The sequence below is a fragment of the Somniosus microcephalus genome, chromosome 12 (assembly GCF_052327205.1).
Source record: "Somniosus microcephalus isolate GS21.2 chromosome 12, FLI_Smic_1.0, whole genome shotgun sequence".
NCBI lineage: Eukaryota > Metazoa > Chordata > Chondrichthyes > Squaliformes > Somniosidae > Somniosus > Somniosus microcephalus.
In genome coordinates, this window is record NC_140998.1 from 40,681,638 (window position 1) to 40,753,726 (window position 72,089).

Below are 72,089 nucleotides of genomic sequence, written 5' to 3' on the forward strand. Positions count from 1 at the left end.
CACCTGTGTGATACCAGTATAAAAATCTGAGCATGAAAGGGCTTTGAATTTGCGAGAATGTGTAGTTTATAGTACAAATTTACTTTTATACTAAATCTACATCCTTAATAAACCCTATGAAGGTGGATTTCCATTTCCTCTTAACTGTATAGGGTAGAAATTGTTGGTTCCAATATTATTGCTCAAATATATATATTGGTCAATAACTAGAGGTCAAAGATTCAAAACCATTGGCAAAGGATCTAGAGGGGAGATGAGGAGAATTTTTTTCATGCAGAGAGTTGGCGGGATCTGGAACGCTCTAAAGAAAGAAAGAAAGACTTGCATTTATATAGCGCCTTTCACGACCACGGGACGCCCCAAAGCACTTTACAGCCAATGAAGTACTTTTTGAAGTGTAGTCACTGTTGTAATGTAGGAAACGCGGCAGCCAACTTGTGCACAGCAAGCTCCCACAAACAGCAATGTGATAACGACCAGATCAACTGGTTTTTTTAGGTGTTGGTTGAGGGACAAATATTGGCCAGAACACCGGGGATAACTCCCCTGCTCTTCTTCGAAATAGTGCCATGGGATCTTTTACATCCAGCTCAGAGGGCAGACAGGGCCTCAGTTTAATGTCTCATTCAAAAGACGGCACCTCCGACAGTGTAGCACTCCCTCAGCACTGCACCGGAGTGTCAGCCTAGATTTTTGTACCTGAAAAGGTGGTGGAAGAAGCTGATTCCATAAATAATTTTAAAAGGGAGTTGGACAGAAACGTGAGGATGAGGAACTGACAGGGTTACGGACAAAATGTGGGGATGTGGGACTAAGCACGGCTGCTCTTTCAAGAGCCAGCACAGGCACGATAGGCCGAATGGCCTCCTGCTGTGCTGTACATTTCTGTGATTCTATATACATACAAAGTTGCTCTCCCTGCTATTTTAATAGAGACATTTACCCATTTCAAATAAACAGGTTATCACTTCTGCTAAAATAGCAGAGAGAGGAATTTGATTTGACTGTGTTAACCATTTGTAAGACAACATCGTAAGTCATTGGGCCCGATTTTCTGGATCGTGCGGGAAATTTTCGGGTTCCCCGAATGTCGGGTTCCGACCCAAAAGAAAATGGGTCAGCCAGCTGCACGCAATTTTCCCTCAAGTGGCCAATTAAGTTCCAGCATGTGGACAGCCTTGCTAATTGTCCATTTCCAGTCAGAAAGCCCCACAGTATGATGTCATCATTCGTGGTGCTTTCAAGGTCCACATCAAGCATTGCTTCCTCTGTTGGCTTCCAAACAAGCCATACAGGATGGCAGAGGAGCCTGCAGCAGCTGTGGCCAGTGCCAGACCCCGAGCTGCCTCCAAATTCGACGAAGCTTCACTGCAGCCATTATTGGATGGGGTTAGGGCCCACAGGGAGGTCCTCTTCCCTAGGTCAGGCAGGAAGAGGCCTCCCACTGAGACCAAGGCTACATGGATGCAGGTGTCAGCAGATGTTAACTCGCTGGGAGTCACCAGAAGAACCTGGATACAGTGTCAGAAATGATCCCATGACCTTCACCGTACAGGGAAAGTAAGAATGAAGTTTCCAACACCCTCATCCTGATCCCCATTGCCTTTCCCCACCAGCACTCAGCTTTAGCACTCTCTTCCTCCACATCCCACTTCACTGTCACATCCATGCACCCTTACCCATTTCATCTCTCTCTATGCTAACATTCACATAACTATTCCACCATGCAGCCCGCACACTCCCTCTCACTCTGATGCTTTGAACACAGCTGACAACACATAGGGAGGGCCCTTGGTCTTGCAGCCTCACAACATCTTTGTCTCCCTCTAAGTATCTATGCTATGTAATCTCGACACTCACTCCTTCCTTCTCACTCAAACTCCACTTGTCTCCCTCATTGCAGGAAAAGAGAACTCACAACAACAGAGAGCGAGCCAGGACTGGAGGAGGCCCACCCTCAGTAGCCCACCTGACCCCCTGGGAGGAAGGAGTGCTGGAAATTGTTGGGGCTGATGTGGCCGCGGAAGCTGGGGAAGGAGAGACGGGGGCAGTCCCGCAAGCTGATGACAGAATAGTTTGCCATCTCGCTCATTGACATAGCATGAGTCGCTGTTATGATTCTGAAGCTACATCATTTGGACTTATGAACTTCTGCCAACTCCAATGTGCATGTAACCTTGGCATCACATCTCTAACTCCTTCCTCTACTCCCCCACAGGACCATCCAGAGCCCCCATCCCCACTGTGGAGGAGGAAGAGGCTGTGCAGCCAGACTCCTCAGAGGAAGCTCCAACCTCTGAGGACGCAGCGTCAGCAGAAGTAAGTGCACCCAGCACTAGCGCAGACACTCACACCTTGGGGGGACCTTCGGGACATAGAGTAGTGTTGTCACCTGGTGTTTCACAGCTCACAAGTGAGCCTCAGCAGATTCTGGAGACAGGGACAGCAATGGAGAGTCCTCGTCAGAGGGCGCAGGACTCTGCCAGCTCAGCTCAGCTGCGCTGCATGCTGATCCTCTGCCTCTGGGTCCATCCGCAAGAGAAGAGATGATGGATCTCCATGCACAGATGCAGGAGTCTCTGGCAGGTTTTGTCTCCAGGGTCGCTGCGAGTGTGGAGTGAATGGAGGAGTCCATAGCAACCATGAGCAGAGCCTTTGTGGAGTCATTGGTGCATGAACGCATCACCATGGAAAGGTTGGCAACCTCCATGGAGGAGATAAGTCACCAGGGTAGGGAAAACATGGTGAGTGCTCATAAGAGAATGACATCTCTTGAGGAGCGATTGCCATCTATTGAACAGAGAAACCAGACCTTCATGGAAGTCCTTCTGAGTAGGACTGCCAGTGCAGATACGGGTCCCCATGGCCTCCTAATGTGCAGCAAGGTGCTCTCAAGCCACTTCCAAGCGCTGGCCCCTTCTGGCCTGTGCAGCTTCAGGTGAGTGAGCAGCAGCCTGGTGCTCCTGTTGCTGATCCTGCTGTTCCTGGTTCTGCTGCTGCCGCCTCTGCTGCTGGAGGTCCTCTAATGGCAAGAAGGGAAGGAAGAAAAGGCGTCCCGTGCTTCTGGTAGATGCCTCCGCTGAGGAAGCGCTGAGTGAGGGTGGCGAGAGGAGCTTCCCAGGAGCTCACATTGGAGAAGTGTGTGAGGCTCCAACCTTCCACAGCTGTGCCTAAGCCTTGAACAAGTAGCCCCAAGCCTGCAACAATACAAATGCTCTCCGATTAAATCTTAGCTTTCCCGAATGACCTGCAGCTGAGAGCAAGCAAGCCGGGATGCTTCACGCCAGGTTTCATCAGCGGGGTTCCCCGCAGGCGTGTTTAGCGTGGGAAACCCTTGAAAATAGCAAGGGCCCCTTAAAATAGCATTAAACATGCCAATAATTGCTGATTAGGGTCCCAATGGCCAGTCCCGCCAGCGGTGGGTGGGACTGATTCAGGTCGGAGAGAAACGGCGGTCCGAAAGTCGGACGGGGCGGGGAATCAGGCGGCGGGGGGGTCGCGACCCCCTATTTCTGCGATTTTCAGCGCCCACCCGCCTGAAAACCCACCCGACGGCTGGGAGAAAATCGGGGCCATAATTTCTACTCTTGCATATATTACAACTCGAAACATTTTGCAACTAGAATTAAAGAAAATACAATATCGAAATGACTGATTTCATTCAAAGAATATTGAAAAATATTTCCTTCTGTTCCCTAACAAAGTTGGTACTGTACAAAACAATCTTTAGTTGTCGGTAAATGAATGCTAGAAATTGGGTATCGCCCCGGTTGGGGTGCTAACTTTGGAAAAGTACGAAAAGTAGCGCCGGGCGCTAATGATTCTCTCCTGATGGGATATTCAGCTTTAGCGCTCCAAGAGGGAAGTGGAGCGCTAAATCAAGCGCTAACCACTTCTCCTAGGGCGCTAATGTCCAGGAGCGGGGCAGTAGTGGCAGGTGCTGAACAATTTGGAGCGCACCGCTAATGGCATCAAAGGCTGCTTCCCTCGCTTAAAGGGAAGGGCCAGTGATGCTTCCCAACCCACTTGTCGGCAGGTCTGTGTTGCAAGGTGACCTGTAGGACTGCCATTACAGCCCCAAACACTCTACAGAGTGGAGGGCTTGGACATCCTGTAGCAATGAAGCGACCAAAAACTTTCAGCAGGAACCAGACTGGTGGAAGTATTAAAGGTTGGCCTACCTGAAAACCCCTACCCTTTAAATAGCGCTCCCCAAGCAGCCAGCCAATTTGACACATGGGATTGGGGGCAAAGTATTGACTTGGATAGAGAACTGGTTGGCGGACAGAAAGCAAAGAGTTGGAATAAACGGGTCATTTTCCAAGTGGCAGGCAGTGACTAGTGGGGTACCGTAAGGATCGGTCCTAGGACCCCAGCTGTTCACAATATATATTAATGATCTGGACAAGGGAATTGGATGTAATATCTCCAAATTTGCAGACGACACAAAGCTGGGTGGGAGGGTATGCTGTGAGGAGGATGTCATGAAACTCCAGTACGATTTGGACAGGTTGGGTGATTGGGCAGAAACATGGCAAATGCACTATAATGTGGATAAATGTGAGGTTATCCACTTTAGTGGCAAAAACAGGAAGGCAAATTGTTATTTGAATGGCAATAGATTGGGAGAAGGGGAAGTGCAAAGAGACCTGGGTGTTGTTGTGCACCAGTCGCTGAAGGTAAGCATGCAGGTGCAGCAGGCGGTTAAGAAGGCAAATGGTATGTTGGCTTTCGTAGCAAGAGGGTTCGAGTACAAGAACAAGGATGTCTTGCTGCAGTTGTACAGGGCCTTGGTGAGACCGCACCTTGAGTTTTGTGTGCAGTTTTGGTCACCTTACCTGAGGAAGGACATTCTTGCCATGGAGGGAGTGCAGCGAAGATTCACCAGGCTGATACCTGGGATGGCAGGAATGACGTACGAGGAGAGATTGTGTCAATTGGGCTTATACTCACTGGAGTTTAGAAGATTGAGAGGGGATCTCATCGAAACCTATAAAATTCTGTCAGGTCTGGACAGACTAGATGCAGAAAGGATGTTTCTGATGGCCGGGGAGTCCAGAACCAGGGGTCATAGTCTAAGGATAAGGGGTAAGCCATTTAGGACTGACATGAAGAGGAATTTCTTCACCCAGAGAGTGGTGAACCTGTGGAATTCTCTGCCACAGAGGGTGGTGGAGGCCAGTTCATTAAATATATTCAAGAAAGAGTTGAATATATTTCTTGAGGCTAAAGGGATCAAGGGATATGGGGAGAAGGCAGGGACAGGGTACTGAAATTGGATGATCAGCCATGATCTCATTGCATGGCGGAGCAGGCTCAAAGGGCCGAATGGCCTACTCCTGCTCCTATCTTCTATGTTTCTATGACACCGACTCTTCTTCCTGCTGTTGGTCACGGCCGGCGATACAGCAGGGGGCGGAAGCCAATTTCACATCCGGGGCGCTAACGGGGCGCTGTGTACTTGATGACATCACAATCTGCGAGGCGCTCGAGGCCCAGACGGTAAGAGGTACCGGAAATGAATTTCACGGACGTCGCTATATTCGCCATGCCTGGTCGCTAACCCCTTAGCCCCTCCACCACCACCCCCCCCCCCCACCGGCACTAACGGGAGGCGCTAACCAACCAAATTTCTCCCCCATAGTGTTTTGTAATTTTTGAGGTCAGAGACTTTATTGTTGGTTGCATGAGAGAAGCGTAACCTTTTCCTTCCACAAACCTCAAACTCTCCCTTGTATTGTGGAGTATGGTAAATCAAGTCATCTCCTTCCACAGGCCAATGTAGTCACCTCCTCTCTAGTAGTACAGTTAATCATTCTCCTTGCACAGAACATATACTCTCCCCTGTATTGTTGATTATGGCAAATCAATTCCTCTCCTTCCAAGGACCATGTACACTCTAAACCCATTTTATAGGCTCTAGAAATGATAGATACATTTTCTCCCTGTTTTGCCTCCCTAAGGTAAATTGTATAAAACTTACATTCAATGTTATATTCCTGAAACTAGTTGGCTTCCTCTTTTACGAGATTTCTATGTTCTTTCATGTCCTACATCATCCTCAGCGTAAGCAACCTACTGGTTTCTGCCAACATTGTTGCTAAAAGCTAAGTGAGAATGGTCTGCAGTGACTCTCCTGCTACTTGTACTCTTCATTTCCTGTTGGAAAATAAATGGCCAGACTTGATACCTCCACACAACCATGCAACCAAGATGATGAACTGACTCAGAGATCCAAACTGTGTTCTGTCACTTGTTTTAGGACCTTTGCATTGCTTCATTGTTGTGTACAGTATTTTCAATGTAATATTTTTACCGCTTTAAAATCTACCCTGTGTTTTAACTTTACAGAATATTTTTATAACTATGTCAGTTGATGAATAAGAACATAAGAAATAGGAGCAGGAGTAGGCCATTTGGCCCCTCAAGCCTGCTCCGTCATTCGATAAGATCATGGCTGATCTAATCTTGGCCTCAACTCCACTTCCCTGCCCGCTCCCCATAGCCCTTGACTCCCTTATCGTTCAAAAATCTGTCTATCTCCACCTTAAATATATTCAATGACTCAGCCTCCACAGCTCTCTGGGGTAGAGAATTCCAAAGATTCACGACCCTCTGAGAAAAGAAATTCCTCCTCATCTCTGTTTTAAATGGGTACCCCCTTATTCTGAAACTATGCCCCCTAGTTCTAGATTCCCCCACGAGGAGAAACATCCTCTCTGCATCTACCCTGTCAAGCTCCCTCAGAATCTTATATGTTTCAATAAGGTCATCTCTCATTCTTCTAAACTTCAATGAGAATAGGCCCAACCTGCTCAACCTTACCTCATAAGATAACCCCTTCATCTCAGGAATTAACCTAGTGAACCTTCTCTGAACTGCCTCCAATGCAAATATAGCCCTCCTTAAATAAAGAGGCCAAAACTGAACGCAATAAAGCTATGCATCGTCTGCAAGCTCCACAGGCAATTCTGTCTTTAAAGGATGACTGAACTCATTCATGCATCCACCTGGATGAAGTTGGATATCAAACTACATTTTATGATTTTTTTCTAAAAGCAAAATAGTGATTTCAATAATAAATATATCAGATTTCCAGCATCCGCAGTATTTTGCTTTTGTATTAGTGATTTCAATACTCCTGAGATTACAATATCCTTGCTTCAGCTTAATCTACGCATACAGAACCATCCTTTTAGATTAAGTATAAGGGGATACAGTTTCTGCTTTGGGCGTAATCGGTAATCTGGCCTCAAATTACAATCAAAGTTGCACTAGTTTTCTGAATTAATTGATCTTTCAAGTTTCCGCTCAAACTCATTTGCATAATCACGAATGTAAAATCTTCCACGAACCAGCGCCATCGGGCCACGTTTTAAAACGCAACTGTGATTTCTCTTGCATTAAAAAATATTCCTTGACATATGTAAAAGTGGTAACCTGGTGCAGTTTATTAATTCAGCTGAAAATGGGTTTATCACAAAAAAATCAGCATTTTAATTAGAGTATCTAGTCAACCACCGGATTTTAAAAAACTGAAAATGACTTAAAAAAACTATACAGAACCATTTATTAGTTTCAATGGTGAACCGTAGCCAGTTTCTTAGTAAATTAAGTCTTTTTTTTTAAAGGTTTTAAAAGGTGCCTATTCATGTCCTTGCACCTAAAATAAGTTAATTTTAAGAGCTTCCTCGAAGGCCTGCAAACGGGTGCAATCGTTGAAAACTCACCATTGTGATTAATTTGATCTGGGGGCGTGGCCAGTTTTGTGGCCGGGGTTACTTCCAGCGCGATGTTTTTTAAACAAGCACAGAAGATCGCGGAAACTCGATTTGCACTGGACGTAATTTGCGCTCGAAATTCCACGATCCTTTGCGCTGGTTTGGATGCTGTGGGGCGAATTGCGCTGGAAGTACCAGCGCAACCTAGCGGAAACTTCACAGTTAGACAGCTGCATTTGCGGTTAGGAACAAAGAAACATAGGAACGGAACGAGGCTTTTTAGCCAATCAAGACTGTTGCACCAGGCAATTAGGCCATGGCTGATCTGTAACTCAACTCCATTTGAAGGGATAATTACTAGCCCTAGCCCTTTTCGGGCTACCCCAGATCAGGCATATTCCCCAGACGTTCACCTTCAACTAAAGTTAGAGATAGCCGAATTCTATAAGATGCTTAATTGGGTCTAAAGGGCCAGGCTATCTCTCCCTAAAGGAAAGGAATGATTTGAAGATGTTACTGGCTTCCAGAAAGCACTTTTAATAAGTTTAACTAGACTGTAACCTTCCGGATATTATGAGGGTCTGGAAACCACCCCCAGAATTCTGCAACTCCTCACCAAAGAGTGTACAGAAATTGAGTTTGCGAGTTTGATACAGAAATACTATTTGAGACAACTCTAAAAATATAGAGATTTATTAAAAAACGACATACAGTTAACAGCAGTTGAGTCAATCACAACTTTAACATTTCAAAATACAAATAGCTTACATTTCTTATTCTCAGAGATCCTTATTCTCAAATCTTAATTTTGTTACATTTATACATTTCTTATTATTTATAATCCAGGATATCCACCAAAATCAAACAAGAGTACCTCTTGATCCCCGAGACTCAAAGAGTTAAAAACTTACAGAGTCTGCCTCTGAAGTTGAGAATTGCTTGCCACTTCCAGCGACTTTTGACTTTCTATCTGAAAGCTACATATTTTATATTCTTTTTTAGTGGTTTATCCTTTGAAGTTTTCTGCTGATGTAAGCTAATTATCTCTAGTCATTCTCTGCTGACTTCTTTCTACTCTTATTGTCAATTCAGCCGTTAACTTTCAGAATCCTGTCTGCTGTATAGGTGTTTCAAAACATATCATATAAAATTGTTTTTACAGATTTATCTCTTTGACGTCATTCTTACGAAGGACTTCAATTCAATTCTTAATATTGGCTTAACTGGTTATAATCAGACATTGTGACTCCTAACTGTTTCAAGTGATTGCTTGTTGTCATCTATTGAAGTCAATCTACAAATTCTTCTGTAGGTATCATATTTACAATATGTAAATCAAAACCACTTCAACCAGGGTGTTCCATGCATTTCTTAGCTACTTCAATTGATCATATTACAAACTTATGTTTCCTGTCTTTCATTTGATGCCTTATTTATCAAAGGCACATGGTTCTTTAATGTTCTGTGTTTCTGTTCGAAGTGTTAGCTTTTAACACTTTAAACTGGGTATAGCTATTGTGTTGGTTCCAAACTGCAGACTCCTTGGAAGCAAGCCTTTGCTTCTTCAATAGGGCCTTTGTCTCAGTATTAACAATCAATTCCCATTTCAAAAGCTTGTGTGGTGTTTACAACTTTTGTGTTAACACTTCATCTTATCTCAGAAGCCTGTATTCACAGCTTGTGTCGTTGAGGCTTTTTAGATTTTTAAACCCAGTATGTCATATTTTAATAAGGTCAGAATTCTGTTCATAGGATGGTGTATCTTTCTGAAATATGGCTTTTCCTTTACACATTCACCTGTCTTTTCCCCATATCCCTTGATACCCTTAATGAACAAAAATCTATCAATCTCAGTCTTGAAAATTTCAATTAAACCAGCATCCACAGCCTTTTGGGAGAGAGCTCCAGATTTCCACTACCCTTTGTGTAAAAATGTGCCTCCTCAGTTCACTTCTAAATGGCCTCGCTCTAATTTTAAGATTATGCCCCTTGTTCTGGATTCCCCACCAGAGGATATAGATGCTCTGTATCTTCCCTAATTAATCACTTTTTTCACATTAAACACCTTGATTAGGTCACCCCTCAACCTTTCAAACTCAAGTGAATAAAACCAAGTTTTTGCAACCTGTCCTCATAACTTATCACTTTAAGCCCCGGTATCATTCTGCTGAATCTGCATGAAATATTTAATTGGATTCTCAAATCATTCATACTAACTACAAAGGGATTCTCTAACAAATGAATCTACACTGGGATGCTCTAACAAATCAATCGAAGGCTACCCATGCACCCTTATAAATCACATACTTCCAGAGGGTTTCCTTGTTATCATTGCTGTACTCCAATATATAATCTGTGATTCTGTTTATTTGACACATGTGACAAGCTCATATCAATACCTGCTTAAACTGTGACCTCAAAGATACCATTTGGAACAAGGCACAATTCATACTTGTGTAAATGTCAATAAAAGAAATGCTTCATAGATGGTAAATCTTCATCTCCAAAAGTCCATTGATCACCCTTAACATTTATAGAGAGGAACATAATTTGAACCAACACTGTCCACTGAATTCCTTTCAATCACATTCCAAACAAATGTTGTTTGTTTGGAATGGGTAAGGGGAGATTGGAATAAACAGTGGCACTGTGTTATAGCAAGATGATTCTGAAAATGCTTTAAAAAGAGTTTCATTTTCTTGAAGTGTCCAGAGGAGTGCTGAGCAAAATTGAAGAAGAATGAAGAAACCAAAGTTTAGAGGATATTTGTCCCCTTAGAAAAGTGGATGGGTGGAACTCATTCCCAGGAATGCATGTTATAGTTAGGAAAGAAACTGAATGTTACGGGGATTAGTATAGCCAGAGTTAACCAAACAGTTTGTGGAACACAATGGGGTAGATCTTGATTTTGTGTGATAATGCAAAACTGGTGATAGCACATTGGCAGTCCATTTTACATCTCTCCTGATTTTAATTTTCATTGACTTCAATAGAAACGATGTAAAATGGGCTGCCGACTTGCTTTCACCCATTTTATGCCATTATTCAAAGTTAAGATCCACCACAACCTTTCCTGTTCCAATTGGACCATGGTAATGTCATCTATAGAAAGCCATTGGCTAACTTTATATGATGCAGGTGTGAATTAGAGAGGGATTTTGCACACATTTGTTCAACTATGAGGGGAAAAAAAATTAAACGGCGAACCTTGACAGATCGCAAGTTCTGGGTTTTCACGCATGCACAGCGCATGTGGAAACCCAGAACTTGCGGGGCCTTTTATGAGGCTTATGATGGTGCACCATCATCGGCCCAGCAAAATCCAGGCCAACAGTCACTTTCAAAAGGGAATTTGATACTTACAAAGCAAAAAAAAATGTGCAGGGCTATGGGGAAAAAGCGGAGGAGTGGGACTGTTTGGATAGCTCTTTCAAAGAGCCAGCACAGGTCGAATGGCCTCCTTCTGTGGTGTATCATTCTATGATTCTATCTTTGAGAGTCAGGAATCATTTTTTGGAGAACTTTCTCTCAAGCAAGCCACAGATACTTTGGTTGGTTGAGAGCTGGATTGATGGTCTAATTCAAAATGCTGTCAGGGTTCAAGGTTTTCATCTTTCTGAACGGATAAAATGAACACCGTGGGCTTGATTTTCATTGAGCCATGGAGTCGGGCTTGGAGGCGTGCGGGGGGTTAAAGTCGCAAAAACTGGCGGGCGGGACCCCCCCCTCCGCCCCACCTGGTTCCCGACTCCGAGCAATTTTAACTCAGGCGTGTCTGATGGTCCCGACTCCATCCCGCATCCAACAGACGGGACTGGTCTTTAAGGCCCTTAATAACCACTAAATGGCCTCTATAATCCTATTTTAACAGGCCCTTGCAAATTAAACCCTTTTCCCATGTAAAACATGCCTGGTGGGAAACACGAATGTAAAACCTGGCGGGAGCACTATTGGATTGCTGACTATCAACTGCAGGTCAACCAATAAAGAGGAGATTTGATCAGCCATCATTTGCAGGTGACAGGACTTAGTGGTCTCAGGTCTGCGGCAACTTTTAGAAGGCTTAACCACACCTCTGGAAGGTTGGAGCCTCACACCCATCTCCAGTGTGACCTCCTGGGAAACTCCTCTCGGCACCTTCACTCAGCGCTTCCTCAACGGAGGCATATACCAGAAGCATGGGAGCCATTTATTCCCTTCCCATCTGGGCATTAGAGGAGCTCGAGCACCAGCAGCAGAACCGGGAACAACAGCAGCACCAGCAAAAGCAGCAGCAGCAGCAGGAGCGCCAGGCTGCTGCTCACCCACCTGAAGCTGCACAGGCCAGAAGGGGCCAGTGCCTGGAAGTGGCTGGAGAGCACCTTGCTGCACATCAGGGGGGCCATGGGGACCCGTATCTGCAATGGCAGTCCTACTCAGAAGGACTTCCATGAAGGTCTGGTTTCTCTGTTCAATAGATGCCCATCACTCCTCAAGAGATGTCATTCTACTCTGAACAATGACCATGTTTTCCATACCCTGGCGACTAAGCTCCTCCATGGCCATAGCCATCCTCTCCTCTACCATAGCCATCCTCTCCTCTACAGAAGCAATCCTTTCCACGGTGATGTGTTCTTGCGCCAATGACTCCACAAAGCCTCTGCTCATGTTCGCTATGGACTCCTCCACTCGCTCCACACTCGCAGCGATCCTAGAGACAAAACCTGCCAGAGACTCCTGCATCTTTGCCTGGAGTTCCATCACCTCTGATCTTATGGATGGACCCAGAGGCAGAGGGTCGATATACTGCTGAGCCGAGCTGACAGAGTCCTGCGCCATCTGACTAGGACTCTCCACTGCTGTCCCTGTCTCCACAATCTGCTGATGTTCACTTGTGAGCTGTGATACACCAGGTGACAACACTACTCTATGTCCCGAAAGTCCCACCGAGGTGTGACTGTCTGCGCTGGTGCTGGGTGCGCTGAATTCTGCTGACGCTGCACCCTCAGAGGTTGCAGCTTCCTCTGAGGACTCTGGCTGCTCAGCCTCTTCTTCCTGGCTAGGGGGGACGGATGCTTGTGATGGTTCTGTGGGGGAGTAAAGGAAAGAGTCAGAGATGTGATGCAAAGGCTACATGCACATAGCTTTGTGCAGATGCTCATAAGTCCATCTGTTACAGCTTCACAATCATTATCAGTGACTTATGCAATGTCAAAGAGAGAGATGGGAAACTTTTCTGTCCCCAGCTTGCTGTGTTACACCCGTCTGTCCATCCCCCATGCGCGAATCATCCTCTATTCCCATAATTTCCAGGACGGCCTCCTCCCAGGGGGTCAGGTGGGCTATTGAGGCTGTCCCTCCTCCTGTCCTGGCTCGCTCTATTATGTTGTGAGCTCTCTTTTCCTGCAATGAGGGAGACAAGTGGAGGTTGAGTGAGAAGGAAGGAGTGAGTGTAGAGATTGCATAGCATAGATACTTAGAAAGAGACAAAGATGGAGTGAGGTTGCAAGACCAAGGGCCCTCCCTGTGTGTTGTCAGTTGCGTTCAAAGCATCAGAGTGATAGGGAGTGTGAGGGCTGCATGGTCAAATAGTTATGTGAATGTTAGCATAGAGAGGGAATGGGTAAGGGTGCATGGATGTCAGTGTCAAGTGGGATGTGGAGGAAGAGATTGCTAAAGCTGAGTGCTGGTGATGAAAGGCAATGGGGATCAGATTGAGGGTGATGGGAAATTCATACTCACTTTACCAGTGCGCTGAAGGTCATGAAATCTTTTCCTGCACTGTATCCAGGTTCTGCGGGTGACTCCCAAGGAGTTGACCTCCTCAGCCACCTGCATTCACACTGCCTTGGTCTGAGTGGGAGGCCTCTTCCTCCCTGATGAAGGGAAGCACACCTCCCTGTTGGCCCTAGCCCCATCCACTAATGCCTGCAGTGCCACCTCGTCAAAGCGAGGAGCTGATCTGGCCCTCCCGCTTGTCATATTTGCTGCAGCTCCCTCACACTGCACAGTCAAGAAGCTTGGCAGTCTGCAGAAGAAGCAAGGCTTGCTGTGGACCTTAAATGTAGCAGCAATGATGGCGTCATCGGAGGGGACTTTCAGTCATGAAAAACCCATTTGCAAAGGCTTCCCACACGTTGGTAATCAATTGGCCAATTCAGTTTAAATTGCGTCCCTCTCCCACATCCATTTAGATTCGTGTGGGAAACACGAAATTTGGATAACACGACACCATCCCGCACCTGAGTTAAAATCCCCCCCACCGGGGGGAAAAGCAGGAGATTGAAGGCCATACTGTCACAATTACTGCTTTCAGACAGTCCTAGTTGGCAGCTATATAAATGGAGATCAGCATCGTTTCAGTTTACCATGTGGGGAGAAGATATCCTCTGTGCGCTAAAGCTGTTTATAAACACTGGTTTTATGATTTTACTATACCCAGTGCACAGAGGAAATTTTCTGCCCAGCTGGTGATAAGTCTCTCCCTCAGCTGATTAAATGAATGAGGTAGGGTCAATATTGAGACAGATTGTACACCAGTGGAAAAATCATGATTGCATGATTGCTTGGTCAAATGGCCCTTTTTCTCCTATTTATTTCGTAAATTGTGAGCATGGCCACATCATTTCTTTCCATTAAATATTTAACATTGAATGATGCAGAGCTATATCTGACAGTTATCTAAAAATATGATGGATGTTTTCTAGCCATTGGCTTCTATGACTGATCTTAACTGAGTGCTGTCCTGCCTTGTATTCTGCAAAATCTACTTTTCAGCTTACAAACGTGACATCATCTACTTAATTAATATCAAATAAGTGTTTTTCGCATCATGTTCAATGGACGACACATTCAATCCAAGGTTATGTCAATCAACAGAATCACTTCAGTCTACTGATTCACTGCCAGTACCCACACTGCATTAGTCTACGGACTCTCACGAAGTAGTGAGAATATGAGAGCCTTGTTCATTGCTGTACATGGAACACTTAATCCAGTCAATTTCAGTGTGTCAATAACACATCAGGGCAAGGCCAGGGTTATTTGTTATATTACCGTCAGAGTTTAAAAAGATAATATCTAACCTCCGATATAAAATATCTTTAACCTCTATCTTACATGCACTTTCCGATGAGTATTTCTACATTCTACCCACTAAATGCCCTTTTACGAACAGCGTTTTGAATAAGAAGCAGTTTTTTTTTAGGGCAGTGGAGTAATACTGGACAGCAGATCAGAAGGTTATTATGAGGTAACTCGTACAAGTGCTGTAAAGAATCGAGTAAATGGGTTTTTAAATGATGAAGCTACACAAGTGCAACAGACATGCAACCATTTTGAGTATTTTCCCTTCGGCTGCCATTCCATAGTGGTAAATGGGAAGAGAATGACTGCTGTTTCTGGCTACAAAGACAAGGCAATTTTGGTATGGTCTGGTGGGAAGTATGTTGGCATATAACCCAATGCGCAATGGTGCCTTTATCCAGTTTCTCATAATTTAACAGGGAGGTCGCCTCATGATAGCAGTGCGTTCGTCAAGTGCCTGATAATTTAATCAAAAGAAAAGTAATCAGTCGCCGTCGTCGTGTCGTGGTGTCATGTTGGTATAACTTTCCTCACCACTGTTCCATGCAGGCTCTGGTTCGAGAGTTGAAGTCCCTCAGATCTTTAGGTCTGCATGGCTCTGGTGGTAGAGGGCATTCTCGGAGGTGCTCCATTGTTTGGGATGCGTCTCCACAGTCACAGTCGGTTGTATCAGTTTGGCTGTATCCCAACTTCAGCACGAGGGCTCTGCAGCGGCCAACACCAGTCCTGAGGCAATTGAAACACAGCCAAGTAGGCCAAATCTCACTGGCTCCTGTTTCTGCTGGATCAAAAGATAGCTTATGTGGCTTTGTCTGCAGATCCTTTGACCAAGCATCTAGTCCACAGCTGTGGGGATTACATTCCAAAGCCTGAACAGCATGTAAGAAATTGCTCCTGGACTTGAGACTCTTAGTTGCTGGCTCGTATTGAATCAGTCTTATGTTTGTTCTCTAATCTACCTAATCATCTCAAAATGGCAGTTGTTTTACATTAAGGAGTAACTTCATAGTGGGAAGGGGGATTTCTCTGTGGGTTACATATAATACACATGCAAAATCATGGTATACATAACTTTAACCATGGACGAAATATAATACAGAGAGAGCCTTTTCCCTATGAGATTACTGAGCAGCTCTTAGTGAAGATCTGTATTTTTTTAATTTACGCTTGGGATAAGGGTGTCACTAGCAAGGTCAGCATTTATTGCCCATCCCTAGTTGCCCTTGAGAAGATGGTGGTGGGCCGCCTTCTTGAACTGCTGCTGTCCAGTGGTGGAGATGCTCCCAGAGTGCTGTTCAGTAAGGAGTTCCAGGATTTTGACTCAGTGACGATGAAGGAATGGGAATATATGTCCAAGTCGGGATGGTGTGTGCCTTGAAGGAGAGTTTGAAGGTGATGGTGTTCCTATGCACCTGTTGCCCTTGTCCTTCTAGGTGGTGGAGGTCACGGATTCGGGAGATTTGGGCGAGTTTCTGCAATGTATTCTGTAGATAGTTGTAATGTATTATCACATGGTTTGTCACATGCTTTAATATGAGCATGCTCAGTTCGCTCTCGGCTAGTAAAGCAAGCACATAGATTAACAACTCATTGTGTCTCTGTCCTTCATTTGTTCTACCCACATATATTATATTTTTTAGTGATGAGGATGGGATCCCAAAGCCATTTTGAGGACTCATGGAAGGACACAGTGTTCAACCTTCAAGTGGAAAAGTTTACGGTGAATTTGTGATACCTAAATAGACTTTTTGCGATGTTTTACTGTCAATGCTGATGCAGAACCATCTGTGCTTCCCCTTCACGTGTATGTATAAACAGCAACAGCGGCATTGATTCTCACAGGTACACAGGTAGGATGCTGAGTCACTGTTGGACGGGACCGGGACAATCATGGCCATGCCTATGGGATTCATCGGAAGACTCAGCATGTATGACAAAGCTGGCGAACAATTCAGTTTGTACATTGAGCGGATGGAGATGTTTTTTAAGGCAATAACATTATTGAGACCGAAAGTGCAGAAGAGAATGTTCAAGCTGAAAATAAAGTAAATCGTAAGTGGAAGAAAGCAATTTTTCTATCGGAGATCGGGCGAGTTGTCTACGGAACGTTGACAAACCTACTTGCCCCAGGGAAAGCAAAGGTTGCATCATTTGAAGACATTGTCGAGAAACTCGAGAACCATTTCAACACAAAGCCGTTAGAAATAGCATACTCCCAGCTGCCGTATGGTGTAAAGTCCTGCCCCAAAATCTTCCAGGCTACGATGGATAAGATTTTGCAAGGAGTTCCAAATTGCTTATGCAACCAGGACGGTGTGCTGATCGCCACAAGCAACAAGGAAGGAAATCTAGAAGTGTTAGATTTAGTGCTTCAAAGGTTGAATGCCCACAATGTCACACTGAAAAGGAGCAAATGTGCTTTTCTGCAGCCCAAGGTTGTGTACCTTGGTCTGAAAGTTGATGCAAATGGTTTGCAACCAGTGAAGGAAAAGGTTGATGCTGTCATCAATGCTCCAAAGCCACAGAACGTGTCTGAGTTAAGATCTTTCCTTGGAATGGTCCAGTGCTACTAACATTGCTTACCACAGTTAGCAACCATGTTAGCTCCATTGCACGAGCTCCTCAAGAAGGATGTCCAGTGGAAGTGGACAAAAGCGCAACAGGAAGCTTACGATGCTTGTAAGGGAAATCTCTCTAGTGATGCTCTACTTGTGCACAGAGCGTGAGCTTAAGTTAGCGTGTGATGCTTCCAGCTACGGGGTGGGAGCTGTCATAAGCTACATAATGGATGACGGCCAAGAGAAACAAGAGGGTTCGCATCGCAAACCCTTACAAGGGGCAAAAGAAACTACACGCAAATTGAAAAGGAAGCACTCGCCATAGTGTTTGGAATCAAGAAATTCCAACAGTTCCTGATCGGCAGAAAGTTTACCCTGATAACTGATCACAAACTGCTCCTAACAATATTGGGGTCCCAATCTGCCACCCCTGCAATGGCCGCATCAAGAATGCAACATTGGGCAGTATTGTTGTCACAATATGACTACACGATTGAATATCGCACTTCAAAGCAAAACACAATCGCAGATACCTTGTCCAGGTTGCCACATGAGGAGAAAGTGCAATTTTCACGCTAGGTGTAGTTGACAAAGACTTTCCTGTGAATGCAACAGAGATTGCAGATGAGACTCAAAAGGACTCAGCACTGAAAAGAGTGTATGAAAACACCTTGAATGGATGGACTGATCAGTGTCTGGACACAGAACTGAAACCGCTCCATAACTGTCATACTGAATTGTCTTGTGAGCAAGGTTGTATCAAGTGGTGAAACAGAGTGGTGGTACCTACTTCTTTGAGAGATAGAATTCTGGCTGATCTTCATACGGAACATCCAGGGATCGTCAGTATGAAATCAGTTGCAAGAAGCTTTGTTTACTGGCCTGGATTGGACAATGATCTTGAATCACTTGTCAGCAAAGTGGATTGAAGTGAAACCTATAGGTTCAAACAAGTCTGAGATAGAAACAGGATCATCTTTGAGTTCGGAACCAAAACAAAACAGCCCAAAAATTGGTTCAACACCAAAATCTTCTGTCATGAGATCAGGAAGGCTCCGCAAACATGTTATTAAACTGGATTTGTTGTTCATTTGTAGGATTTGTAGTTCATCTAAAAGAAAAAAGCTATGGTTTTTTGTTATGTGGTACATGTAATGCTGGCAAAGGTGGGACCATAGTTTTGTTGTATTTGAGAGGGGAAGATGTACATTTTTTTAAGGGGAAAGCAGTGTAATGTATTATCACATGATTTGTCACATGGTTTAGTATGAGCATGCTCAGTTTGCTCTGGCCTAGTAAAGCAAGTACATGGACTAGCATCTCATTGGGCTGGATTTTGTCATTGGGGCGGGCTGGGGTCGTGTCATCCGCTTTTCATGTTATCCACCCGATTCCAAATCGATGTGGGAGATTAATGCGATTTTCACATAATTGGGCAATTGAGTTCCAGCATGTGGGAACCCATGGCCCAATTAGTTTTTTCAGTCTGAAACTCGCCTCCGATGATGTCATCATTGCTGCAGCATTAAAGGTCTGGAAGAAGCCTTGCTTCTTCTGCAGACTGCCAACCTTTTGGCCTTAGCAGTGAGAGGGACCTGGAGGCAGAATGAGCAGTGGGAGACCTAAGTCTGCTCCCAGATTTGATGACTTTGCCCTGCAAGCTTTGGTGGAGGGAGCAAGAGCTAATAAGGAGGTGCTCTTCCCTTCTTCAGGGAGGAAGAAGCCTCCCCAGCAAACGAAGGCTGTGTGGGTCCAGGTGGCCCAGGAGGTGAAGTCATTGTCCCTCATCCGCAGAACCTGGCTTCAGTGCAGGAAGAGGTTTCATGACCTTCTGCGCACTGGAAAAGTGAGTATGAATTTCCCATCACCCTCAATCTGATCCCCATTGCCTCTCCTCACCAGCACTCAGCTTTAGCAACCTCCTCCTCCACATCCCACTTGACACTGACATCCCTGCACCCTTACCCATTCCCTCTCTCTCTATGGTCACATTCACCTAGCTATTCAACTATGTAGCCCTCACACTCCCTATCACTGTGATGCTATGAAAACAACTTACAACACACAGGGAGGGCCCTTGGTCTTGCCAACTTACTCCATCTTTGTCTCCTTCTAAGCATCTATGCTATGGATTCTCTACACTCACTCCTTCATTCTCACTCAAACTCCACTTGTCTCCCTCATTGCAGGAAAAGAGAGCTCACAATAAGAGGGAAAGAGCGAGGACAGGAGGAGGGTCACCCTCAGTAGCCCACCTCACCCCTTGGGAGGAGGCGGTCCTGGAGATAGTGGGACTCGAGGACGATGCGCAAGTGGGGGAGGAACAGACGGGTGCATCAGAGAAAGCTGGTGACAGAATAGTTTCTCATCTCTCTCATTGACATTGCATGAGTCACTGATAATAATTCTGAAGCTCTAACAGATGGACTTATGATCATCTGCAATATGCAATGTGCATGTAACCTTGGCCTCACATCTCTGACTCTTTCCTTTATTCCCCCACAGGACCATCGCAAGCACCCGTCCCCACTATCCAGGAAGAACAGCCTGAGGCTCCAGACTCCTCAGAGGAAGCTGCAACCTCTGAGGGCGCAGCGTTAGCAGAATTCAGCCAACCCAGCACCAGCGCAGACATTCACACCTCGGTGGGACCATCGCGAGATAGAGTAGTGTTGTCACCTGGTGTATCACAGATCACAAGTGAGCATCAGCAGATTGTTGAGATAGGGACAGCAACGGAGAGTCCTAGTTAGAGGGTGCAGGACTCTCCCAGCTTGGCTCAGCTGCATGTCGACCCTCTGCCTCTGGGTCCATCCATAAGATCAGCAGTGCTGGAACTCCAGGAACAGGTGCAGGAGTCTCTGGCAGATTTTGTCTCCAGGGTCGCTGCGAGTGTGGAGTAAATGGAGGAGTCCATCGCGAACATGAGCAGAGCCTTTGTATAGTCATTGGCGCATGAACGCAGCACCATGGAAAGGATGGCAACCTCCATGGAAAGGATGGCTACAGTAGACGAGAGGATGGCTATGGCCATGGAGGAGCTAAGTCGCCAGAGTGTCGAAAACATGATGAGTGTTCAGAATAGACTGACATCTCTGGAGGAGCGATGGTCAGCTATTGAACAGAGAAACCAGACCTTCATGGAAGTCCTTCAGAGTAGGACTGCCAGTGCAGATACAGATTCCCATGGCCCCCCTGATGTGCAGCAAGTTGCTCTCAAGCCACTTGCAAGCACTAAGGTGGACCTGACGCATGAGAAGGATGTTGGTGACAGAGAACAAGGAAGTAGAGGCTCCTCTCCAAGTGCTCACACGACCATGCCACTGCAGAGCCCTCGGTCAGTGCCCCACCAGAGTTCCCACCCAACTGAGATCGGCGTCTCAACCTCTGCACAGCCGCAGGAGCAGCAGACTGTAGCCGAGCACACACAGGTTCGCAACCCCAGAGGACGCCCGCCAAAGGTGTCGAGACAGGAGCAGCAAGAAAGTGAGCAAGGGTCCTCCACATCTGCTGAAGCCACAGGGGAAGCACCACGTAGGAGCATGCGTAAGAGAAAGATACTGCACAAATAGTCACAAGGGTAGTCACTTGGGTGAAATGTTGTGTTTATTTTTAAAATGCCATCAGTTGGTTATTGTAAATAAAAATTCTGATGGCAACTGTTGCAGTTGTGGTGTGTGTCATTTCGCAAATGGGACTTCCACATTGAGGGCTTAGGATTACTTGCAATTGTCAGTATGGTGGTCAGAGTGCTAGGAATCCTCTGGTTCTTGGCCATTGTCGATGCTCTGGTATGAAGCTGCGAGGCAAAAGTGCTTGATCAGCTAAGTTAAGCCAATCTGGCCAAGATGAGTGCGTGCCTTGCATCCCGGGCAGCAATGTTCTCGCGTACTGCTGCCGCTGATTGATGGGCCTCTGCAAGATGTTCGTTTTCGCTCTCCTCCTCCTCCTCCTCCTCCACCTCCTCCTCATCTGAGGAGGATATGTGAGGAACCACTTGGTCCTCAGGGATCTGCAAGCCACGACGCTGTGCCATGTTGTGAAGTGCACAGCAAACCACGATGATTCTGGAGACCCTGGCTGCTGAGTACTGCAGGGCTCCACCTGATTAGTCAGGCATCTGAAGCGCATCTTCAACATGCCAATGGTTTGCTCGATTATGGATCTGGTGGAAATGTGGCTGGAGTTGTAGCTCTCCTCAGCTTCGTTGGATGGGCTCCTCAATGGCGTCATTAGCCATGTCTTCAGGGGATAGCCCTTGTCTCCAAGTAGCCATCCGTTAATTTGGTCTGGTGGACTGAAGAGCAGAGGCACACTAGACTGGCACTGTATGAAGGAGTCATGGCAACTGCCAGGGTACTTGGCACAAACATGCAAAATTTCCTTCTTGTGGTCACACACCAACTGCACATTGAGGGAGTGGAAGCCCTTGCGGTTGACAAAAATACCTGGATTACGATGGGGTACCTTAAGGGCCACATGGAAAGCCTGCCAGATTAGCTAATCCAACCGCGTGCACTGTGACACTTGCTTGATCCTTGGAGAAATGGATGTGATTGTGCACGATGGCAAAGAGGGCATCGGTTACCTGCATGATGCAAGTGTGTGCGGCCGCCTGGGAGATGCCGCTGATGTCTGCTGCTGATCCCTGGAATGAGCCTGAAGCAAAAAAGTTGAGTGCGGTGGTGACTTTGATGGCCACTGGTAAGGGGTGTCCACCTGCTCCTCTGGGCTCCAGGTCTTGCTGCACCATTGCGTAGATGTCACCCGCTGCCTCTCGCGAAAGTCAGAGCCACCTTTGGCACTGCTGCTCACTCATGTTGAGGTAGCTGATCCTCTGTCTGTAGACCCTGTTTGGGGGGTATCTCCTGCCCCGACGGGCTTCCATGGGCTGGTGCCTTCTGGCCTGTGCAGCTTCAGGTGGGTGAGCAGCAGCTTGGCGCTCCTGTTGTTGCTGCTGCTGTTGGTGCTGCTGTTGTTCATGGTTCTGCTGCTGCCACGGCTGGTCTTCGTCCGAATCTGAGGTCCAGGAGGAAAGGAAATAAATGTTTCCCATGCTTCTGGTAGATACCTCAGTTGAGGAAGCGCTCAGTCAAGGTGGCGAGAGGGGTTTCCCAGGAGGTCACACTGGAGATGGGTGTCAGGCTCCAAACTTCCACAGCTATGGTTATGCCTGCTAAAAGTTCCCCCAGACCTGAGGCAACAAAGTCCTGCCACCTGCACATGATGACTGATCAAATCTCCTATTTAATGGTGGAGCTGCAGCTGAGAGTCAGCAATCCAATTGTGCTCCCGCCAGGTTTCACCGTCGTGTTTCAGAGGAGACGTGAATCATGTGGGAAAAGTGTTAAAATCAGAAAGACCTCTCAAAATGGGATTATAGAGGCAATTTAGTGGTTGTTAAGGGCCTTAAGGGCCTATCCCGCCTCTTGGAGGGGGGACGGAGACGGGATCAGAAACCACGCATTTAGGAAAATTGCTTGGAGGCAGGATGGAGGCGGGGTCGACCCGCCCGCCACTTTTTTGCAATTTTAAAACCCCACATGACTCCATTCCCGCCTCCTCGGGCCTGGCAAAATCCAGCCCATTGTGTCTTTGTCCTTCATTTGTTCTACCCACATATATTACAATAGTACACACTGCAGCCTCGATACACTGGTGGTGGACAGAGTCGGTGTGTAATGTGGTGTACTGGCTGCCGATGAAGCAGGCTGTTTTGCCATGGATGGTGTCGAATCTCTTGAGATTTGTTGCAGCTGTACCCATCCAGGCAAGTGGAGAGTATTCGATCACACTCCTGAATTGTGCCTTGTAGGCTTTGGGGAGTCAATAGGTGAGCCACATGCTGCAGAATACCCAGCCTCTGACCTGATCTGGTTGCCATGGGATTTATGTGGCTGGCCCAGTTGCGTTTCTGGTCACTGCAACCCCCAGGATGTTAATGGTTGATGCTTGAATGTGGAGGTGGTTAGACTCTCTCTTGATGGAGATAGTCATTGCCTGCCTCTCGAGTGGCATGAATGCTACATTTCACTTATCAGTCCATGCCTGGTTGTTGTCCAGATCTTGTGCATGCAGGCATGGACTGCTTCATTATCTGAGGAATTGTGAATGGAGAATATGAAGGTATTCTAGACACTCAATTTAATGACCAGATTGGCATTAGTTGACAAACATGGATACTGCAACTTTCTAGTTACTAATATGTGCTGACCGATACGTTGACTAGTTTTTAAAAGAAAGGTAGTCGGTTTTCTCCACTGTTTGCAGCTAATTAGCAGATTTGTTTGCAGGAATTCTTTTTTATTGCAAAGCTTAAGCAGTCAAATGTTAAAGTGCAAATAAATGGCACACCAATCAGGAGCAGATAGGTCTCAATGGGGTCAATTTTCGTCTTCCCTATGTGGGCGGTAATCTGGCAGAGCGGATTGTCTGCCCGTTATAGAACCCGGACAATTTCAATTCCAATTAAATTAATGGACAGGATCTCTAACAAGTGGACAACCCACTCTGCCAGAGTACAGCCCATGCAGTGAAGACAAAAATTTACCCCAAAGTAAGATTATCTTCTTAATTGGAAAAATGTGACCACCATTTTAAACGCTACTGAACTCTCACTAATCTTTTAGCTCAGCATAATGTGTGGTATTCTATATCAATACTTTGATCTGAAAATTTTCATCTTGGCTTTTGAATTGTTATTTTTGAATTTAAATGATGCTCAGCAAAATGATGAACTTTTCACCTTACGGGTACAGTAGCATATATGTTACTGTTCTAGTAATCCAGAGGCCTGGCCTAATGATCTGGAGACATGAGTTTAAATCCCACCATGGCAGCTGGGGAATTTAAATTCAGTTAAATAAATCTGGAATAAAAAGTTACTATCAGTAATGTGTGACCATGAAACTACCGGATTGTTGTAAAAACCCATCTGGTTCACCAATGTCCTTTAGGGAAGGAAATCTGCTGTCCTTACCTGGTCTGACCTATATATGACTCCAGCAATGCGGTTGACTCTTAACTGCCCTCTGAAATGGCCTAGCAAGCCACCCAGTTGTATTTAAGAAGGTGGCTCACCACCACCTTCTCAAGGGCAATTAAGGATGGGCAATAAATGCTGGCCTTACTGCCGATGTCCACATCCTGTGAATGAATTAAAAAAAACTTGTAATACAACGGAACTGACAATTTATATTTGTTACCACCTATTAATTATATTCATTGGAAACTCATTAAAAGTTGAAGTCAACTGCAAAGATACAAATTGATAAGGTGAATGACATAAAATACAAATTGTAATGTAATAAAATAGCAGAGAAGGTCGAACTTATGCAAACATTCTCACTCTAACCTTCTCACTGACACACAAACCATATAGGTTTCAATAAAATGCACCCTGACCCCTCAGTAAATTGAAATGGCATTTACATGACATATCTTTATAAGGTACCTCCCCATGTCAATAGCACTAGCAAAAACCTATCCAGCCAGTGAATAAATTAATTAATGCAATAAAAAGGTAAATTCCCAAGCATCCTGTTATTCATTGAATTGATACATTTATAGAATAACTGCCGTCTGGGGCTGATTACAAGGGTGTAATCGAATTGACAAATTCAGATGATGTCATGCAAAGCTTAAGCAATTTCTAAGTGTTATGTGAGTGCCAAAATCTCAAATAAACAGATGTTTCCAGGTTTTTGGAAGACACAGACACAATGGAACTTTGTGTTATAACTTATATCTGGTCCTAATAGGTCTGTTTCGTTAGTTGAGACCTCAGTAAGATGAAGCCCTGATAAATGTGTCTTTCTTAATCCTCACAAGTTTATTATAATGAGGGTTGACTGTAATTTCTCATTTGTTGGCTTACTTGTGAGTGACCAGAGGCTAAATTCTGTTTGGTTGACAAGCTTGTCCAAGGCCAGACTATCTTAAAGTATTCAGATCCTGAAACAAAAGGATTTAGTTAAAACAATGTGCTCCTTTTGGGGGGAAAAAGATTATGGCATGCAACACTTTTAAAAGTTATCTATTGACTTACTTTTGCTCTCGTATTCATTTCGAGCCGAAGGCAGAGCTGAGCAAAATCAGCTGGTTTTGATCTTTTCCAAAAGCTTGCAGAGTAGTGACTTTCCATCTTGTACCATTGCCACAATAACAGTTTCAGTCTTGGCTCATCTGAGTCAGAAGCTCATGGGTTCCACCCCACTCGCAGAGACTTGAGAACATAATCTAGGCTGACTTCTTAAGTGGATGTAAAAGATCCCATGACGCTTTTTAAAGAAGAGCGGTGGAGTTTTCCTGGTGTCATGGCCAATATTTATCCTTCAACTAACATCACTAAAACAGAATATTTGGTCATTATCACATTGCTGCTTGTGGGACCTTGCTGTGTGCAAATTGGCTGCCATGTTTCCCTACATTACAACAGTGACACGCATGCGCTGAAAACCGGCATTTCCGATCTGCCAAGAATGCTCTTGACATTTCGGACACCTGCCCTGGAGAAGGGCCTCTGCAGGGGGTAGAGTTCCGATTCCTGCAGAACCTCCGCCCGTTGAAAACCCTTAGAAATCTTACGCCTGGTAAAAGCATAAGAGTTGAAAAAAGTTTTTAAAACACTTTTTTTCACTCATTTATAATTTTAAAAATACTTTTAAAAAGGTAAGTTTATTTTTAGCCCCGTAAAAAACTTTAATTACTTTTTTCAAAAAATTACATTTTTGTTTAATTCAATGTAATTTCAACTCATTTTAAAAACGTGATTTAAAAAAAATGTATTTAATATTTTTGTGTTTTTTTTGGGATGATCTCCATTCATGCTTTTGATGGGTCCACCTGTCAAAAGTATGAAGGGAGATTCCCTTCTTTCATTGGCTGGCCTGGCCCACGTGATCCCAGGGACTCTTGCAAACCGCCTGCGCCCCTGGGATACGTGGGCCCTGCGCATTTCGACTGTGGAGAGGCCCAGGAGCGGAAGTGTCCGGACTTCGGGAGCCCTCGCGTAAGGGCGTAGATTTTTTTCTGATCGGAGGCATCCGCACGCAGGAAGCCGCCTATCGGAAATTACGGGCCAATGTAAATGTACGTTCTTTATTTCTTTGCTCAGAAATGGTACAAGAAAAGAAAATCTATTAAAACGTAAATGAACATCTCAACATTGTGATATTAGACCTGTCGTTGGTACAGCAGAGGCCAAATGTATCTCCATTGGAAGAGAAGAAAAATCAACAATTGTGTTGCCCTGAGCCAACTATAAACAACCAACTCAAGTGTGGCATTGGCACAGATATGAGAGCAAGCAACCGTCTACCCTCTCGGCCAGGAAGTGATGGACCCAGGCAGAACTAGACAGACTAGATGCAGGAAGGATGTTCCCGATGGCCGGGGAGTCCAGAACCAGCGGTCACAGTCTAAGTATAAGGGGTAAGCCATTTAGGACTGAGATGAGGAGGAATTTCTTCACCCAGAGAGTGGTGAACCTGTGGAATTCTCTACAGGTGGAGGCCAATTCATTAAATATATTCAAGAAGGAGTTAGATGTATTTCTTAAGGCTAAAGGGATCAAGGGATATGGGGAGAAAGCAGGGGCAGGGTACTGAATTTGGATGATCAGCCATGATCTCATTGAATGGCGGAGCAGGCTCGAGGGGCCGAATGGCCTACTCCTGTTCCTATCTTCTGTTTTTCTGTGTTTCTATGTAACTAACAAGAAAGAGATAGTCAGCATTAAAATGAATTAATATAGAAAGCAGAGAACAATATAAGGCAGAATTCCTGCTCTTGACTGCTTTCCAGTGACCCCTGCTGGCTAGTTCATGTGTGGATATTGGGTAAGAGTTAGGTGAGGCTTGGCTGTAATGGCCCCATTGGCTATGGTGTATCCTTTATCATAAACAGAGATGCCATACTCGGATTAAAACTTTCATTCACCTCCTCAAACAAATGTTGCATTTTCAGCAAAGGAAATAAATATCTATCCTCAGTATACACCACAGTAATCAAGATTCTGTGTGTCTGCTGTGTGCCAAATCTTAAGACTTTGCAGGAGTCTGATTGACTGCAGACTGTTGCAGATGCCTGGAGCAGGGGGCCAGACAATGGAATGTCTTATCAAAAACAAACTTCTTAAATTAGTTTTGTGCGAAATATGTAAAAATTATACAATTTCCTGCATACTGCACGGTCTTATTTATTCTTGTACCAACAGACTGCTCTGGAAGCTAATTTTGGCCATCTTTAGCAAATAGTATTTTTCTATTTGGGATTAAATATTTATTGGCAACACTACTTTGAAATTCAAAATTATAAACAGTGTAGTTACCTTATGGGGACAGATAGTGCTGAATAAAAGGGCATCTGAGCGATTCACGTTGTTATTAATGCGCAAATCGGCCAGCAACTTGTACCGAGGAAAAGAAACCCCGTGAATTGTGAATCGCCACAAGTTGCTGGCTGATTTATTTAGATTAGAAATGTTATGTTATGATAAGAATGTCTAGAGACTAGAAGGGTTATGCTTACCACAGCAAGGCCACCTTATTTTTACGTGCATCTAACGTTGTTGATGTACGTTGAAGAAAATGTAGACTTGTATCTCTGGACTATGCAATAGCCAGAGACTACCATATTTGGCAATGTCAGTTCCAGTTTGATAAGAAAGCAGTGTATAAATATAAGCTTTCTCCTTTGTTCAAGCAGCACAAAAAGGCCCATGCCTAGGTTCACGTGTCTATCCATTACTATATTCCGCTTGTAAATTTCATTTTAAGCTGAAGTTAAAGAATAAAATTATTATAACCAGAAGACTGAATTCATTACTACTCAAGTGAAAAAACAGAAGTCTGGTTTAAGACAACATGCGTGAACAATTCTAACTAACGGGGCATGCCGCGAGCGGCCCCCGCTCCAGCAAAACCTGGCCCGTGCTGTTTTAGTCTCATTTGACTGCTGACTTGATTAGTATTAGTATTAGTATTAGAATTTAGGGAATGATTAATAAACAGTATGGGGGGGAAATTTTTCTTCGATGATAACGCAAAATGGGTGATTGCGAATCAGTAACCTATTTCACACTCCGTTCGATTCTCTTCATACAATCAAAGAAATTTATGGCACAGAGGAGGCCATTTGGCCCATCATGTCTGTGCCAGTTGAAAAAGAGCTATCCAGCCTAATCCCACTTTCTAGTTCTTGCTCCGTAGCCTGGCAGTTTGCAGCACTTTAAGTGCATATCCAAGTACTTCTTAAATGCATTAGGGTTTCTGCCTCTACCACCCTTTCAGGCAGTGAGTTCCAGACCCCCACCACCCTCTGGGTGAAAAATGTTCTCCTCAGCTCCCCTCTAAACATCTACCATTTACTTTAAAGCTATGCTTTAATGTTTGGGTTCCGCCAAGACCACTTAGCTCCCGACCTCATTACAGCCTTGGTCCAAACATGGACAAAGGCTCTGAATTCCAGAGGTGAGGTGAGAGTGACTGCCCTTGACTTCGAGGCAGCAGTTGACCAAGTGTGGCATCAAGGAGCCCTAGTAAAACTGAAGTCAAAGGGAATCGGGAGGAAAACGCTCCACTGGCTGGAGTCATACATAGCACAAAGGAAGATGGTTGTTGTGGTGTATGTAACCTGTTCCACCTTAAGAGAACTACCTTAAGAGATGTACTACTTTCTCTTGGCTGCTGTATACTGTAATACCGGTGGTGACCACACCGGTATATAAGTGTTGTGTAGGGATTTGCTGGGCAGTTCAGCCCTGACCTCCGAATAGTAAAGACCTGTTAAAGTTATTCTTGTGGTCTGTGTCCAGTGATTTATAATAAGCATAACTGGGACACACAGACTTAACAGTGGCGACGAGTCCGATCTTACCCTGCGGCAGTTTTACATCCAAGGCAGCTTCGTCCTCAGAACGGGTGTCGAGAAGAGGCATCCGCCCTCATCATCCTGCTGAGCACCATCGCACGGGAGGCATCGAGAACCCGGGTTAAAAAGAAAAATTCTGACCACGAAGCCCTCCATCAGCGACAGGCAGTGATCATCCCTTCTACCATGGTGGTGGGTAAGCCGATCAGCGACACGAGCAGAAAGTCGGCCGCGTTGACTGTGGAGTGGGGGAGGGAAAACGGAGGAAAAAAAGGGCGGAGAACTCGACCACGGCCGGTGAAAAGGGCCGGGCTGCAATCGAGGCTGAGAGGCGCAGCGACTGGGGCAGCTTAAGACACGAGAGCCGCGGAGAACTCAAACGCAGCCGGTGTAAAGGACCGGGCTGCATGCGGGGGAGTAAAAGCAGCGTCGGGGAATTGAGAACCGCTGGGGAGGCGAGAACAGCAGCAGCACGGCAATCGCCATTGCAGCCAGCGGGGGAAGAAGGCAAACGCGGGAATCCACCATTGTAGTCGGTGGGGGAAGAAGACGAGCGCGGGAAAGACCGCCAAGTGCGGGAAGTCGCCATTTTAGTAGGCGGGGGATGAAGACAAGCGCAGGAAGCCGCCATTTTGAGAAAAAGAAAAATTTAAAAACTTGCAAGGATGCCTAAACATGGGAACATTAATACCTTTGATAGCGATATCGAAGATTGGACCACGTATGTAGAACGCATGGAAGTTTATTGTAAAGCAAATAAGGTACCAGATGATGAGAAAGCACTAACCTTATTAAGCTCAATGGGTGCGAAAACATACGGGCTATTGAAGCACCTTCTGTCACCAGATAAACCGGCGGATCAGACTTTCGCGAATATTGTTACTGTCCTGAAAAATCATTTAAACCCCACGCCGCTGATGATAGTGGAACGATTTAAATTTTATAGAAGAATGCAGCTGAAAGACGAAAGCAACGCTGAATTTTTAATTGAACTGCGTAAGCTATCAAAGTACTGTCAGTTTGGAACAGGACTAGCAGATGCGCTGAGAGATAAATTTGTGTGTGGATTGTTAAAAGAAGGAACACAAAAGCGACTGCTTGAGGAGAATGATCTTACGCTTGATAAAGCTGTCACTATTGCAGCATCGCACGAAGCCGCAGCAAGAGGCACTGCAGAAATGCAGCTATGGTCACCGGAACTCAGCATCAATCAAATGGTCTTGGGTACAGTAAAATGTTATCGTTGTGGAAAGACAACGCACGATCAGAACCAGTGCTGGTTCAAAAATCAGGAATGCAGAAAATGTGGCAGGCTTGGTCACATAGCTAAAGTATGCCGGTCAGGAAAGAAGACCAGCAACAAAAAGTCACCGCAGGAAAAGTACAGAAAGGTACACAAGGTGACAGAGAACAGTTCGAACGAACAGAAGTCAAATTCAGACTCCAGCAGTAATGAACTGGGTAGTCTAAGAGTACACAATGTTGGTAATGAAGCAGACCTCCAAACAATCTGGGTCACACTTCAGATAGCAGGAGTCCAAGTGAAGATGGAATTGGACACTGGATCGGCATTGATGGTCATGAATAAGCAAGATTACAAAAGGTTATTCCCACATATTCCCCTACGGGATACGGAGATTGTATTGAAAACATACACGGGGCAAAGAGTATACCCCATCGGGAAGATAGAGGTAAAGGTGGTCCACAAGGGCAAAGAAAGCCGAGGAATGGACTTATATGTGCTACCTGAGGGAGGTCCACCACTACTGGGACGGGAGTGGATTAGGAAAATAAATATGGACTGGCATTCCTTAAAAGCACTAACGGTAGATTCCGGTAAAAAAGATGTCAAACCTAAACGATTGTCAAGAATATTGGACGATGCTAAAGAGGTGTTCCAACAGGGACTGGGAACACTGAGAGGAATTACGGCAAACATCAAGGTTGAAGAACATGCAAACCCAAAATTTTTCAAAGCCAGACCGGTACCTTATGCGATACGACCTGCTGTGGAAGCTGAGCTGGAAGGGCTAGAACGTTCAGGAGTACTGTCTAAGGTAGACTGGAGTGAGTGGGCCACGCCCATTGTCCCCGTCATGAAGCGTTCATCGAGCAACAAGCCGGGGGAACCGGGGAAGGTTCGCATCTGTGGAGATTTCAAGATCACTGTTAATCCGGTGCTTCACACGGTGCAGTATCCGCTTCCGCGGATTGAGGATATCTTCGCTTCGTTGTCTGGCGGGAAACACTTCACCAAGATAGACCTGGCGCAGGCGTACTTACAGATGGAAGTTGAGGAAGAGTCACGCCAGTATCTCACGATCAACACGCATAGAGGCTTGTACCGGTATAATAGACTGGTTTTTGGAGTGGCATCGGCTCCAGCAATTTGGCAGAGGGCCATGGAGCAGGTATTACAGGGAATTCCAGGCACACAATGTTACCTGGATGATATTCTGATTACAGGAGATGATGACGAGGAACACCTTGCAAATTTGGAACTGGTGCTCACCAGATTGAAAGAATATGGACTTCGAGTTAATCGCCAGAAATGTGAGTTCTTTCAGAAGCGGATCTCGTACTGTGGTCATGTCATTGACCAGGAGGGGCTTCATAAGTCTCCTGACAAGATCGAAGCTGTTGTGAAGGCTCCCGCTCCGGATAATGTATCCCAGTTGAGATCGTTCCTAGGGTTGATTAACTATTACCATAAGTTTCTGCCAAATTTATCCACGGTGCTGCACCCGCTGAACGCTCTTTTGCAGAAGGGAGTACCATGGAAGTGGAGCGAGGACTGTAAGAGGGCCTTTCACAAAAGCAAGGCATTGATCACCTCAGAGGAAGTGTTGGCTCACTTCAACCCAACGCTGCCTATTCGTTTGGCTTGTGATGCTTCTCCATATGGTATTGGGGCAGTACTCTCACACAAGTTGCCAAATGGCCTGGAGAGGCCAGTTGCGTTCGCATCCAGATCATTGACCTCCGCTGAGCGCAACTATGCTCAGATAGATAGGGAGGCTCTCAGCCTTGTGTGGGGAGTAAAGAAGTTTAATCATTACCTGCAGGGCCAAAAGTTTACGCTTCTGACAGACCACCAGCCGTTGGTATACATTTTTAACCCTAAGAAGGGTGTTTCGGTGATGACAGCACAGAGACTCCAGAGATGGTCCCTTTTCCTAGGGGCACATCAATACCAGATCGAATTCAAAGGTACAAAGCAGCATGGTAATGCTGATGGGCTGTCGCGCCTGCCACTACCTACAGAGGAGGAGGCACCGACGGTTGACCCTGTTGAGTTATTTCACTCGACCATCATCGAATGTTTACCTGTCACCAATGCAAGTATTGAAAGAGAAACCAGGAACGACCCGACACTGTCCCGGGTCTACGAAGTGACAGTGAAGGGATGGCCAGCACATGGTGATCCACTGTTACCGGCATTCTCAGCAAGACGAGAACAGCTGTCCGTCTGTCAAGGAACATTGATGTATGGAACAAGGGTGATTATTCCTCCTAAGTTAAGAGAGAGAGTTCTAAAGGAACTGCATGAAGGTCATCTGGGGGGAGTCAAGATGAAAAGCCTTGCTAGGGCTTATGTGTGGTGGCCGGGTATCGACCAACAGATAGAGGATCTGACGAAAAGCTGCTCAGGGTGCCAAAAAGTGCAAAATGCACCTCCGATTGCACTGCTGCATCCATGGGAATGGCCTTCAACCCCATGGCAACGTGTACATATTGACTTTGCTGGTCCATTCATGGACTCCATGTTTTTAATTGCGGTGGACGCACATTCTAAATGGCCAGAAGTGATTAAGATGACTACCACTACCTCGGAAAAGACGATTGCGGTGCTAAGAACGATATTTGCAAGAAATGGATTGCCAGAACAAATATGTTCAGACAACGGACCGCAGTTCGTGTCAGAAGAATTCCAGAAATTCATGAAGAAGAATGGGGTGAAACATTATACCTCTGCCCCATATCATCCGGCTACACACGGGTTGGCCGAGAGATTTGTACAAACGTTCAAAAAAGCAATAAAGGCCATGAGCGAAGATCAGATTCCACTACAACACAGGGTGGACAAATTCCTACTGGCATATCGAAACGCCACTCATGCAGTGACAAACCAAAGTCCTGCCATGATGTTCTATAACAGGAGGTTGCGGTCCAGGTTGGACTTGTTAAAACCAAATGTGCGGAGGGAAGTTGAAAACAAACAGTTCCAGCATATAAATAAGAAGACCACTCGGAGTTTCGAAATAGGACAACCAGTGTTAGCCCGGGACTATAAAAACGAGAAATGGCAATCTGGAACAATTCGGGCCAGACAAGGACCCCTGATGTACACGGTAGATATTGGTGAAAATGTAATACGGCGTCATGCTGACCAACTGGTAGAATCGAGAACAAGGGTCGAACCCATGGTTACGGCAGAGACAACCGTGGAAGAAGTTAGTGAACCTGAAGCATCTACCTCAGAAGTGAATGTACCTGATGATGATGTCCAATCCATAAGAGACCAACTAGATGAGTCACCCCAACAACGAGAATCAGAGACCCCTGAAAGGCGTTATCCAACTCGAATCAGGAGGCCTCCTCAGAGACTGAATCTTTGAACTGTTTTGCATGAAGTTGTATATATATATGTTATTATGTTATGTTAAATGGGGATATAACTGTTAAGCTAAAAAGGGAGGATTGTGGTGTATGTAACCTGTTCCACCTTAAGAGAACTACCTTAAGAGATGTACTACTTTCTCTTGGCTGCTGTATACTGTAATACCGGTGGTGACCACACCGGTATATAAGTGTTGTGTAGGGATTTGCTGGGCAGTTCAGCCCTGACCTCTGAATAGTAAAGACCTGTTAAAGTTATTCTTGTGGTCTGTGTCCAGTGATTTATAATAAGCATAACTGGGACACACAGACTTAACAGTTGTGGTGGTTGAAGGTCAATCATCACAGCCCCAGGACATCGCTGCAGGAGTTCCTCAGGGCCATGTCCTAGGCCCAACCATCTTCAGCTGCTTCATCAATGATCTTCCCTCCAACATAAGGTCAGAAATTGGGATGTTCGCAGATGACTGCACAGTGTTCAGTGCCATTCACAACTCCACAGATAATGAAGCAGTCCATGCCCGCATGCAACAAGACCTGGACATCGTTCAGGCTTGGGCTGATAAGTGGCAGCTAACATTCATGCCACACAAGTGCTAGGCAATGACTATCTCCAACAACCGAGAGTCTAACCACCTTCCCTTGACATTCAATGGCATTACCATTGCCGATCCCCCACTATCAACAGCCTGGGGGTCACTATTGACCAGAAACTTAACTGGACCAGCCACATAAATACTGTGGCAACAAGAGCAGGTCAGAGTCTAGGTATTCTGCGGTGAGTGTCTCACCTCCTGACTCCCCAAAGCCTTTCCAGTATCTACAAGGCACAAGTCAGGAGTGTGATGGAATACTCTCCACTTGCCTGGATGAGTGCAGCTCCATCAACATTCAAGAAGCTCGACACCATCCAGGGCAAAGCAGCCCGCTTGATTGGCACCCCATCCACCCCCTTAAATATTCACTCCCTCCACCTCTGGCATACTGTGGCTGCAGTGTGTACCATCTACAAGATGCACTGCAGCAACTCGCCAAGGCTTCTTCGGCAGCATTTCCCAAACCCGCGACCTCTTCCACCTAGATGGACATGGGAACACCACCACCTCCAAGTTCCCCTCCAAGTCACACACCATCCTGACTTAGAAGCATACCGCCAATCCTTCATCGTCGCTGGGTCAAAATCCTGGAACTCCCTACCTAACAGCACTGTGGGAGTACCATCACCACAGGGACTGCAGCGTTTCAAGAAGGCGGCTCACCACCACCTTCTCAAGGGCAACTAGGGATGGGCAATAAATGCTGGAATTGCCATCAACACCCTAATCCCATAAACGAATAAAACATAGAAACATAGAAAAACAGAAGATAGGAGCAGGAGAAGGCCATTCGGCCCCTCGAGCCTGCTCCGCCATTTAATGAGATCATGGCTGATCATCCAAATTCATTACCCTGTCCCTGCTTTCTCCCCATATCCCTTGATCCCTTTAGCCTTAAGAAATATACCTAACTCCTTCTCGAATATATTTAATGAATTGGCTTCAACTGCCTTTTGTGGCAGAGAATTCCACAGGTTCACCACTCACTGGGTGAAGAAATTCCTCCTCATCTCTGTCCTAAATAGCTTACCCCTTATCTTTAGACTGTGACCCCTGGTTCTGGACGCCCCCGCCATTGGGAACATCCTTCCTGCATCTAGTCTGTCTAGTCCTGTTAGAATTTTATATGTTTCAATGAGGTCCCCTCTCATTCTTCTAAACTCTAGCGAATCTAAGCCCAATCGAACCAATCATTCCTCATACGTCAATCCTGCCACTCCAGGTATCAGTCTGGTGAATCTTCGCTGCACTCCCTCCATGGCAAGAACATCCTTCCTCAGATAAGGCGACCAAAACTGCACACAGTACTCAAGGTGTGGTCTCACCAAGGCCCTGTACAACTGCAGCAAGACATCCTTGCTCCTGTACTCAAATCCTCTCGCTACGAAGGCCAACATACCATTTGCCTTCTTAACAACCTGCTGTACCTGCATGCTTACCTTTAGCGACTGGTGCACAAGGACACCCAGGTCTCGTTGCACATCCCCTTCTCCCAATCTATGGCCGTTCAGATAATAATCTGCCTTCCTGTATTTGCCACCAAAGTGGATAACCTCACATTTATACACATTATACTGCATCTGCCATGCATCTGCCCAATCACCCAACCTGTCCAAATCATACTGGAGTTTCTCGGCATCCTCCTCACAGCATGCACGCCCACGCAGTTTTGTGTCATCTGCAAACTTGGAGATATTCAAAAAAGGTGGTAGAGAGAAAACGGGGAATTACACACCAGTAAGCCTGACATCGGTAGTGGGGAAAATGCTAGAGTCTATTATAAAAGATGTAATAGCAGAGCACTTGGAAAATAGTGACAGGATCGGACAAAGTCAACATGGATTTACAAAAGGTAATTCGTGCTTGACTAATTTACTGGAATTTTTTGAGAATGTAACTGGTAAAATAGATAAGGGAGAACCAGTGGATGTGGTGTATCTGGATTTCAGAAGGCTTTTGATAAGGTCGCGCATAAGAGATTAGCGTGTAAAGTTAAGGCACATGGGACTGGGGGCAAGGTATTGACTTGGATAGAGAACTGGTTGGCAGACAGAAAGCAAAGAGTTGGAATAAATGAGTCTTTTTCCGAGTGGCAGGCAGTGACTAGTGGGGTACCGCAAGGATCGGTCCTAGGACCCCAGCTGTTCACAATATATATTAATGATCTGGACGAGGGAATTGGATGTAATATCTCCAAATTTGCAGACGACACAAAGCTGGGCAGGAGGGTAAGCTGCGAGGAGGATGTCCGGAAACTCCAGTACGATTTGGACAGGTTGGGTGATTGGGCAGAAACATGGCAAATGCACTATAATGTGGATAAATGTGAGGTTATCCACTTTGGTGGCAAAAACAGGAAGGCAGATTATTATTTGAATGGCAATAGATTGGGAGAAGGGGAAGTGCAAAGAGACCTGGGTGTCCTTGTGCACCAGTCGCTGAAGGTAAGCATGCAGGTGCAGCAGGCGGTTAAGAAGGCAAATGGTATGTTGGCTTTCGTAGCAAGAGGGTTTGAGTACAGGAACAAGGATGTCTTCCTACAGTTGTACAGGGCCTTGGTGAGACCGCACCTTGAGTATTGCGTGCAGTTTTGGTCACCTTACCTGAGGAAGGACGTTCTTGCCATGGAGGGAGTGCAGCGAAGATTCACCAGGCTGATACCTGGGATGGCAGGAATGACGTATGAGGAGAGATTGTGTCGATTGGGCTTATACTCACTGGAGTTTAGAAGATTGAGAGGGGATCTCATCGAAACCTATAAAATTCTGTCAGGTCTGGACAGACTAGATGCAGGAAGGATGTTTCTGATGGCCGGGGAGTCCAGAACCAGGGGTCATAGTCTAAGGATAAGGGGTAAGCCATTTAGGACTGAAATGAGGAGGAATTTCTTCACCCAGAGAGTGGTGAACCTGTGGAATTCTCTGCCACAGAGGGCGGTGGAGGCTAGTTCATTAAATATATTCAAGAAAGAGTTGGATATATTTCTTGAGGCTAAAGGGATCAAGGGATATGGGGAAAAGGCAGGGACAGGGTACTGAATTTGGATGATCAGCCATGATCTCATTGAATGGCGGAACAGGCTCGAAGGGCCGAATGGCCTACTCCTGCTCCTATCTTCTATGTTTCTATGTTTCTATGTTCACATATCTATAGAAGAATTTACAGTCAGTTTTTATGTTCCCTGCAAGCTTACACTCATTAAAAAAAATGTTTAAATGCCCCTTGGTTATTGACGTCTCTGCTAAGGGAAATAGACCCTTCCTATCCACTCTATCTAGGCCCCTCATAATTTTATACACCTCAACTATGTCTCCCCTCAACCTCCTCTATTCCAACAACAACCTATATTTATATAGTGCCTTTAACATAGTAAAACATCCCAAGGCGCTTCCAAAGAAAACAACCCCAGCCTATCCAATCTTTCCTTAGCTAAGATTCTCCAGTCCTCGCAACATCCTTGTAAATCTCCTCTGTACCCTATCCAGTGCAATCACATATTCCCTGTATGCACGTAGTACTCTAGCTGTGCTCCAGCTAGTGTTTTATACATTTCTAGCATAACTTCTCTGCTCTTATATTCTATGCCTTGGCTAATAAAGGATAGTATCCTGCATGCCTTTTAACAACCTTATCCTGGCCAATGTTTATCCCTCAACCAACGTAACAAAAACAGATGATCTGCTCATTATAACATTGCTGTTTGTGGGAGCTTGCTGTGCACAAATTGGCTGCCGCGTTTCCCACATTACAACAGTGACTCCACTTCAAAAGTGCTTAATTGACTGTAAAGCGCTTTGAGACGTCCGGTGGTCGTGAAAGGCACTATATAAATACAAGTTTTTCTTTCTTTCTTTCTTTATCTACTTGTCCTGCTACCTTCAGAGATCTGTGGACATGCACTCCAAGGTCCCTCTCTTCCTGTACATTTTAGGTATCCTACCATTTATTGTGTATTCCCTTGCCTTGTTAGCCCTCCCCAAATGCATTACCTCTTCAATTGAAAAAACAAATTGGGTAGGGTGTAAAGCAGGCTGTCGATTCACTAATGCCTGATTTGTGCTACCGCATAAGACCATTTTCAACATCTATGTGATATGATTACCAATATAATAAGCAACATCTGTCATCGATGAATGTATATGCACCAAACAGCATCATCAGATGATCATTTTGATATTTTATATCTGACCTTAACTACCAACACCCCAGAAAATTTCATGAGTGAACAATGGGTGAATCAGAAGACAAGTGGAGGTGCCAGGAGAGGAAGAAGAAAGTGCTGGCCCAGCTATGAGCCCACACTGTATCTCAACAATATGGGTAAGGGATTGATATCCTACTGATACGTGTTATTGCAGGAGCAAGAGTATTCGCTTCACCTTTTGAGACCACCACTAGCAACTTGCAATAGCTGGCAAATAAAATAATGGGAATCAGATTGAAGGGATAGTCACTGCTGCTGCATCGTTTAAGACCTAAGTGGAAAAAACCTGTTCAAATACATTCTGTTATTAATGAAAGAACAGTTAAAATACATATTAACCAGCCGAATGGCAAGCATATTCTTAAAACTGTCTCCATAGACAATCTCAAAAGATGTCCTGCCGGATACTGAAATGGAGGAACGATACAAGGTGCAGTTGTACGCTGTCTTCCAAGACCCAGCTTGGAGCACAACACAGGAAATAGATGCAATCGAACTACTGACGACGGTCAGCCAGAAAGTGTTGCCGACTCCTCCACACGATGCTTGGCAACGCCTCAGGAATTGGATTCGCAAAATGCCACAACCAAAACAAGTAAAGACCAACAAGTTACTTCAACAAAGGAGGAAAACACTGCGGATGTAGAAGGAATCAACTGAGCTTCTGGCAAGGCCTTTAATAAAACAAGAATCTGTCCTCACGCTGGATCAATGGAACAGCGTGTCAAGCTTCAGCCAGCTCCAAACCTGCCAATTGGACATTTTAATTACATGTTGTTTCGCTAATTGCATGGCAATGTACCTAACATTCTTTTAATTTCTGTTCAACTTAAAATAAGGCAAAACATTGTCCTGGGATGACTTAAAGGAATTTTAATATAGTACCTGATTAGGCTCTTGTGAATCTCGTGAAATGAATGTGCTATTGTAAACTTATTGAAACATTGACCAAACCCTGCCCTTGATGCTCGAGCTCATTTTTTTAGTAAAGTGGGTGGTGTGAAGGAATAAGCCATATAGCCTATTTAGAAAAACACACTATCCTATGAAAGAATTCTGGCTATTGAGATAAGACAGTTGTTGACACTGAATAAATAACCTTATTGAAACAGAAGGTGCATGGCTCCGACAGGCTGACTTTTGGGAACAAAAACAATGGTCCACCCTGGATAAGGTGTTTTAATTTAAACTTCATAAAAATGGCACGTAAGATAAGGAACATCTGCCTCGTAAAGATGACATAAAATGAGGGACACCTGTCCTTCACATCGTTTTATGTGGTAAATTCAGAACACCTAGAGATGCAACAAGATTCTGGAATATTACAAGTTGATGTGGCAGTAAGAATTGCAGAGGTTGGCAGAAAGATGAATAGGGATAATTAACTTGCATCAACAGAAACTTTAAAGGAAATACAACTGAAAAAGGGTATAAATATTGAAGTTTCAAATGGGATATCAGAGTCGCTTTAATTCGGCAAGGCGATTCTTGTCTACAGAGGCGGATCTCTGGTCTCCAACTCTTTGTACCTCAGGGAACAAAGGTATTTGATATTGATGGATATCCTGTATAGAAAACTCTAAGAACTGTAATACTGTAGCAAAGTTAAGATTTAAAAGTAAGATTCTCTGTTAAAAAGATCGTATATTTTCTATTTTTAGAACTGTTACCGTTGCGATTGACTGATTCACCAACTGTAAATTGCATGTTGGTTCTTTTAATAAATTTCTATATATTTTTAGAATTGTCTCACATAAGTCTTCTGTATCAATAACTCACGTACTCAATCTCTGTACACTCTTTGGTGAACAGTTACATATTTCTGAAGGAGTTCTCAGGACCCTCATAATACCTAGGATGTTACAGTCTAGCTAAACTTATTAAAAGCACTATCTGGAGGGCGGTAACATTCTCGGGTTGTTCCTTTCCTTTAGGGAGAGATAGCCCCGACCTTTAGACCTAATTAAGCGTCTTTAGGATTCGGCTACCTCAAACTTTAGTTGAAAGTGAACGTCTGAGATATACGCCTGATCCGGGGTAGCCCCAAAGAGGTTAGGACTAGTAAATATCCCTTCAAACTGTTGGTGAAAAATTTGGGATTGGCAGCAGACACCCAAAGCTGAAGTGAATAGAAAAGATTGTTTGTTTCATCATGAGATACTGTTAAATAAGGAGGCGCAGTAATAGGATATTTTCAACTATTTAGCATTTTCTGACAAGATTACAGGCAGAACAGACAAAATATTTATTTTTATTGAAGAAGGCAGTATTTATATTGTGTCTCCAATTGAATTCTATCCACATGTCTTATGTGAAAGATTGTTTGGAAAAGTTTGACATTTTGGACAACCTTTCAAAGAATCAAGCATTCTGGACCACTAGCTGAGACCTGTATACCGTCCAGTGTACCCAATGAGCAGATCAGGGGAAACAGAACCTGACAAATATTAAGCAGCAGTAGAACTGTAGATATTAAAAAAAGAGATCAGCCACATTTGCTGGATTTTTAAGGAAGGATGCTGCTGGGAATAAAAAGAGGCATGTATAGGTGTTAAACACACGAACAAGACCAGTCAAACCTCTGTAAAGAAATATTCCATTCTTGCTCAGTCTAAATATCTAATATTAAGTGTACAATATTATACATGTGGTAGTTCATTACCAGGTTCAATTAATAAGCGTGAAGAGAGAAAGAACCCACAAGCAACCAAAGGGGTGGAATGTGCTGTTAACCCTTCACATCAGTGATTTGAAGCTAGTAAAGTTCCTTGGTTTGATTTGAGCTAGCTGTTTTTTTTATTCGTTCCTGGGATGTGGGCATCGCTGGCAAGGCCAGCATTTATTGCCCATCCCTAATTACTCTTGGGAAGGTGGTGTTGAGCCGCCTTCTTGAACCGCTGCAGTCCTTGTGGTAAAGGTACTCCCACAGTGCTGTTAGGGAGGGAGTTCCAGGATTTTGACCCAGTGATGATGAAGAAACGGCAATATATTTCCAAGCCAGGATGGTGTGTGACTTGGAGGGGAACTAGGACGTGATGGTGTACCCATGCGCCAGCTGCCCTTGTCCTTCTAGGTGGTAGAGGTTGCGGGTTTGGAAGGTGCTGCCAAAGAAGCCTTAGCGAGTTGCTGCAGTGCATCTTGTAGATGGTACACACTGTAGCCATAGTGTGCTGGTGGTGGAGGGAGTGAATGTTTAAGGGAGTGCATGGGGTGCCAATCAAGCGGGCTGCTTTGTCCTGGATGGTGTTGAGCTTCTTGAGTGTTGTTGGAGCTGTACTCATCCAGGCAAGTGGAGAATATTGCAACACACTCCTGACTTGTGCCTTGTAGATGGTGGAAAGGCTTTGGGGAGTTGAGGTGAGACACTCACTGCAGAATACCCAGCCTTTGACGTGCTCTTGCAGCCACAGTATTTATGTGGCTAGCCCAGTTAAGTTTCTGGTCAATGTTGACCCCAAGGATGTTGGTGGGGGTGGATTTGGTGATGGTAACGCTGTTGAATGTCAAGGGGTGGTGGTTAGACCCTCGCTTGTTGGAGATAATTGCCTGGCACTTGCGTGGCACGAATGTTACTTGCCACTTATCGGCCCAAACCTGAATATCATCCAGGTCTTACTGCATTCAGGCAGGGACTGCTTCATTATCTGAGGAGTTACAAATGAAACTGAACTCTGGCAATCATCTGCAAATATTACCACTTCTGACCTAATAATGGAGGGAAGGTCATTGATGAAGTAGCTGAAGATGGTTGGACCTAGGACACTGCCCTGAGGAACACCTGCAGCAATGTCCTGGGGCTGAGATGATTGACCTGCAACAACTACAACCATCTTCCTTTGTGCTAGGTATGACTCCAGCCAGTGGAGAGTTTTTCCCCTGATTCCCATTGACTTCAATTTTACGAGGGCTCCTTGATACCACACTCAGTCAAATGGGGCTTTGATGTCAAGGGCAGTCACTCTCACCTCACCTCTGGAATTCAGCTCTTTTGTCCAAGCTTAGACCAAGGCTGTAATAAGGTCTGGAGCTGACTGGTCCTGGCAGCACCCAAACTGAGCATCAGAGAACAGGAAATTGGTGAGTAAGTTCTGCTTGATAGCACTGTTGGCGACACCTTCCATCACTTTTGCTGATGATTGAGAGTAGACTGATGGGGCAATAATTGGCCGGATTGGATTTGTCCTGCTTTTTGTGGACAGAACATAACTGGGCAGTTTTCCACATTATTGGCTAGATGCCAGTGTTGTTTCTGTACTGGAACAGCTTGGCTGGTGTAATGTCCGTGTGTAATTGAGACACGGACTGCAGAAGTTGGTTATAACAGGTGTTTACTGAATGGAGATAAAACTGGAACTACTATACAAAGTTACTGCACAGGCTTATATACAGGGGTGGTCACTACTGGTACTGCAGTATACAGGGGCTGCAGAATATAGTTCCTTCTTCAAGGTACATACACTACAGCTGGAGACACGACTAGTTCTGGAGCACAAGTCTTCAGCACGACAGCTGGGATGTTGTCAGGGCCCATAGCCTTTGCTGTATCCAGTGCGCTCAGCCGTTTCTTGATATCACGTGGAGTGAATTGAATTGGCTGAAGACTGGCTTCTGTGATGGGCCGATATAAATCTTCCACTCAGCACTTCCGGCTAAAGATGGTTGCAAACGCTTCAGCCTTGTCTTTTGCACTCACGTGCTGGGCTCCACCATCATTGAGGATGGGGATATTCATGGAGCCTCCTCCTCCCGTTAGTTGTTTAACTGTCCACCACCATTCACGACTGGGTGTGGCAGGACTGCAGAGCTTTGACCTGATCTGTTGATTGTGGAATCGCTTAGCTTGGTCTGTAGCATGTTGCTTCCACTGTTTAGCATGCATGTAGTCCTGTTGAGAATGAAAGCAGGGTCCAGCAGAGATTTATGATTGCAGGTTTGATGGAAGAGAGACAGACAGGAAGGTTGGATAATAAAGGGACAGATACACAGATCAGTCTGTTATGGGACAGATAGGAAGGATGGATATTAATGGACAGAGAGACAGATCAGGCTGGAGTGGGACAGACAGGAAGGATGGCTGGAAAGGGGCAGAGATACTGTGAGGCTGGAGTGGGATAGATGGGAAGGATGGATGGAAAGGGACAGAAAGACAAATCAGGCTGGAATGGGAAAGACAGATCAGACCAATAGATTCGATGTATAGTTTTAATTTCATTGTTGCATTTGGGTATTTACAGGAAAATATTCAGGAAAACTGAGCACATGTACAAAGGGGAAAGTGTCATCTACAGGAAAAGGCTTATCAGGAGATGGGAGCTGTAGTGTTTGCATTCCATTTCATGACAGTAAATGTATTCCACTACAGTGAAAACTTAAAGATATCAGCCTGTAACTTCCGCGGAGGGATTTCACGCCACAACATGGGCAGAAGGCCATTTACACGGTTTCTCCAGGGTTTCTGTCACAGTTACAATGGGAGATCATGGAACCAGTGCAGAAATTCTACCCCTCAAGGGTAAACCTCTGACTGTGGCCGTTTACGCCGTTTCTCCGGGGCTTCTGTCGATCTTCTGGCCACATTATGGCGGGTGATCGGGAAAACCCCCCTGTGGAAGGCAGGCTGAGATCTTTAAGTTTGCATTGTAGTGGAATACATTTACTGCCATGAAATGGAAGGCCTTGCTCACTGGGTGCCCAGAACGGAAATTCGGACATGATTCCTTCAGCCATTAATGGCCAGAAATATGTGAACTGCACATAGCCAACTTTCCAATATGCGCTTCTGATAGGTGTAGCTCCCCTCTGGGAACATGTAGTCAGAAAATTGTCTGTATTAATCTTTTCCCCTAAAAATGTTTCAGTGGAGTGATGACCATTTAAACAGAATCACAGAGTGGTGCTTCTTGATAGTGGACAAAATAAGCAAATCAATGCATGCAGAGAACTTTAAGGCTAATATTAATGAGTCTAAAGTAAATTGCAGCCGAACATTGCTATTATAACCACATTACTGATCAACGGTAACAGCAACATCACCCTTGTAAGAAATAAAAGCCGTTGGAAAAATTTGTTCTTAACACATTACCCTGAATACATTTGTGCTAAGTGTGCATGCTAATGTATTTTTTTAATACTGTAATTAAATATGTACAGCATTAAATAATTCATACTCTCGTTTCAAGACCATGCTAATGCAAACCAGTTAGGAAACAATGTTGGTACTTAATTTTTTGTATCCAAGCCTACAACCATGTTTGAGGCTCCGCTGTGTATATATAAAGGAATACAATTTTTTTAAACTGTGAATTTTTCCTTTCAACCTCCTGCTCTAGAGGCTTATAGATTGCCCTTGATCTCTGTTTACATATCCTGGACCGGTAACAATCCTAGATTATGGCATTAAAGATTTTTTTTGCTTTTTAAGTATATATCCAATTCACTTTTGAAAGTTACTATTGAATTGCTTCCCCAGATCACAACAGTGCATTCCAGATCACAACAACTCGCTGCGTAAAAAAAATAACGAGCAGCAGGGTAAGGATGATAATGACATGTTTTAAATAAGAATAAAGGAGACTCATTATAGTTGTGGAAATTCATGCAAGGCAATGGTCTTAAAATCAGCTGTATCGGAGACACAGACGTCACTGAGAAGAATACGTTGGTTTAACATTCAGGATGTGTCTACACTACTGCACCCCAGAGATCATACCATCTTTGAGGCGATTTTCTTGCTGTTTTGAGTGTGGAGCTTGCACTGAGGGGGTGTTGGATTATAGCAGTATGGTAGATTCATTCAGGCATCTTACTGACAGGTCCAACAGGATAATAGTGTAAACTCAGTGCCAACCTGATCCTGGTGGGCACCACAAGGGACAGCCGTTTTCTTTGTAATGAGAGTTGAACAATAAAATATTCTTTGGCAGGAATACATTCTGAGCCCAATAGCATTCCAAACAAAGTAGATTTCAACAAGTTACCACTACAATAGAAGGGCTTGTTAATTATGTCTTTGTTCAGGAGTGAAGCATTCCAAGTTTCCTCGCATGCCTGTGATATAATAATGTGACATACTCAAAGCTCCAGAGTCATCAAGCAAATCATTAAGTACTGTACTGTGTGGAAGTGGTTGACATCTTGACAAAGAGAAATTTGTCATTGCTTTCTTGGGAATTAATGAAGTTTTCAAATTTTAATGAATTACTTACAACGTCAGTGCTATCTTCCCTGAAGCTATGGCATTGATTAATATTTTATTTTGAAATGTCTGTGACACAATGGGTGAGCTTCCAAATATCTCCCTCTTTATATTAGTTGGGGTAGATAAGTATTCTGCAAAACTTTTCCTTTTAAATTTGGCACAATTTTAACAAGGTCTTTGAAGATGATAACAGACATCCAGTAGTTGAGAAAATAAACTGCACCTGCTCGAAATCAGAGATAAAAACAGAAAATGCTGAAAATACACAGCAGGTCTGTCAGGAACCGAAAGGGAAAGATAAGTTGACATTTCGGGTGCTATCCTTCATTATGAAGTCCACAATGAATGGTCCCAACCCAAACTTGAAGCTGTCTTTCTCCTTTGAGTGACCTACTGTTTATTTATGGCATTCCCTTTTTTAAAAAATTATTGAAGGCATTTGGGGCCACTGATGTGCATTTGTCATTGGAAAAAAATGGATGGACTCCCAGTTAAACACCAGTAAAAATTCCAGACGCTCTCCTAACACTACGCAATAAAATGAAAATGGAAATTCACTTATTCGGTCATCAGAAACTAATGGGCCTGATCATAAATGGATGGAATTGCAGAACGTGAGCCTCAAAACATTGGTGAGAATGCTATGTAGCAAGAATTATCCCTGGTGCACAGCTTTACGTTTCGGGAGTGCAGATCGCAAATTTAGACACAGAGGTCAGCAAATCCCTGCAGGATTTTTCAAAAATTATAATGGACGAACTACACTGTGGGACCTGCTGACTACCTAACCAAACTCATGATGTACAGTCCTGTAGTGTAAAGCTCCATTTATGAAAGCTACCCTCATGTTACAGTAATGTACAGGCATACAGGTTGTAGTAGTTAGAATGTGGAACTTGCTACCACATGGAGTAGTTGAGGCAAATAGCATAGATGCATTTAAGGTGCAATTAAGCTAGATAAGTACATGAGGGAGAAAGGGATAGAAGGTTATGCAGATAGGGTTAGATGAAGTAGGGTGGGAGGAGGCTCGTGTGGAGTATAAACACTGGCACAGACCTGTTGGTCCAAATGGCCTGTTTCTGTGCTGTAAATTCAATGTCATTCTATGTATTGTATCAGGACATTGACCTTTCATCAATGAGACATGAGTTTGAATGTAGCCCTGACAGATGGTTTGAACGTCTCCTCTTTGATAACAGTTCAGGGCTCTAAACACAGTGGCATCGATCAGCCTCCATCCAGTTCTTGGTGCACATTGCGATAACACAAATTTGCCACTTAGAATTCACAGGCAACAAGGTAAAAATGAGATAGTGCAAAACAGTGTCATTAGCTGAAAATAAACCTCCTTCAGCAATCACTCATGGCGCCTTTTCCATTTGCGTATCCTAGTTACCACCTGCATCATTCTGTACAGCTGGATTAATGGCACTGTCTAGAAACTCGATGGAATGAGCAAATGCAACATGAATGATGCCAAATGGCTCTTCAGTCGCACAGGAGTCCATTTATTTAAAAAATGAAGGCTCAAAAGGAATCAATAAAGGTTAGTTGCAATTCTAGTTACAACAAGATGGAACTGTTCAATAGAACGCATAAGCTTTGTGGTTTGCTACAGCTTTGACCATATTGCTAAGGTTTCTAATAGAGCCCTAAATGGCAGAGATAAGGTATCTCTGCAGCATATACTTCAGGGCAAGTCAAGGGGCTAGATATTTGTTATAGCCAAGAAATGGACAATCTTTAGACTAAAAAAGGTTAAGCTGCACCACCTGAAAATTGTCTAGGATGCACGCAAAATTCGTGCTCACTTCTCATTAAAATGATTGTAGTCATGATTCTAGTCTAAAAACTTGAGCTCATTGGCGTTACACTGAGAAGTTGGACCAATATCGGGGGCAGTCTAATTCCAAGTAATGATTGCCACAAGCTTTTTTCCCTACTTAAAGGGGCGGTTCATTGATGCTGCAGCACCTCATTCGCAGCATTGTTGGATGTGCAGCTGCAATGAGAACAAGAATGGTTTTCGCGCTGGAGAGAAGGCTGGCGGTCCTGTACCCACCAACTGGAAGGAGGCCCTCACAACAAGTCTGCTGTACTATGCGGAGAGAGATAGTACACCACATCATAGGCAGCACTGTAATCCCCAGGTCCCACACCCAGTGCAGGAAAAAGTTTAACAACCTCACACAGGTGGTCAGGGTGAGTGAAGGCTTCAACAAATGCTACATACCACCATCTGTACCACAAGCTTCAAACACTGCTCAAAGCACCACATCCCCAGCACTCACCCACCAACAATCTCAACCCAGCAACACTGACATCTCACACCTTGCACACTGACAGCTATTCAACTGTGGTAGGCACATCACCCAAACACATTGCACCACACTTATTCACACACTTCCCTTTCTCTTGCAGGCCAAGGTGGCACATAATTGCCAGGAACAGGAGTGGACAGAGGGGCGGGGGGCGGGGGGCAGGGGGCAGGTGGTCCCACAATCTCTGGTGGCAAGGGCTGGGCCCTCATGATGGCCAAGTTGGGAAACATCCAGCAGACCACGACTACATGGGACACCCAGTCAGCCGAGTACTGGAGGGCTCCTCCCGAGCGATCAAGACAGTGGAACCGTTGCTTCAGTAGGCCGATGGTCTGCTCAATGATGTTCCTGGTGGCAGCATGGCTCTCATTATATGATTGACGGGCAGGAGTGTTGGGGTTGTTGAGGGGAGTCATGAGCCAGGTGCAGCGCAGTTAACCCTTGTCTCCGAGCAGTCACCCTTGAGCTTGACGTGGTGGCTGGAAGAGTGCTGGTGCAGTATGAAGGCATCGTGGCTGCTGCCAGGATAGAGGGCATTGACATTGAGGATTCACTGTGTGTGGCCACACACCAAATGCACATTAAGTGAGTGGTAGTCTTTGCGGTTACGGAAGATCCCATGATTATTATGCGGTGCCCGCAAAACCACATGGGTGTAGCTGATGCTGCCCTGTACCATCGGGAAGTCCGCTATCCTGGCAAAGCAACATGCATGCTCATCCTGCTTCTCTCTGGTGATTGGGAAGCCAATGTCATTCCTTCTCCTGGTGTAGAGAGCCTCACTGACCTCCCGGATGTAGCGATGAACGGCGAACTGTGAGACGTTAGCTATGTCTTCTGCTGCACACTGAAAGGATCCACTGGCGAAGAAATTGAGGGCCACAGTGACCTTGATTGCCATGGGAGAGCCGTGGTCACCCTGGTCTGAGGCTGAAGGTCTGGCTGCAGGATGTGGCAGAGTTCTGTGACCACTTCCGTGGTGAAGCGAAGCCTCCTAATACACTGCTCCTCACTTAATTAAAGGTAAGAGAAGTGATGTCGGAAGAACCTAGGAGGGTAAGGACTCCTGTTGGGTGCCCTGTTGGCCCTCCTCCTCCCTCTGCGCACATGGTCCCATCTTTCTTGCTGCCTCCTCTCCCTCCGCCAGAGATCCTGGAGGGCGAGGTCGACTGCCAGTGCAGCCCCCATTGACTTTTAGCAAGTGTTGTAGTTTGAAGCGTCTCAAAAATAATGAGGTTTTTTTTTTACTTGCTAGAACACTCCCTGAAACCAAGTAACCTTGAAATAACTAAAGAAAACTCTTGCAGTAGCAGGAAGTAGCATACAGCCACTCAAACTTCAAAACCCTGTCGGGTGCAAGTGATTGGTGAGGATCCCTTTAAATTGCATCTCTGCAGCCAGCTTTCTGCTGCCACATGCTGCCGCAATCTGTCGTTGCTTTCTCCAGCCGGTAGGTTCAATGGCCAAAACGAAGTTGGGAGATCGGGCATCAAGTGAGCGTTGCACATTCACTGATGTCATGATTGCCGTGATTGCGATGTCCACGGCGATCGAATTTAGCGGCAGTGCTAAGACGGATAAGGCATGTACCACTGGAACCGCCATCAGTTGGCGATAGAGCGTCGACTGGCATTTTAGCGCCATCTCATGACACTAACTTGTGGCGCTAAACACACAAATTTCTCCCCCAATGTATCAGAATCAGGCATAAGCTAAAACCGGTGGAAAGACAATTTAGGACAAGTATCAGGAAGAACTTCATTACCCAAAAGTGATCCATATGTGGTATGATGACCCAGGTGAAGTAATTGAGACAAAAGCCTTAGATTCATTCAAGATCAAGTTAGATGGCGTGTTGGAGAAGGGGAACGATGCTGTTTTTATTTTGAATAAATGAGGTAAGAGGGGCTGAATGTCTTACACCTTATTTATCTTTAGATCTTGCGTCTGTGACCACCAACATATATACCACATTCTGGTACATTGTAACAATTAAAAGAATATTTCTGTATAAAGGATCGGTGTACTATTGCTGGTTCAGTGAGGAACTACCGTCATGGCTAGTATAAAAGTCACATGTCTATTTACTTTCAGGGGAAATCTCTGTAAGTTGCACCAGTCTCTGAGGTAAGTCTCATCATGTACTACATGGCAACTTGCCTCGCATTTCATGGCACAGATGCATTTTACAGGATGCGTTCAATTGTTATTCCACAGGCCCTCTATTTGCCACAGCATCAGTCTTTTGCGGTATACAAAGGAGGGGGAAGGGATCCCTAACTCATGGTTTTTTTCCACAATCTCCTGAAAATTTCTCCTGCAACATTTTAAACATAAACTTGCACATCCCAATATACTGCACGAACTGAGGTATCCAACATTTATTTCAATAGAAACATGAGAAAATATGGAACAATGAAAAGTTATTCAGCCTATAGTTATTGGTTGTTGAAACTAACTTTCTTCAAAGCTTTTTTGTCACAACTTCAAAAAATATTTATATAAATATAACTGCTGAGAACCTCAAACCAAGGGGATAATTTTCACCACCCAGGATGAGAGGGCAAGGGCTGGGAGTTAAAATTTCAAAATTCCTAAAGCCAATCCCTATTGGCTTCCGGTTTCACTGAAGGCGGGTTGAGGAATGGGTGACTAACCTACACTCAAGAGGTGGGTCTGTAATTTAAATATTTTAATGAGACTGCGTGCCTCAAATTTTACTAGAGTTTTACTTTTGACGCCTGCGGGCCGGGTGTCCCAGGGTTCAGGAAATCCGGCAGCTGAACCAAGATGTGAATGGCCGGATCCAGCAGTTAAATGCTTTTCCAGCACTGCATGTGCACCAACAGGAATGGGAGTGCTTCCGCCCCCCCCCCCCGCCCGTCACAGCAAGCTAACCTGCCACTCTGCCACTATCGGCCTTCCCTCCCCCATGCCTCCTCCTCGCAATCTCCATGGTCTCCCCTCCACCTACACGATCTTCCCCTTCACCTCCACGCTTCCCCCTCCCCACGACCTCCACTGTTCCCCTCAAGATCCATGATCTCCCCCACGCGACTGCCACGATCACCCCCGCCCAACCTCCATGTTCTCCCCCGCCACCTCCATGATCTCGCACTCGACCTGCATCTAAAGATCCTGACCACGATCTCCGCACCCCACCCCCACCCCTCCGCGATCTCCACCCTCTCCGCAATCGCCCCCTCCCCTCATGATCTTTCCCTTTAGAGTCATAGAGTCATAGAGTAATACAGCACGGATAGAGGCCCTTCGGCCCATCGTGTCCGCGCCGGCCATCAAGCCCTGTCTAATCTAATCCCATATTCCAGCATTTGGCCCGTAGCCTTGTATGCTATGGCATTTCAAGTGCACATCCAAATGCTTCTTAAATGTTGTGAGGGTTTCTGCCTCCACAACCCTTTCAGGCAGTGAGTTCCAGACTCCAACCACCCTCTGGGTGAAAAAGTTCTTTCTCAAATCCCCTCTAAACCTCCCGCCCTTTACCTTGAATCTATGCCCCCTAGTTATTGACCCCTCTACTAAGGGAAAAAGCTCCTCAGCATCCATCCTATCTATGCCCCTCATAATTTTGTACACCTCAATCATGTCCCCCCCTCAGCCTCCTCTGCTCCAAGGAAAACAAACCCAATCTGCCCAGTCTCTCTTCATAGCTGAAGCGCTCCAGCCCTGGTAACATCCTGGTGAACCTCCTCTGCACCCTCTCTAACGCGATCACATCCTTCCTGTAGTGTGGCGACCAGAACTGCACACAGTATTCCAGCTGTGGCCTAACCAGTGTTTTATACAGCTCCATCATAACCTCCTTGCTCTTATATTCAATGCCTCGGCTAATGAAGGCAAGTATCCCATATGCCTTTTTTACCACCTTATCCACCTGTTCCGCCGCCTTCAGGGATCTGTGTACTTGCACACCCAGATCCCTCTGACCCTCCGTCTTGCCTAGGGTCTTTCCATTCATTGTGTATTCCTTTGCCTTGTTAGTCCCCCCAAAGTGCATCACCTCGCACTTTTCCGGGTTAAATTCCATTTGCCACTGTTCCGCCCATCTGACCAACCCATCTATATCGTCCTGCAGACTGAGGCTACCCTCCTCGCTATTTACCACCCTACCAATTTTTGTATCATCCGCGAACTTACTGATCATACCCTTTACATTCATATCCAAGTCATTAATGTAGACCACAAACAGCAAGGGACCCAGCACCGATCCCTGTGGTACCCCACTGGCCACAGGCTTCCAGTCACAAAAACAACATTCGACCATCACCCTTTGCCTTCTGCCACTAAGCCAGTTTTGTATCCAATGTGCCTTTTTTACCTTCCTCCTCTCCGCTCCGCTCCCTGGCTGTTGCCTTGTGCGACAGGCCTTCTCGTCCGACAGACAGCTCCCCTCCCAATGTGGCTGGCTGTCAGTTGTGAAATGGAGACAAAAAATTTAAATGAAATCCTGGGGAGGCAGGATCTCCGCATTACCCACATCTCTGCTATATACTACGCCTCCCACTGCTGTCCTCCACTGCATCCCCCCATCCACCACCACACCCCCCCACCCCTGCTCCTTCCCCATAAATATCGGGGTCTAAATCTCTGATGTATGTTGATCAGTATATGTCCACGTGAAGAAGGAATGTGCAGGATTATCAACAGTGTGTATAATGAGAGGCAATGGAAAAGCCATGAATATTGATCAATCTACCAAATAATACAATAGACCTACATTAATACTAAATGACAGAGAGGAAGAATAAAATTAGTTGTTTTGCATTTCACCAGGCTCCATGAGATTTTATTCTGTCACTTTATCCTGTTTTGAGTCAGAGATGGAAAGGTTTCTTGGCTTCTCGTTATCGAACACTCACCTGAAAGCTCTGCAGAAACCCTAATGTCTTCAAAATCCTTGGTACAGCATTGTAAATGGTATGCAAGCTTTCACAATCAAGTAGTATGCAGAGTGTTGCAAGTGCACAGCTAATGCTGCCATGTAGTTTTAACATGCAATTGAGTGGCGGGAGAGCTCACAGAGGGCGAGAAAGCGGCTGGTTCACTCACTGAGCGGCCTACAGTCAGAATCTGAGGGCAGGTCGACCCCAGGAGCGGAGGGTTTGGGGGTGGGGGTGGTGGTTGGGGTGCCCAGATCGCTCCTCCTGGCCCCACCAAAAACTTTTTGGGTCCGATTGTACCTTGAAATTGCAATTGGGATGCTATGTATGTCATAGGACCCCAACTTCCATACTTTAATGAGGCTTCCGCCCGCTTCAGGCAGGCAGCTGGGCCGCCCTTGTAAAGGCCCCAAGCAAAATGGCGGCAGGTGGGATTGGCATGGGAATGGGTTGGTATGTGAAGCAATCTGATTTTTCGGCCATTCCCGCCAGGAAGAATGCCAAGCTAAAATCGGCCCTTGTGTTTGCTGAGCCAACCTATGATTTGGACAGCTCCTGCGTGTAATGTATATCACAGAATGAGAGTTAAGTTTTTTAAAACAGAGCCACAGTGCTGTTTATTTTTGCTGGTTTGCACAAATTAGCATTTTTACAAGCTGGATCTGCTTGATTTGTCCCGCAAAGTGGCAAAAAAGGAACATTTCTGCTTGTGTGTTGTGTGAGCAAAGGCATCACAGTTCAGTGAGATAGAGCCGGCATCAATGCTACCGTTGACCTGCAGGAACAAGATATGGAAAGTGAAAGATGAGGAAAGAGACAGCTTTCTTTCATTACTTCTGTAAAGTGAGCAATATGAACGGGGTCACTGGCATTGCGATAATGTGGTTTGTAATGGTGCAGTGTACCAAACACACAGGCTACTGATGTTATTCATATACAACTAAACAGAAGCAGCTGCCGGCAACTTTTTACACCAAGGTTGCAGTGATCAGGTTTTATTATTCAACGAGAGCGCACATGTCGGAAATCGGAATTGTAATTATTTATCTACAGCAAGGAATCTGCAGAAAAGAAGATACCTCAGGATATTTATATGCCGCCATCTGTACAATAAGATTTTTGTAAATATTTCTTTCAAAACTGTGTAGAATAGCTGAGGAGAATTAAAATCAAATCAAATCTGCTGCCATTTTCCTCTGTTATGAGCAGGCCCAAACTAGCCAGTTTAGAATGAATATCCAGAATTTTAACACTGCAGAATAAATTTACAGGCGAGTTTTCCACTCAGTTGAGTTTGGACAGTATGAATGTAGGGGATTAGAAGATAAGGGCCGAGAAATTCGGTCGCCTCCATTTCTGGGTGCTTTTCCCGCAGAGTTCTAACAGCCCGCGCTCAAATGGGGAGGTCTGAAGAGCCCAGGATTCTGGTCCTCGGACCTCATTGTCAAGTAGATGGCGCGGCAGTAGGAAATCGTACAGGTTCATGCGCCAGTTTTCAGGTAAGTGAATGGGGAAGAAGATTGCGGGGGGTCTGGAGGAGGATGGCTGGGCCTCGGAGTGTGATCAGAGGGGGGGTCGGGGAAGAAGATTGTGGGGGTCTGGAGGAGGATGGCTGGGCCTCGGAGTGCGATCAGAGGGGGGGGTCGGGGAAGAAGATTGCGGGGGTGTGGAGGAGGATGGCTGGGCCTCGGAGTGTGATCGGAGGGGGGGTCGGGGAAACAGATTGCGGGGGGTCTGGAGGAGGATGGCTGGGCCTCGGAGTGCGATCGGAGGGGGGGTCGGGGAAGAAGATTGCGGGGGTCTGGAGGAGGATGGCTGGGCCTTGGAGTGCGATCGGAGGGGGGGTCGGGGAAGAAGATTGCGGGGGTCTGGAGGAGGATGGCTGGGCCTCGGAGTGCGATCGGAGGGGAGTCGGGGAAGAAGATTGCGGGGGTCTGGAGGAGGATGGCTGGGCCTTGGAGTGCGATCGGAGGGGGGTCGGGGGTCAGGGGAAAAGGTCACGGGGATCTGGAGTATTGTTGGGGTTCGGGAGTGCTGTCGGGTGGGCCTGGAGGTCAGAGTCAGGAGTGAGGTCGGAGATCTTGGGACCAGGAACGCCGGTGAACTTACCTTTTATTAATTCAATGCAGTTTAACGTTGGTCTGAGGCTGGCTGCCTCAGACACAAACCAAAGTTGCCAGAGGGAGCAGAAGCCAGCGTTAGGCCCCTTATTTGCATATGTTAGTGGCCTAACATCTGCTTCAGACATGGGTAAAGAACATAAGAATATAAGAAATAGGAGCAGGAGTAGGCCATTTGGCCCTTCGAGCCTGCTCCACCATTCAATCAGATCATGGCTGATCTTCTACCTCATCACTTTCCTGCACTATTCCCATATCCCTTGATTCTCTTAATATTCAAAAATCTATCGATCTCTGTCTTGAATATACACAACGAATGAGGCTCCACAGCCCTCTGGGGTAGAGAATTCCGAAGATTCACCACCCTCTGAGTGAAGACATTTCTCCTCATCTCAGTCCTAAATGGCCGACCCCTTATTCTGAGACTGTGACCCCTGGTTCTAGACTCCCCAGCCAGGGGAAACATTCTCCCTGCATCTACCCTGTCAGGTCCTGTAAGAATGTTGGTATTTTTCAATGAGATCACCTCTCATTCTTCTAAACTCTAGAGAATATAGGCCTAGTTTACTCAATCTCTCCTCATAGGGCAATCCCCCCATCCCAGGAACCAGTCTGGTGAACCTTCATTGGACTCCCTCTATGGCAAGTATATCCTTCCTTAGGTAAGGGGACCAAAACTGTACACAATACTCCAGGTGTGGTCTCACTAGTGCCCTATATAATTGCAGTAAGATATGTGTACTCTTATACTCAAATCCTCTTGTAATAAAGGCCAACAGACCATTTGCTTTCCTAATTGCTTGCTGTACCTGCATGTTAACTTTCAGTGATTCATGTACAAGGACACCCAGGTCCCTCTGAACACCAACATTTTCCAATCTCTCACCAAGTAAAAAATACTCTGCTTCTCTATTTTTCCTACCAAAGTAGATAACTTCATATTTCTCCACATTATATTCCATTTGCCATGTTCTTGCTCACTCACTTAACCTGTCTATATCCCCTTGAAGCCTGCTTGCATCCTCCTCACAACTTACATTCCCAGCCAGCTTTGTATCATCAGCAAACTTGGATATATTACATTACATCCAAATCATTGATGTAGATTGTGAATAGCTGAGGCCTATGCACTGATCCTTGCGATACCCCACTAGTTACAGCCTGCCAACCCGAAAATGACCCGTTTATTCCTACTCTCTGTTTTCTGTCCGTTAGCCAATCCTCAATCCATGCTAGTATAATACCCCCAATCCCATGAGCCCTAATTTTGGTTAATAACCTCTTGTGTGGCACCTTATCGAATGCCTTCTGAAAATCCAAATACACCACATCCACTGGTTCCCCCTTATCTATTCTGTTAGTTACATCCTCAAAAACTCTAACAGATTTGTAATGGTGTCTCTTGTTTCGCTTTTACCAAATTGGCTCCTGGCACGGCCTGCAACAGAATTGTGCGTGCAGCTCAGACGCGATTTTGGACAAAAAAACGGCACCCATAATGCCAAAAAAACGGGCACTACGGAGCCGATTTTCTAGGCCAATAACTTTGCAGTAAGTGACTGGATCTGATGTGTAGTTCATCCCTTGCCAATCATGAGGTATTTTTACATCATAGGACTACTAATGCTTTATAATTTTATTTCGAATGCATTTTTGAGTTTGATTGTGAGCTCTACCACCAGAGGTGTGTAATGCCTTCTCAAACCTGTCATTGACCACGTTTCTGTACTCATAGCCCATTCAATGTGTTCCTTAATATTCGATGACTGGTCATTCTTGCTCAAACAAAACAAACAAGTTGAAACATTGTGGGACGGATTGGGTCGCCTGGGGGCAGCGCCCGGAGGAAAATCGATCAGGGAGGACTGCATGACTGTAACAGAACCTCCCCAATTTTCTGTCCATTGATGTGGAAAATTGGACAGACTGTGTTACGGACGTGTGATCCTCCCCATCGGCTTTTCCTCTATCCGCTGCACTCAGGCAATTCAATATGCCCAAGCTCGATAACAAGAAAATCTGCCCCCTCCCCCACCGCCCCCCTGACTCAGGACTGGTTCTATCCAGTTATGTAATTAACAGCATGCAGCTTACATTCCAACTACTTAACAGTACATGACGATCCTCAAATGATGGCCTGCTAATGAGATGAGCATTGTTATGTTAATACATAGAAACATAGAAGATAGGAGAGGGAGTAGGCCATTCGACTCCTCAAGCCTGCTCCACCATTCAATGCGATCATGGCTGATCATCCAAATTCAGTACCCTGTCCCTGCTTTCTCCCCATATTCCTTGATCTCCTTAGCGTAAAGATATATATCTAACTCCTTCTTGAATATATTTAATGAATTGGCCTCAACTGTCTTCTGTTGTGGAGAATTCCACAGGTTCACCACTCTCTGGGTGAAGAAATTCCTCCTCATCTCAGTCCTAAATGGCTTACCCCTTATCCTTAGACTGTGACCCCTGGGTCTGGACTCCCCTGCCATCGGGAACAGCCTTCCTGCATCTAGTCTGTCTAGTCCTGTTAGAATTTTATAAGTTTCATCGAGATCCCCTCTCATTCTTCTAAACTCTAGCGAATATAATCCTAATCGACCCAATCTCTCTTCATACGTCAATCCTGCCATCCCAGGTATCAGTCTGGTGAATCTTCGCTGCACTCCCTCCATGGCAAGAACATCCTTCCTCAGATAAGGTGACCAAAACTGCACACAATACTCAAGGTGTGGTCTCACCAAGGCCCATTCATCTGAAAGTAATCAACAAAGTTTCGGGTTGCACATTTGGGAACCAACTTGTTCTGCATCGAAGAATCACTTCATTGGTATTTTGAAATGCATACCACGCATAAGATTTGCCTTTATGACTGATTGAATTAGCTTCAAGCAAGAAGCTACTGTTTCTAACTGGCAGCCCATCTCAAGCTAAAGCATACATCTGGGCTCAGACCCAGCAGAACAGGCTCTCACTGCTGAAAACTGCAACTCATAGAATCATATCATGGAATGTGGTAGTGGTAGGGGACAGTATAGTTCGGGGGATAGACACTCTTCTCTGCGGCCAAGAGCGTGAGTCCCAAAGGCTGTGTTCCCTGCCCGGTGCCAGGGTAAAGGACATCTCCTCTGGGCTGGAGAGGAACTTGAAGTGGGAGGGGAAAGATCCAGTTGTTGTGGTCCATGTAGGTACTAATGACATATGTAAGACAAAGAAAGAGGTTCTGCTGAGGGAGTATGAGCAGCTAGGGGCTAAATTAAAAAGTAGAACCACAAAGATAATAATCTCTGGATTACTACCTAAGCCACGTGCAAATTGGCATAGGGTAAATAAGATCAGAGAGATGAACGAGTGGCTCAAAGATTGGTGTGGGAGAAATGGGTTTCGATTCATGGGTCACTGGCACCAGTACTGGGGAAAGAGAGCTATTCCGTTGGGATGGGTTTCATTTGAACCAGGCTGGTACCAGTGTCCTGGCAAATCAAAAAACTAGGGCTGTAGAGAGGGCTTTAAACTAAATAGTGGGGGGGAGGGATACGCTGAGCGAAAATTTAAAAAGTCAAAGAAAAATAAGAAGGCAAACGTGCAGGGTAGCGATAGTGGTAATGATAACCAGAGTGTGACAGGAAGGGACAGAGCGTATACACATAAGAGCGCATCAGAAAGAGGGGTCAGAGTAGGGAAAACTGGTAAAAAGACAAAATTAAAAACTCTATATCTATATCTGAACGCATGCGGCATTCGTAAAGAAGATCGATGAGTTGACAGCACAAATAGAAATAAATGGGTATGATCTGATAGCCATTACAGAGACGTGGTTGCGAGGATAGGCAGAAAGGAAAAGAAAGTGCTGTAGCTCTGTTAATAAGGGATGAGATCAGTGCAGTAATGAGAAATAATATTAGCCTAGAAGATCAAGTCGTAGTATCAGTTTGGGTGGAGATAAGAAATAATAAGGGTAAGAAGTCACTGGGAGTGGTCTACAGGCCAACAAACAATAGCCACACTCTAGGACAGAGTATACATCAAGAAATAATAGAGGCTTGTAAGAAAGGTACAACAATAATCATGGGAGATTTAAATCTTCATATTGATTGGACAAAGCAAATTGGCAAAGGTAGACTTGAGGAAGAGTTCTTCGAGTGTATGCTGGATGGTTTCTTGGAACAATATGTTGTGGATCCAACCAGGGAGAAGACTATTTTAGATCTGGTAATGTGTAATGAGGTTGGATTAATTAATGATCTCAAAATGAAGGATCCTTTTGGGAAGAGTGATTAAAGCATGGTAGAATTTCAAATTCAGATTGAGGGTGAGAAAGCTAGGTTTCAAACTAGTGTCCTGAACTTAAACAAAGGTAATTACAAAGATAATTCTTTGTGAAAGGTAACTCTAAAGTCCCACATAAGAGGTTAGTATGCAAAATTAAAGCACATGGGATTGGGGGTAATATACTGGCATGGATTGAAAATTGGTTAACAGGCAGGAAACAGAGAATAGGAATAAATAGGCCTTTTTCGGGATGGCAGGCGGTGACTAGTGGGGTACCGCAGGGATCAGTGCTTGGGCCCCAGCTATTCACAATATATATCAATGATTTGGATGAGGGAACCAAATGTAATATTTCCAAGTTTGCTGATGACACAAAACTAGGTGGGATTGTGAGTTGTGAAGAGGATGCAAAGAGGCTTCAAGACGATTTAGACAAGTTGATTGAGTGGGCAAATACATGGCAGGATGCAGTATAACGTGGATAAATGTGAAGTTATCCACTTCAGTAGGAAAAACAGAAAGGCAGAGTATTATTTACTCTGATAGATGATAGATTGGGAAATGTTGATGTACGGAGGGACCTGGGTGTCCTAGTACACCCGTCACTGAAAGCAAACACAGGTGCAGCAAGCAGTTAGGAAGGCAAATGGTATGTTGGCCTTCATTGCAAGAGGATTTGAGTACAGGAGCAAGGATGTCTTACTACAGTTATACACGGCCTTGGTGAGACCACACCTGGAGTACTGTGTGCAGTTTTGGTCTCCTTATCTAAGAAAGGATATACTTGCCATAGAGGGAGTGCAGCGAAAGTTCACTAGACTGATTCCTGGGATGTCAGGAGATGTCGTATGAGGAGAGATTGGGTCGACTAGGCCTGTGCATTCACTAGAGTTTAGAAGAATGAGAGGGGGTCTCATTGTAACGTATACATTTCTGACCGGGCTAGACAGACTGGGTGCAGGGAGGATGTTTCCCCTGGCTGGGGGGGTCTAGAATGAGGGGTCACAGTCTCACGATATGGGGTAGGACATTTAGGACTGAGATGAGGAGAAATGTCTTCACTCAGAGGGTTGTGAACCTGTGGAATTCTCTACCACAGAAGGCTGTGAAGGCCAAGTCACTGAATATATTTAAGAAGGAGATAGATAGATTTCTAGATACAAAAGGCATCAAGAGGTATGGGGAGAGAGCTGGAATATGGTATTGAGATAGAGGATCAGCCATGATCATATTGAATGGCGGAGCAGGCTCAAAGGGCCGAATGGCCTACTCTTGCTCCTATTTTTCTATGTTTCTATGTTCTATGTTTCAAACTAGTGTCCTGAACTTAAACAAAGGTAATTACAAAGGTATGAAGGCAGACTTGATTCAAGTGGACTGGGAAAATATATTACAAGGTAAGACTATAGAAAAGCAGCGCCAAACATTTAAGGAGATATTTCATAACTCTCAGCAAAGATATATTCCAGTGAGAAAGAAAGACTAAGAGAAGGATGAACCATCCGTGGCTAACTAAGGAAGTAAAGGATGGTATCAAATTGAAAACAAAAGCATACAATGTTGCGAAGAATAGTCAAAGGGCAGAGGATTGGGAATTTTTTAAAAACCAGCCAAGGATGACTAAAAAAATGATAAAGAGAGAGTAAGCTAGCAAGAAATATAAAAACAGACAGTAAGAGCTTCTACAGGTATATAAAAAGGAAGAGAGTAGCTGAAGTAAACATTGGTCCCCTAGAGGATGAGTCTGGGGAATTAATACTGGGAAACAGGGAAATGGTGGTGGCTTTGAACAAATATTTTGTATCGGTCTTCACAGTAGAAGACACTAAAAGCATTCCAATAATGGATAAAACAATCACTATCACTAGAGAGAAAGTATTAGGCAAACTAATGGGACTAAAGGTGGACAAGTTCCCTGGACCCGATGGCCTGCATCCTCGAGTCTTAAAAGAGGTGGCTGCAGAGATAGTGGATGCGTTGGTTGTAATCTGCCAAAATTCCCTGGATTCTGGAGAGATCCCAGCGGACTGGAAAACCGCAAATGCAACGCCCCTATTTAAGAAAGGAGGGAGACAGAAAGCAGGCAACTATCGACCAGTTAGCCTAACATCTGTCATTGGGATAATGCTGGAGTCCATCGTTAAGGAAGTGGTAGCAGGACATTTAGAAAATCATAATATAGCCAAGCAGAGTCAGCATGGTTTTATGAGAGGGAAATCATGTTTGACAAATTTGTTGAAATTCTTTGAGGATGTAACGAGCAGGGTGGATAAAGGGGAACCAGTAAATGTCGTGTATTTGGATTTCCAGAAGGCATTCGATAAGGTGCTACATAAAAGGTTACTACACAAGATAAGAGCTCACGGGGTTGGGGGTAATATATTAGCATGGATAGAGGATTGGCTAACTAACAGAAAACAGAGAGTCAGGATAAATGGGTCATTTTCAGGTTGGCAAACTATAACTAGTGGGGTGCCGCAGGGGTCAGTGCTGGGGCCTCAACTATTTACAATCTATATTAATGACTTGGACGAAGGGACCGAGTGTAATGTAGCCAAATTTGCTGATGATACAAAGATAGGTGGGAAAGCAAATTGTGTGGAGGATGCAAAGACTCTCCAAAGGGATATAGATAGGCTAAGTGAGTGGGCAAAAACCTGGCAGATGGAGTTTAATGTGGGAAAATGCGAGGTGATCCACTTTGGTAGGAAAAATAAAAAAGCAAATTATTATTTAAATGGGGAGAGATTACAAAATGCTGAGGTACAGAGGGATCTGGGGGTCCTTATACATGAAGCACAAAAGGTTAGCATGCAGGTACAGCAGGCCATCGGGTCCAGGGAACTTGTCCACCTTTAGTCCCATTAGTTTGCCTAGTACTTTCTCTCTAGTGATAGTGATTGTTTTATCCATTATTGCTTTTTTAAGCCTCCATCACGACCCCATTGATTAAACCACCCCTGATGTTTCCCCTCATGGGGGTATCTAGAACTAGGGGGCATAATTTCAGAATAAGGGGGCACAATTTTAAATTGGAAGTAAGGAGGAAGGTAAATGGAATGTTGGCCTTTATTGCCAAGGGAATGGAGTATAAAAGTAGGGATGTCCTGTTACAACTGTACAGGGCGTTGGTGAGATCACACCTGGAGTACTGTGTACAGTTTTGATCTCCTTATTTAAGGAAGGATATAATTGCATTGGAGGCAGTTCAGAGAAGGTTCACGAGGTTGATTCCGGAGATGAAGGGGTTGTCTTATGAAGAAAGGTTGAGCAGGTTGGGCCTATACTCATTGCAGTTTAGAAGAATGAGAGGTGATCTTATTGAAACATAAAAGATTCTGAAGGGACTTGACAGGGTAGATGCAGAGAGGATGGGAGAGATTTTCCCAGCCCTGGGGAGGCAAGTATGGAGACAGGGCTGCCGGGAAAATGGCAGAATCTGGGAGTGGGTACCCATCCCGCCCCCAACCCGCCTCCGTGCCATCTTCCCAGGAGGCGGGTACCCAACCCGCGTCGGGTCCCATCTCCTCGAGGCGGGAAGGGGATTAGTGCCAATTAACTGCCTGTTAACAGGTGGTTAACAGGCAGTTTTTGGGGTAATCCCTGTTTTGAGCCCTAAAGTGTGGGCTTACTGACAGCTCCGAACCTTGCAGGGTCAGTGAGGTGAGCCGTGGGTCTGTGGGGGTCAGAGGGGCCTAAATGTCCGGTGTGCAGGTGAGTGATGAGTGCAAGTGTGGAGAGGTAAGTGTGTGAGGTGAGTCTAAAGATTACTTACCTTTGCTTCTTCCTCTAGGCTTCATCCCTTTAGGCTGTGGAGCTGCCTCACCTCACCGGCAGAGAAAGCAGAATGGCCGCTGCATTCTTAAATGCAGCAGCCTTCTGTTTTCTGCTCAGGAAAGCTTTCTAAGTGAGTCTTGAGTACAAGGACTCACCAAAAAACAGAGATTGTCAGCGTTTGACAGCTTCTCAAAGCTGTTAAACGATGACAATTCATCTGTCAAAGTTTTTTGACAGATGAAACGTCATACGCTGACATTCTCTGTCACCGGCTTTCCCTTAACTGGCTTGCTAAGCCCGCTGGGTGGGCTTAACAAGGTCAATCAAGAGAAAATAGCATGGGTTGGCAAGACGTCGATGGAGGCGGGACTAAAATCCAACAAGCAGCTTTTACGCCTCCATCATGACCCCATTGATTAAACCACCACCGATGTTTCCCCTCATGGGGGTATCTAGAGCTAGGGGCATAATTTCAGAATAAGGGGGCACAATTTTAAATTGGAAGTAAGGAGGAAATTCTTCTCTCAGAGGGTCGTGAATCTTTGGAATTCTCTTCCCCAGGAGGCTGGGTCACTGAATATATTTAACGTGGAGATAGACAGATTTTTGAAAGAAAAGGGAGTCAAGGTTTATGGGGAGCGGGCAGGGAAGTGGGGTTGAGGCCAAGATCAGATCAGCCATGATCTTATTGCATGGCGGAGCAGTCTCGAGGGGCCAAATGACCTACTCCTGCTCTTCTGTCTTATCTTCTTTTTTAGAATGGTTACAACACAGAATGAGGCCATTCGGCCCATTGAGTCCATGTCGGCTCTCTGCAAGACTACTTCAGCTAATCCCACTCCTCCGCCCGCAACGTAAAAAAGTTTTTCCTCATGTCGCCTTTGGTTCTTCTGCCAGTCACCTTAAATCTGTGTCCTCTGGTTCTCGATCCTTCCGCCAATGGGAACAGTTTCTCTCTATCTACTCTGTCTAAGCCCCTCATGATTTTGAATACCTCTATCAAATGTCCTCTCAAACCTCTCTGCTCTAAGGAGAAGAACCCCAGCTTCTCCAGTCTATCCACATAACTGAAGTCCTTCATCCCTGGAATCATTCTCGTAAATCTTTTCTGCACCCTCTCCAAGGCCTTCACATTCTTCCCAAAGTGCGGTGCCCAGAATTGGACACAATACTCTAGTTGAGGCCGAACCAATGCTTTATAAAGGTTCATCATAACTTCCCTGCTTTTGTACTCAATGACTCTATTTATGAAGCCCAGGATCCCGTATGCTTATTTAACCTGCCCTACCACCTTCAAAGATTTGTGCACATATACCCTCAGGTCTCTACTGTTCATTCACCCACTTTAGAATTGCATGCTTTAGTTTATATTGCCACTCCTCATTCTTCCTACCAAAATGTATCACTTCACACTTTTCTGCCACGTGTCTGCCTATTCCACAAGCCTGTTTATGTCCTCTTGAAGTCAATCACTATACTTCCAAGTTTTGTGTCATCTGCAAATTTTGAAATTGTGCCCTGTACATCCAAGTCCAAATCATTAATAAAAATCAAGGAAAGCAGTGGTCCTAGTACCGGCCCCTGGGGCTCAGCAGTCACCATGGGTGACTTTAATCTACATATAGATTGGGCTAACCAAATTAGTAACAATACTGTGGAAGAGGAATTCCTGGAGTGTTTACGGGGTGGTTTCCTGGACCAATATGTTGAGGAACCAACCAGAGATCAGGCTATCTTAGACTGGATATTATGTAATGAGAAAGGATTAATTAGCAATATTGTTGTACGAGGCCCCTTGGGTCGGAGTGATCATAATATGATAGAATTCTTCATTAAGATGGAGAATGAAGTCGTTGACTCAGAGACTAGGGTCCTGAATTTAAATAAAGGAAACTATGATGGTCTGAGGTGCAAGTTGGATAGGATTAATTGGGGAATGTCACTCAAAGGGTTGACGGTGGATAGGCAATGGCAAACATGCAAAGACCGCATCGATGAACTACAGAATTTGTTTATCCCAGTTTGGCATAAAAAAAAACAAAAAGGTGACTCAACTGTGGCTAACAAGGGAAATTAGGGATAGCATAAGATCCAAGGAAAGGACGTATAAATTGGCCAGAAAAAGCAGTAAACCTGAGGATTGGGAGCAGTTTAAGTTTGAATAAAGGAGGACAAAGGGATCAATTAAGAAGGGGAAAATAGAATATGAGAGTAAGCTTTCAGGGAACATAAAAACTGACTGTAAAAGCTTTTATAGATATGTGAAGAGAAAAAGATTGGCGAAGTGAATTCCCCTGACCAGTCAGAATCAGGGGAATTTACAATGGGGAACGAAGAAATGGCAGACCAATTAAATACATATTTTGGTTCTGTCTTCACAAAGGAGAACACAAATAACCTCCCAGAGATCTTGGGGAACATAGGGTCTGATGAAAGGGAGGAACTGAAAGAAATCAGCATTTGTAGGGAAATGGTGTTAGGGAAATTGACGGGATTGAAGGCCGATAAATCCCCAGGGCCTGATAATCTACATCCTAGGGTACGTAAGGAAGTGGCCCTAGAAATAGTAGATGCATTGCTGATTATCTTCCAACATTCAATGGAATCTGGAACAGTACCCATGGATTGGAGGGTAGCTAATGTTACCCCACTATTCAAAAAAAGGTGGTAGAGAGAAAACGAGGAATTACAGACCAGTAAGCCTGACATCGGTAGTGGGGAAAATGCTAGAGTCCATTATAAAAGATGTAATAGCAGAGCACTTGGAAAACAGTGACAGGATCGGACAAAGTCAACATGGATTTACAAAAGGTAAATCGTGCTTGACTAACCGACTGGAATTTTTTGAGGATGTAATTGGTAAAATAGATAAGGGAGAACCAGTGGATGTGGTGTATCTGGACTTTCAGAAGGCTTTCAATAAGGTCGCGCATAAGAGATTAATGTGTAAAGTTAAGGCACATGGGATTGGGGGCAAGGTATTGACTTGGATAGAGAACTGGTTGGCAGACAGAAAGCAAAGAGTTGGAATAAATGGGTCTTTTTCCGAGTGGCAGTCAGTGACTAGTGGGGCACCGCAGGGATTGGTCCTTGGACCCCAGCTATTCACAATAAATATTAATGATCTAAACAAGGGACCTAGATGTAATATCTCCAAGTTTGCAGATGACACAAAGCTGGGTGGGCGTGTATGCTGTGAGGAGGATGCCGAGAAACTCCAGGATGATTTGGACAGGTTGGGTGATTGGGCAGAAGCATGGCAGATGCAATATAACGTGGATAAATGTGAGGTTATCCACTTTGGTAGCAAAAACAGGAAGGCAGATTAGTACCTGAATGGCAATAGTTTGGGAGAAGGGGAAGTGCAACGAGACCTGGGTGTCCTTGTGCACCAGTCGCTGAAGGTAAGCATGCAGGTACAGCAGGTGGTTAAGAAGGCAAATGGTATGTTGGCCTTCGTAGCGAGAGGGTTTGAGTACAGGAACAAGGATGTCTTGCTGCAGTTGTACAGGGCTTTGGTGAGACCACATCTTGAGTATTGTGTGCAGTTTTGGTTGCCTTATCTGAGGAAGGATGTTCTTGCCATGGAAGGAGTTCAGCGAAGATTCACCAGGCTGATACCTGGGATGGCAGGAATGATGTATGAGAAGAGATTGGGTCGATTCGGCTTATACTCGCTGGAGTTTAGAAGAATGAGAGGGGATCTCATTGAAACTTATAAAATTCTGACAGGACTGGACAGACTAGATGCAGGAAGGATGTTCCCAATGGTCGGGGAGTCCAGAACCAAGGGTCACAGTCTAAGGATACGGGGTAAGCGATTTAGGACAGAAATGAGGAGGAATTTCTTCACCCAGAGAGTGGTGAACCTGTGGAATTCTCTACCACAGAAGGCAGTAGTGGCCAATTCATTAAATATATTCATGTTAAATCCGTGTATCTTGATGTTGTGTGTCCTTCAATAACTAGACAAGAGACTGCAGAGAACAATCAACAGGTGTTTACTGGATGAGGGTTATTCTAAAACTAACAGTACAGATCCCTACTCAGGGTTATATACACATGTGGTCACTGCCGGTACTACAGTATACAGGAGCTGTAAAAAGTAGTTCTCCCCTTAAAGGTACATACACTACAATTCCTCCCCTTTTAGATTAACAGTACCATAACATTCATTTAACAATTAAATATCAACTAATTACAATTAACACTTTTAACATGCAACATTAACTGAAAATAGTCTATTTATAAATTCAGTCTTGGGGAGGCTTCCTGATCCTTTCTGGATAGCGCCTTTCCTGAGTGTCTTGCTCTTGGTGCGGAGGCGATTCTGGCCCCCTGTCGTCGGTTGGTTCATCAGCTTCCGATGCTACTGTTTCTGGGGTAGATGCTACCTGTATGTCGGGTTCATCACCAGGTACGCGAGACATGGGCTTGACTTGTTCCTGTGACTCTAGGATCTGGTCAAAATGGCGTCTCACAATGTTCTCCCTTCTTCTCCGCTGCGGCTCAAAATGGCATCTCCCGCGCTCTCCCTTCTTCTCCGCTGCGGCTCAAAATGACGTCTCCCGTGCCTTCCTTTCTTCCCCGCTGACGCTGCTTACCCCCTGAACACCGCCTCTCTCTCTCGTTGACGCCGCTTGGTCCTGAACACCGGCTGCGCCCTGTGCGCTCTACCCTCTCTCTGCTCCCTTCGACGCTGCTCGGCCTTTTCCTGTGCCGTCGGTCGGCTCTAGCCGCCGCTGTGCGGGAAGGGTCTACGCCGTACCTGTTGCCAGCCCGTTTCACTGGAGTGCTTCTGGAATCGGCCTTCTTCTGCAGAGTTGCAGGTAGGTTCGAATCTGCTCGTCGCCAATGTTAAATCCGTGTATCTTGATGTTGTGTGTCCTTCAATAACTAGACAAGAGACTGCAGAGAACAATCAACAGGTGTTTACTGGATGAGGGTTACTCTAAAACTAACAGTACAGATCCCTACTCAGGGTTTTATACAGGTGTGGTCACTGCCGGTACTACAGTATACAGGAGCTGTAAAAAGTAGTTCTCCCCTTAAAGGTACATACACTACAATTCAAGAAGGAGTTGGATATATTTCTTAAGGCTAAAGGGATCAAGGGATATGGGGAGAAAGCCGGGACAGGGTACTGAATTTGAATGATCAGCCACGATCGCATTGATGGCCTACTCCTGCTCCTATCTTCTATGAATCTATGAATCTTTGAACCACTGAATACCTTCCTCCAGTCTGAAAAATAACCATTCACTATTACTCCGTTTCCTATCACTTCACCAATTTCGCATCCATATGGCCCCTGTCCCTTTTAATCCATGAGCACCATGTACACCACATCCACTGCATTGCACTCATCAATCCTCTCTGTTACCTCATCAAAAACTCAATCAAGTGAGTTAAACACAATTTGCCTTTAACAAATCCATGCTGGCTTTCCTTAATTAATCCACACTTGTCCAAGTTACTGTTAATTTTGTCCTGGATTATCGTTTCCAAAAGCTTCCCCACTACCGAGGTTAAACTGACTGGCCTGTCGTTGCTGGGTTATCCTTACACCCTTTTTTGAACAAGGGCGTAACATTTGCAATTCTCCAGTCCTCTGGCACCACCCCGGTATCTATAGAGGACTGGAAGATTACAGCCAATACCTCTGCAATTTCCACCTTTCATCAGTATCTAGGATGCATCCTATCTGGTCTTGGTGACTTATCTCCACACCAGATCTACTTTAAGTACAGCCAGCCTTTCTAATACCTCCTTTTTCACTATGACTTTGACAGCATCTTCTTCCTTAGTAAACACAGATGCAGAGTACTCATTTAGTACCTCAGCCATGCCCTCTGCCTCCATGCGTAGGTCTCCATTTTGGTCCCGAATCGGCTCACCCCTCCTCTTACTACCCATTTACTATTTATATGACAATGGAAGACTTTTGGATTCCCTTTTATGTTAGCTGCCAATCTATTCTCATACTCTCTCTTTGCCCCTCTTATTTCCTTCTTCACTTCCCCTCTGGAGTTTCTATATTCAGCCTGGTTCTCACTTGTATTCTCAACCTGACATCTGTCATATGCCCCCTTTTTCTGCTTCATCTTACTCTCTATCTCTTTCGTTATGCAGGGAGCTCTGACTTTAGTTGCCCGACTTTTCCCTCTCATGGGCGTGTAGTTCGACTGTATCTGAACCATCTCCTCTTTAAAGGCAGCCCATTGTTTGGTTACAGTTTTGCCTGCCAATCTTTGATTCCAATTTACCTGGGCCAGGTCCATTCTCAACCCACTGAAATTGGCCTTCCTGCAATTAAGTATTTTTACTGTAGATAGCTCCCTGTCCTTTTCCATAGCTAATCTAAACCTTATGATAATATGATCACTGTTCCGTAAATGTTCACCTACTGACACTTGCTCCACTTGACCCACCTCTTTCCCCAGAACCAGATCCAGCAATGCCTCCTTCCTCATTGGGCCAGAATCGTACTGATCAAGAAAGTTCTCCTCAACACACCTCAGAAATTCTTCCCCCTCTTCACTATTACTATCCCAGTCTATATTAGGATAGTCGAAGTCCCGCATTATTACTACTCTATAGTTCTTGCACCTCTCTGTAATCTCCCTGCAAATTTGCTCCTCTATATCCTTCCCACTAGTTGGTGACCTGTAGAATACACCTAGTAGTGTAATGGCCCTTCATTTAAGTAACTACACACTCAATATCAACCAGCAATTCTAGTTTAGTTAATAGCATGCTTCAACACTGCTCAAAAATTGGAAATAACTTTGGTACATGACATAGACTGAACAATCAAAGAGCATGGGGAAGCCGTACATGCCTCAGCCAGAAAAAAATATACACTCCATAAAGCCTATTGTGAGGGGGACACAAAAAGGCTGCAAAGGGATATAATATAAAGGGGGAGAAATTCAGTTGTCTGCGCCACCCATTAGCGCCTTAAGAGGGCGCTAAGTGGGTCGCATGCCAACTGGCGCCCAGGCGCGGCACTGTCCACGCCTCCTGCTAAATTCCGCGGGACGTTAGTGGTGGCGCTAACCGTTAGCGCTGCGCCGCTACCGATGATGTCATCGGTGTGCACAGCGCCCCGCTGACGCCCCGGCCGCGATATTTGGCAGCACCCCCTGATTTACCGCCGGACGCTATGTCCGACCGGTTCAGGGCGGCCTACCTGCAGCCGGGGAGGTGCAAATTAAAGCAGAGGTGTGGGGCGGCCATTTTTGTTGTTGGCCGCCTGCCAGCACCTGCCTGCGCTCCTGTCCCCGGCCTCCTGAAATCCCCCCCCCCCCCCCGCAGAGTGCCAGTTGCGTTCCAAGAGCCCGGCACTTCTCCTCGGTGCCGGGCTCTTTTGCCTCCACTCCCGATCCTCAGGGACCCAGCTGGGCCCCAGATCGCGCTGCACAAGGCCCCTCCCCTTTAAGAAGGGGAGGAAGGCCTGCAATACCGCAGCGCGACGTGCCACAGCGTGTGGCGCTGCAGCACGTAGCACCACGATATTCAGTCGCAGCGCCCCAAGAGGGATGCAGGGCGCCTCCAGTGGTGCCGCGCTTCCCTTTGGGGCGCTACCACTCAATTTCCGGCGGGCGGCCGCGAATGTTTCCGGGGCGCTACTTTTAGCGCCCTGGCGAGGCTGGTGCCCCAAACGGGGCTATACTCAATTTCTCCCCCAAAGGGTGGTTAATGTACATTGGCCTAGAAATTCAGTTCGGACGCTCTTGCGGCGCTAAAGTCGAGCGCTCGGCAAATTTAGCGGCCGCCGGAAAGTGCAGGCGACCTCGCCGAAATTCAGTAGATTTGGCCAACTTTTTGGCCGAACGCTGCAATAGGCGTTGGAACCCTGTGTTCAGGCGCTAATCCGGCGATGCGGCCTGATAACGCCGATTCCGGGCGCAGCGCAGGTGCGATCATGTGCTGAGTGTCAGCAGACACCCTGACGCCGGCCAGCTCTTAAAGGGGGAAGGGTCAACTTTGACTGCAGCCACGCCCTGCATGCTGTAGCCCTGCAACTAGGCCTCAGCACTGGTTGTGTCCCAAATCAACGCCTGGAGGTAATGGAGAGGGCCCGTGAAAGAGCCCAGCGGTTCTCTGACCATGCGCTGGGTGTGCTCCTTCATGGGGTACGCAAGAGAAGACGGGTCGTGTGCCCGGCTAGTGGCAGGAAGGCTCCCAGGAGCAAGTTCAGGGAGGCCTGGACCAAAATTGTCCGGAGGGTCTCCTCCAACTCCGATGTTCCCAGGAGTGCGGACCAGTGCCGCAAGAAATACAATGACCTATGTCGGCTGGTCAAGGTGAGTACCCTTTCCAGTGTCCCCCTCATCCTTGCATGTGCACCTCCCATTAGGGCCAAAGGGACATCAAAGGTTTAATGCCCAGCCCTCCTCCCGCTGCAATGGCACTTGCATGTTAATCAATAGCTCTTTCTGCACTTATCACACTGTCCAAGCTATTCCACCATGGGAGGCCTCACACACAGCAACAGGGCACCACACTGTCCAAGCTATTCCACCATGGGAGGCCTCACACACAGCAACAGGGCACCACACTGTCCAAGCTATTCCACCATGGGAGGCTTCACACACAGCAACAGGGCACCACACTGTCCAAGCTATTCCACCATGGGAGGACTCACACACACCAACGGCGCACCACACTGTACTTAGACGCCCTCCTTTCTCTTGCAGGCCAAGCTGGCGAGGAACGCCAGGAGCCTGCGTGTCACTGGTGGAGGCCCTCGCGATTACCAGGAGCTAACGGTTCTGGAAGAGAGGGTGGCCCGACTCCTGCGTCACCCGGTGACTGGGCCTGTGGCGCTCGGTGACGCAGACCCTATACTGGAACCCA